This window comes from Canis aureus, chromosome 20 (assembly GCF_053574225.1).
Source record: "Canis aureus isolate CA01 chromosome 20, VMU_Caureus_v.1.0, whole genome shotgun sequence".
In the NCBI taxonomy this organism is placed as follows: domain Eukaryota; kingdom Metazoa; phylum Chordata; class Mammalia; order Carnivora; family Canidae; genus Canis; species Canis aureus.
The window spans coordinates 21,148,427-21,220,515 of NC_135630.1; the positions used below are offsets into that span (position 1 = coordinate 21,148,427).

General features: G+C 35.1%; 1 long non-coding RNA gene across 3 annotated transcripts; it reads left to right on the forward strand.

Moving 5' to 3' along the window:
- The first annotated feature begins 10,909 nt into the window (after positions 1–10,909).
- On the forward strand, positions 10,910–36,779 carry LOC144291528 (uncharacterized). 3 transcript variants are annotated; one of them, XR_013358850.1, is made up of 7 exons: positions 10,910–11,100; positions 11,457–11,669; positions 13,499–15,278; positions 24,601–24,700; positions 33,167–33,264; positions 36,089–36,219; positions 36,641–36,779. It is a non-coding gene; the product is annotated as an uncharacterized LOC144291528 (long non-coding RNA). The 3 variants fall into 3 exon arrangements; XR_013358849.1 differs by lacking the exon at positions 33,167–33,264; XR_013358851.1 differs by lacking the exons at positions 24,601–24,700; positions 33,167–33,264.
- Positions 36,780–72,089: the final 35,310 nt, after the last annotated feature.

Consider the following 72,089-nt stretch of genomic DNA (forward strand, 5'->3'; position numbering starts at 1 on the left):
TGCAGCAGCTGCCTACATAGCAGTAAGATGAAGCTCATGATCAATACAGCAAGCCAGAGAATTCCTGTAAAATAAACAGAGTGTGTATATAGCCACGCCAATACATTAATTAAATTCAAACTATTAATCCTTAAACTGTTTTTAAATTAAAAAAGAATACACCAAACATTTTTTTTAGATGGAGCTCAACTAAATCCTTAAGATAAGATTTGAAACTGAGTTATTCCTTAATTTCAGTGATTTACTTCATCATCTCTTCTACAAGTTTTCTCTGACAAAATAGGAAGAGTTGATATTTATTTAAATAAGCCAAATTAGACATTATGAAAGTAACTGAGATATTTTGAGTTTCTTAATGGTTTTTAAGGATTAGATTTTAGTTTCATTCATATTTTGTATAGTAGCTAATCTTTAGAGATGAACCATACCTTTCTGATGTTCATTCCCTTTTGTGCTCTCCTCTGTCCTATGTAACTTTTTCATTTTTAAACATAAAGTGTAGGGGAAATGATACTATGGGATTTCCAAGGCCAGGACACAAGAAGCCTTGAATCCTCTGCCTTGTTTTTTTTAGAACACTCCCTTTGAGAGAATTTAGCTGATGACATGGAATAATTCTTACTACCCTAAAACCATCATGCTGTGAGGAAGGTCATGCTAGATATCTAGAGATGTCACTTAGAAAGAGAATGCCTGGCCAGGCCTCAACTCTTCCTGCTATCTCAGCTCTGATTTAGACATTTGAGTGAGGAAGAAGACTTAGATATTTAATGCTGAACAGCTTCAAAGAGCTTCAGTCACACCCGTCAACTGCATGTCACATCAGTAGAGTCTTCTAGTGACACATCAGGAGAGTCTCAACCAGCCAGCTGAGCCCAGTCAACCCTCCAAGCTGTGAAAGATAATAATGAATAGACATAAGTAAATAAATATCAATTAGAAATGTATCTCATATCTTAAGTTACATACATCTTTGGTCTCTTGGAAATAAAGTACAGATAGAATGTACACATATAGTGCAGGGAGAAACAAGGACATAAAAATAAACTTTATTTCATAAATAATTCAAAGGCAAATCAGCAAACATACTAAGATTTAGGAGTTTTTTAAGAAGTCTTTTAAAGAAAAGCTATTGGGTTTTTCACTATGCTTGGATGCCAGAGAAAGAAACATTTTCTTATGCTTTTCTTTTTCTACTTAAAAGTTTGTGAGAGGCTATTTGATTTACAGCTGGGAGATATAATTAAATAAATGTGCCTGAATATCAAGAATGAGCAGATGCCCTTTAGCATTCACTGTTTCTAAGATCACAAGTAACTATGGTAGCACAATAGTAGATTACGCATTCCTCTGTGGAGGCTTTGCGCACACAGTCTTAAAAGAAAAATTTTCTTCTGTTCGGGAGCAATTTTCTTATACAAAATAACAAGTGACAGAAGGGAATTCAAGGCCCATAATATAATGTTACATTTCTCCTGATGAATAATTCTGCATGAAAATTTCAGCATAAATAAAAAATTAAGTATGTGTGATAGAATAAATTTTGAGACAAATTTTATTGAATTCAACTTTAAAAACACTTTAAGAAAAGCTAATCTATTTTTATAATTAAGATGAACCTATTTGTATCCTAAAGATATGTACTTTCAATGTTAGCAGTATTATTTTAACTATAAAATTATTTCAAAGTCTCTGAGTCCATATTGCTAGATTTATAGCAGCTGTTAAGATATTAATATTGAAAGTGGTGGGTTGGCTTAAAATTGAAGACATATTCCAAATTCCAATGAGTATTTCAATATGCAACAAATATTTTCTTAGAATTTTGGCTGATGGGTTGAGAAAATTCTGATTCTGAAATCAAGCATAATTTGTTGATTTTCAACAGTTGTTTCTTTTACTCAATCTGGCTTTCTACTTCTAACACAGAACAGATGATGTGGATTTAAAATGATTTTTTTTCAGGAGTGAAAGTTTTAAAAATTGATTTTTAAAGGTATGGTCAGAATCTTTAACCTTAGTATAGTCTCAAAATAGCACTCCAAAATGACAAATGATATTTTTTCATAGACACTATTAAGAATCAGCTTCAGAATGAGGTTGGCCTTCAAAAAAACAACAATGCTTTATTGTTACAACTAATATTCTGAACTAAACATACTTAAAACTCTATAGTTTATAAAATAACCACAAACCAAAATAAACAACTAACCATAACAAAACAGAGAGAGAGTGAGCTCTAGTTGTGAATCGTTGTATTTGTGTTCTAGCTCAGCTAAGCACTCTTTATACATATACAAAGCCAGTTCTATGTTAGAAGTAATAGATATGGAAATCAAATAACTACATTTTCAGAATTTGACCCAGAGTTACTAGAGAAGTAGTTCTTCTGTAATAATTATACCATATATAATCAGAAGCCATTACTAATGTCCTCAGATATGTTTTATTTTTATCCATTCTTCCTGAAAATACCCAGTTACATACTGACAGACTTAAGTTTACTCAGGCCTGCTATTACAAATGTTTTTTATCCCCCCCTATAACTGTAAAATCCATCTGTATGCAACTCATCATTCCAGTAAAAGCTACTCTTGTGATAACAATGAAAAAAGATAATATGAAATATGAAGTGCAACTATGCCCTAATGAATCTTCTTTAGGCTTCTAGATGTTATTGACTTGGTATAAAAAGGAACTGAGTATAACATTGTGTTATGAACAACAAAAGAGAATCCACCTCTCTTGCTGCATGGAAGGACAAGAAGCTTTGCTGATGGGTAGTTTTATGTAGACTATAACCTTCACAATTTTCACAGTTCGTACTGAAAAGTGTGATAGGTTGGATAACCTTTGTGAAGGTTTGGATAAGATTTATATTCACAAATTTCTCAAGCTCCATTGCAGTAGATAAAGATCCATTTTAAGACAGCGAAATGTATCAAAATGACTACTACCAAGCCATGTCTTCTGCTTACGTTAGAGGTTCTTTGAATCATAAAATTCAAATTAAGATTCAAATTCAAATAATTAAGAAGGCTATTTTCATGAAGAATACTTTCCCCTAAGAATACTGTCCCCTGAAAAGATGAGTCAAGACAGTTTCGCAATTCCAGAATTGCTAAGAATATGTTGTCAATATATAGCCCAAAGAATCCGGATTCCTTACTGCCTTTCAAGTTTGTGTGTACACACATTCAATGCTTAAGACTTTGATGTTGCCTATCTGGAAACAGTTATGTTACAAACTTTAGGAAGAAGTTACAAAGTTGCCATGACTCCCATGAAATATCAAAGAATTTAGCTTAGATGTAGTTCAGTTTTCTATATGATATTGTTTTTATGAGGTAAGCCATTAATCTCTTGACAAGTTCTAGCATCTGGTGGATAATTAAAGTCTCCTACAACAATTTAAATTGAAGCAATGGTGGTAGCAAGGAACCATTAGATCTATTTTCTTTTACAGCAACAATCACGATACAGGATATTTTGCTCTTCAGGGAAATTAAACACACTATTCTTCTGGTCAGTGTGAAGAAAAGTTTCATTCTCTCCTGAAATAAACAAGACTAAAAATCTTAGAGAAAAATATGGAACAACTTAGGATAAATTAGAAAATTTGCAAATATACCACAATAAAGCCTTTTACTGCTCCAATTTGTTTGGACAGAAAAAAATATTTAATCATATTGTGGGTTTTTTGAAGGTGCATTTATGACCAATAAATTTAGTCTTTCTTCTAATTGCAAATTTACAAGTATAATGAGAAGACATTAATTCTATTATAGAGTTATACCATCTGCTTCAACATCACAATTTTTGGAATTATTTAGATAATTGGGCCATTCATGAGAATATACTTTATTGTTCTAAAAACTCTATTAGGTTCTAAAAACTCCCTGCACTAGGCACTAAATAGGACAGTGGATGAGTGCAAAGGCTCTGGCAAAGACAACCATGTTTCATGTCTAGGTTCTACAATTTCTAGCTGTGTCATCTTGGGAAATTGCTGAACTTCTCTAAGTCTCAGTTTTCTCATTTTTAAAACAAGAATAACAAAGTCTTAAATATTTGGCATATAGTGAGAGTGCAGTAAGTAGGGCTTACTCTTATTCTACACTCAAAGCAAAACACTAATAATGAGAACACTTAGCACTCCTGTTTTCCTTAATATTAAATCATTTAAAAATTGATATTTTGCTACAGTTATTACAAGGAAGACTTGTGGAGAGTAGGGCACAAAACCCAGCAAATCTGCTATTATAAAAACTTAAAATTCGGATGTCTAATTAAGATTACAATGTAACCTCTACCCAAGGGAACAATATTATGAACCACAGCATAATGCACAGTACTTTGTTTCCAAATCTTGTGATTCATTTTCAGGTTCTGATGGGACCTATATAGAAAAAAATCATTCATCCACTCTGGCACTGAATAGATGTCCAAATGCTGGCTGGATGTAGGAAGGAAGAAAGGAAGAATAAAAGGGGGAAGAAGGAAGGAAAAAAAGGAAAGAGGAAGGGAGAGAGGGCGTGGGGGAGGAAGGAGAGTAACCTCAGACTTTGCAGTTATATTTTTATACTAATAAGTTTTCTGACACTGGAGGGGGGAAAATGTGTACTAATTTGATTTTCTGTGATCCACTTCAAAACTGAGAAGGATGTGAAAATTATTGTAGTATATAGAGAGAATAACATTGGCTTTGGAATCAGGTTATATCTGGGTCCAAGTCTCCATTCTGCTACTTGCAAGTTTGTGCAAATGATCTAGGTTAAGAGAGCCAACAGTCTATTCATTTGTAAAATGAGGATGATAATTATACCTATGCAAAGGATAGATATAGGTATTAAATGAGACAATGATTTCAAAATGCAAAGAATTGTAGTGGAAATAAAAGAATTCAGTAAATATAGAAAAGCTGGCCTTTGTTTTTAAAGAGGTTACAAACAGGGGTGCCTGGGTGGCTCATACACTCTCGATTTCAGCTCAGGTCATGATCTCAGCATTCTGAGATCAAGCTTCTTGTCTAGTTGAGCCCCTGATTGAGCCCGGCATGGAGCCCAGAGTTAGGCTCTGCACTGGGCATGGAGGCTGCTTAAGATTTTCTCTCTCCTTCTCCCTCTCCCCCTCCTTCTGCCCCTCTTCTAAATAAATAAATAAATAGATAGATAAATAAATAAAATACATAAATAGATTATAGGCAGCTTGGGGAGAAGACATACATATAACTAACTGAAGAATAATCCAATAACCTCCAAGCAATATAGTGGCAACAACAAATGTGTACATTAGTTCATACTGCTGATTAAAGTTAACATTAATATTAACACAGTATACTCTTTTTTTTTTTTTACTTTTTCTATATATATATATATGTTTCTTAAAGCAGGATTTATTTTTTATCAAAATCCGTGTAATGCTTGCTGTGACATTGGTCTAAGAAAATTTTACTGAAAAAGTGCATGCTATTGCACATAAGCTGAATACCTATACTCTGAGGAATACAAGGAAAACATGTTTATTATTTTATGTCATCTATGTGAAAGTGATCCTTCTCAAGACATTGGAAGCTTAAAACTCTTAGTCAAAATAAAGTTTTATATAAAACAGGGGCTGAAGCCTATTGCTATTCAAAGATTTTTCCACTCTGGAGTTAGTTATGTTTTCATTTCAAAAGATTGTATCATTACTCTTTGTGGCCAGTGGATTTGGAGTCTTATTTCATTTTTGAATAACATTTGCTTGGTGACATTTGCAACTGAAAGGGAGAATATATTTGGATGAATAAAAAAGAAAATATTAACAAATCCTGGAGTAACTAACAAAGTACAATTGTATCTATATTGTCCTCCCTGCCAAATCACACAGTCATATTAACTCAGGTTATACGTTCAAAGAGCTCACAAATCAGCAATTTTAATCATTTATTTTCTTTTTAAATTGTGTAAACTCACTTCTCTTACATATTTTTCTTATGAAAAAATTTCATTCTCAATATGCATAGTAAATTATGTACATACAGCATAGTATGTATAATAAACATATGAAATGGTGAATGAGCCAATATATTAAAATAAACAATGTTATTTTTTAAAAGCCATATTTATGTTTGATTAAATTATATGAGCGAAAGTAATAACCATCCAGCCATGCTACATATAGTCTAACCTCGGAGTTACTCTATTCATAAGAAGTGTGTGACCAATGAGCTGTTTTTGAAAAGGTATATAATTCTTTGCTCCAATGTCTTGGCCTTTTGTCCTAATCACAGTGGGTGTTCTAATTTCATTTGCCAGAAATTCCTCCTGGATGACTCTTCCCACCACTGGTAACTCCAACAATGTAGAATCGTTATGGTCCAAATCATAAGATTGCTTGCACTGGCGTGGACCTGGGCTAGAGATACTGCCCTCTCAGAGCTATCGGTTTTCATGCCATCCAGTATATGAGCTGGAGTAGTGTCCCTAGCCTGAATTCTTGGATCACTCCTGGTATCAAGTGGCAGAGACTGGCTTCGCCAGAAGTAGATACTAAGATGAATTTTGATGTGCAAAATATGGGATGCCCTACAATGGGCATGGAATTTGTACGAGGTAGCTCATTGAGACTGAAGTAGATTCTAGATTCTGAGGGGTTGACAGTTGGAAGAATCAAGCAGGTAAGCAGCTGGTGGAAGGAAAATCTCTCTGATTACCACATCCATTGTAGACCATTGCTGACTGTATTTCCTAAGCATGGAAGGCTATTTCCCTGATTCATTGTAGGACTTGCTCCTGTTTGTAATTCAGGTATTAGCTAAAATTTCACTGTTTCAAATAGGCCCTTCTAGACCAAGTAATTTAAAGTGGATTAACATTCTGTCCCTTTGATCTTCATAATAGCACTCTTTTTGTTGCTGTTTATGCTAACACTGTGTAAATATGGTGATTTTTAATCATAGATTTGTCTACTTCTTTTCTTTCTCAAACAGACTGGATGTTCTTGAGGTCAGTGCCTGTGCACAACATAGGATCAGATAGAAGTGGTTGTGTAATTTGCTAGGCCGAGTGTAAAATTAAAATGTGGAGCTCCAGGGTGCCTAGGTAACTCAGTTAAGGTGAGTGTCTGACTCTTGGTTTCAGATCAGGTCATGATCCCGGGGGAGTGAGATCCAGGTCCAGTCAGGCTCCCCACTCAGTAGGGAACCTGCTGGAGATTCTCTCTGTCTCCTACTCTTTCTGCCCCTCTCCCCTTCAAAATAAATAAATAAATCTTCAAAAGAAATGTGGAAAAATTTGTTTAAAAATTACTAAGAATTTTAAGACAATAACAGCACAGCACTAGACCATGTGTGAGGTACTTCTGAGCACAGAGCCCTGTGTGACTGCAGGGGTTGTATCCATGAAGTCAGGCTTAGACCTGGTAGAGAGCAGACACTTACTATGTAGGTGCTAAATAAACAAGTAAATTATTAAAAGAATCCACTGCTTTGAAACATTAAGAATAATTAAGAATAACTTGAAAAATTAACTGCTTTGTAAATGGCTACTTATTCTGCCAGAATACTATTGATGATTGTTTTTCTTATTTTTCTGATGAGTCTATTTTCTGAAAGAAATTTATTGATTTATTTTTTTAAAGGATTTAATTTATTTATTCATGAGAGACACACAGAGAGAGAGGCAGAGATGTAGGCAGAGAGAGAAGCAGGCTCCCTGGGGGGAGCCCGATGTGGGACTCAAAACCAAGATCCTGGAATCATGAGCTGAGCCGAAGGCAGATGCTCAACCCCTGAGCCACCCAGACATCCCCTGAAATAAATGTAAAAGAGACATCTTTCATCTTGAGCCTCACAAGTAAGGTCAATACACACTAAAATTATAAATGTTTAAAACTGAATATACTGATTTTTAAAAATCATTTATACTCAGATTCTGAAAATGGATTTTTTGGTCTGCAATTATTATTTTTCCTATTAAAATATTTGTGTTGGGATCCCTGGGTGGCGCAGCAGTTTAGCGCCTGCCTTTGGCCCAGGGCGCGATCCTGGAGACTCCGGATCGAGTCCAACGTCGGGCTCCCGGTGCATGGAGCCTGCTTCTCCCTCTGCCTGTGTCTCTGCCTCTCTCTCTCTCTCTCTGTGACTATCATAAATAAATAAAAAATAAATAAAATAAAATATTTGTGTTGATATATGAAAAGATAAAGATTCCATCATTTATAAAGTGCTTAAGGTCAAATATATTTGAAATTTTTATGTTCTTTATCTTTTTCTTTTATTGTTTAGTATCTGACATCTTTTACATAATATAACAATTTGGAGATTTATGCATGTTAGTATGTGTATCATTAACTGATTCTTATTTTATTGCTGGGTCACATTCAATTGTATAAGTATACCACTATTTATCCAATCTTTTGATATATATTTGGATTATTTCAAGTTTGTGTCTGTTATTACTAAATTTGCTGTAAATATTCTTTCCTAAGTCTTTTCGTGGAGATATATTTTCATATACCTTAAGAAAATACAAAGGAGCTGAATTACAAAGTCATAGAGTAAATATGTAGTGAGCGTTATAAGAAATTGCCAGTGCATTTCCCACATGGTTACTCTCCCACTTGAAATATTTTATTTCAGAGATCCAGTTGTTCCACAATTTTTTTTCTTTCCATATTTTTATTTAAATTCTGGTTCCACACTTCTGTGACATTTGGGTATCAGTGTGTCTGATTTTTCCCATTGCAGTGGAAATTTCATTGTGTTTTTGTTTTGGATTTCTCTGCTCTTAGTGTATCTTGAGTCCTTCCACTGACAGAAATTTCATTAAACATTTTTTTTTTAATTTTGTTTGAAAACTCAAGTTGTTAGAGTAGCAGAATTTTCTGAGAAAAGCTTGAGTTGTAACTTGATTTAACTTGTCTGTGAAAAAAATATATTTTAAAGGAGAGCAATGCAAGTCTATTTCAATCATAAAAAGAGGTAACATGTAGGATAATTGCCTTTTGAAATGTAGAGAACATTCATTCTGCATTCAGTTAACTTAGTATTCTAACTCCAAGAGTTTTCCACTTCAATCAAAGGTTTAATAGTCCATGTAAATTAAAGTATATTACAATTCTATAATAGGATTATAAAGAAAAATCCATTTTGTTTTGGTTGTTTTACTATGTGTTACAAGACAACAGGGCTTATTTCAATGAACTTGAGAATGTTTTAACTTTTCTTGACTAGTCCAGAAAATGAGCTATGAGACATTTAATTATGATATCATGCAAATGTGTGTCCTAATTTAAAGAAGATAAAAAAAGGGATCCCTGGATGGCGCAGCGGTTTAGCGCCTGCCTTTGGCCCAGGGTGCGATCCTGGATACCCGGAATCGAATCCTACATCGGGCTCCTGGTGCATGGAGCCTGCTTTTCCCTCTGCCTATGTCTCTGCCTCTCTCTCTCTCTGTGTGTGACTATCATAAATAAATAAAAATTAAAAAAAAAAAGAAGATAAAAAAATACTGGGAAATGGTTCTAGGATTAAAGTAGCTGATGGTTGGGATAAAACTGAGGAGATTACATTATACAATTTTAACAAATGTAATTTCAATTTTGGGGAGTCAATGCAGTGCCTTCAAAATTACTAAAACCAACAGACACATGTGTACATATAAACACATCTGAATGAACATTTTTATACTAAGATAATAATATGACTTTTATTTTCAGGAGTTAATCTAGACAGCTAAAATATATTCTCAGGATTTTTTGAAGTGTTATTCTACTGACACGCTTTGTGAAATTTCACACTGAATGAGGGAAAAAATCTAAATTAAAGTGAAAAACATAATATACCAAAAAAGAGAGAAAACAATTGATCTTCCATTGACTAGTTGAAGCAAGTTATATGAAGCTATTTCCATATTGAATTTTTAAATAGAAAGCTTATCCCCAATTCCCATGAAACAAAATGTTTTTTAAAAAATGAGTGAATATGGTTTTGAATGGTATAAAATGATCAACTTTTCTGGATGCCAAATTATTAAGTTGCCCTGGGTGGCTTCAGGCTTTTCTAGCCCTGAGCTAAATATACAGTAGACAAGTCATATTGAATCATTTCTCCCACCAACCACAAACAGGAAATTGAATTTTATGCATAAATATATATCTTAAAATTTTCAAATAGTTACTTAATTAATAGATTTTACTGAGTTACACAGAATTCAAAAACAGATTTCCAATCTTAGTCAAAATCAGTGGCATTGGCTTTTCAACAGATATGGAGCTGAGGATGGAGGGACGGGGGATGATCAGGCTCCTAACAGACCTCAAGGAGACTCTTGAAGGTTTGAAAGAAAGTAAGGAAATAGTTAATTGGGGTCTTTATGTTATGTATTGGTGGAAAGTTTGGCAACACCATAGTCTGATAATATGAAAGATAGAAAGGACTCCTAATGATTTATGAGTGAAGTGATTTCCATGCAAAATTTTAGAGCACCAACTGGCTTCTTGTAGCTATACAGAAATGTTCCATACAAAACAGAACCGTTCAGTTTTCAAACAAATGTAGAGATACTATAAAGAAATGTGATGTACCAGGCCTGGAGGTAAATTTTTTCTCATTCTCAACCTCTTCAGGCAGTGAGATTTCTCCTTGTAGAAAATGGTCTCAGGGCAAAGATCAAAACCAAGTTATTATCTTGAACTTATGACAGGTTTAAAAGTTTAGTACTTGTGAATTTTGTCGAATTGGGTGAATTTTAATTTGAGACACAGGAAAAATACAACATTTTAAGAGAAATTATAGCAGACTTCACTGAAAATAAGTACCAGTTCAAAACGAAGAGAACTTTGGAATTCTGATTTCTTATGGGAAGGAAGCCAGTTTGAAAGCTACTTAGTTGCATTCACATGCCAGTCTCCTAGAAAAGGTAACTCAAGGGTATAAGACAAATTCACAGACAGCAGAACCAAGAGCATTTTTCCAGGGAGAATGACTATGCCCTGAGGAACTGACAGCATGTGTACAGATAGATTTTTAAATCTATGGATGAGTCATGGCAATATGCCTCTCTCTTTGCCTGTAATTGAATTGGGTGTCTATCTTCCTGGTTCATTCACATCATTGTAAGTTGCATGTACCAGGGCTAGTTCATTTTCCCTGTAGTTCACAGACCTTTAAATTCAGAAGAACTGAAGCACCCATGGCATGCAGTCTGCACCTGAATTTGATTTAGATAATGAGATCCTGGACCTCAGTGCTATAATCTGTGAGGTTTTGAGGATTTGGGGAGTTGATAATATGGGAGGGATGGGAATAATTTATGGACAGATGGCAGATTGCACTGATTAAAGATGGCCTCAAATTCTATTACTCCAAAAATTCTTCTTCTTGAATCTGAGCTGGGCTTGTGACTGTCTTGACCAATAGAATGCAATGAAAATGTTAAGGTAAATAGCAATTTCTGTTTTTCTTTTCCAAGACCCAAGCTAAAGCAGCCACATGAAGAGGCTTATTTGGAAGACAACTTAAAACCTCAGCAGAATGTCCAATCAACAACCAGCATGGACCTGCCAGTCATGTGAGAAAACCATCATGGAAATGGGTTCTTCATCACCTTTCAAGCTGACAGGCCTGGTTTTGTACCTGACTTTAGCTAATAGCTGTGCAAACTGTGTTGTTATTTAGCCTCTAGGTAAGTTGGCTTCTTCATTCCTTAAAGTTTTATGAGGATTTTATATTTTAATGCATATAAAATACTGAGGACAATGTAGTAAGTGCTTGATAAATATTAATTAATAGGAATATTTAAATACCAAAAATGTATTCTAGCTCCATAAAAAGAACTATGAAAATGCTACTCCCAGGAGCAAAGTAGTGTCAGAAAACTTCCTTAACTCATTTTAGGATGTTATTCTGACCATTTGTTGCATTACCTACTGTTTAGTAAGCTGAAACTGTCCTACGAGGGCTTTTAGGATGAAAAATCAAAGCAAAAAGTACCACTCCAAAAGAAGTTTGTATACCTTCCCAAGAATGATATAACAGGAGTTTATAAGATATCTGTTCAGTCATTCAACAAATACTTTTTGAGCATTTTCTATGTAGTAGGCCTAAGTGCCCTGTCAAATTATATTGGAACTTAAAAGAAAAGGGAAAATGTATGATCTTACATAAATGTGTATGTTAGTTTTTATCATTAATTTTTCCAGAACGTTATAGCAATTTGGAAATAATGAAAAAAAATTAAGATTTTTATTTATTTATGAGCGACACAGAGAGAGAGAGAGGCAGAGATAGAGATAGGGAGAGAAGCAGGCTCCCAGAGCCAGATGTGAGACTGGATCCCAGGACCCTGGGATCACAACCTGAGCCAAAGGCAGATGCTCAACCACTGAACCACCCATGTGACCCGAAATATTGAAATATTTTAAAGTAAGCTATTAAAACTCACAGTAAGTTTAAATATTTTATATATGCTCACAAATGAATTTATTATAATTTTACTTTCCTTTTAATATAAGTGAATTCATCAATAATCTTTTCAAAACTTACTTCTTTAGGAGAACACATTGGCCTAAGTCACAGGGTTGGCACATACAAAGGCCAGTTTCTCTGCTAAAGACAAGTTAGCTTCCATAGATGATTTATTACAAACATCTCACACTGAAGATAATTCATGGTAAAAGTTTTATTTCACGGGCTCTCATATTAAATCCTCTTTCACACACATGCATAATACATATATATGGGAATATATGTATGTGCACATGCATGCAGAAAAATCTATATAAATTATTATAAATCACATGTATTCAAACATTTCTTTTAGGCCTAGTGAGAATAGGTTTATACTTTACATTTATGTCATTTTAATTAACAGCTAGTAAAATAGTAGTACACCCTAAATTTAATATTGTTATGGATTCTCTGAATACTGTTTAATGGGCACTTTATTTAACATAACAGTGTCTACTGCTCCCTATTCTCTTACTTTTCTTCATGGCCTTTAGCCTTATCTCTTATATTGTTAGCAAGTGCTTGCTTACTGTCCATCCTCTTACACAAATGAAAATTTCTGTAGAGAAGGGGCTTTCTTGGGGATCCATGGGTAGCTCAGCGGTTTAGCTCCTGCTTTTGGCCCAGGGCGTGATCCTGGAGTCCCAGGATCAAGTCCCATGTTGGGCTTCCTGCATGGAGCCTGCTTCTCCCCTAGCCTGTGTCTCTGCCCCACCCCACCCATCTCTCTATCATGAATAAATAAATAAAATCTTTTTAAAAAATTTTTAAAAGGAAGGGGCTTTCTTATTTTAGTCACGACTTATTTTAGACACGACCCAGTGTCAGGAATCACATCTTTCCCATTACAGATACATAAGTGTTCATTGAATAAATGAATGAATGAGTGTAATAATGTTTGCTCCTTCCAACCATCTGTTCTCCTTTCCTCTTGTTATAGTATTTCAATTTTCTTTGGGAATTTTTATTTTCTTGTTCTTAATCCATATCTTACCCTGTTTCTAGGAACCTGGGTGCCCTAGCCATCTCCAGTTACAATGATCAATATGCAGACACTAGAGCCAAGAGAGCCAGTAAAAGTCAGGACAAATCTGGAGTTTCTGTTGGGAAGAAGCTATATCTACTGGACTTGACTCTGCCAGCATATCGTCAAAGCTAAGCACCAATAAAACTAATAGAGTACTGATTACATTGCTTACGTCTGCATACGCAGCCAAGCTAAAGACAATCTGCCCAGTTATGCCAATAAATAAGTTGTCTTTTTTGTTGTGGTTGTTCTTTACTTTTTTTGGCTTGGTTTTGCCTAAGTCATTTTGAGTTGGTTGCTCTTTCTTACTATTATTTTAACTATTGTTTTATGTATATATGACTAGAGAATATTACATATCAATTACAATATGGTCTAATTACTAAAATTAATCCATATTAACATTCCTCAAGGTAAAAACTGAAGCAAATTTAGACATGAAAAATACATCCCAGTACAGTTATTTTTTTTATTCCATTTGAACCTTTAGAGTATTATGTTAAAGAGTAAAGACAAGATTTTAGGAAACAATATTATATTTCAAGTCCAGAAAATTATCCTTTTTTATGTTTATTGAACAACATCTGTGATAGTATTCAGAATTCAAATTATAAATGATGGTACTGCTACTGCCCTGACTTGGGAATATGAAGGCAGTCAGATGTGAAACACCAATGCTGTCAGCATCATTATTCATACAGAAAACCAAAACAATGAGACAGTTCTCTGTTGTTAGCCTCTCTTTAATCGCTTTTATATGGATAAGATGGTCTTTTTAGTAAGGACACACACACCATTAACCATTTTTAACTTCCAATTGAACAATATATTACGGTACTTGTAGCATCAAATATCTAAGTAATTACTTGTGAATGTTCATACCTGTATCATAAGGATATGCAGGAAAGTAAACAGTTTAATATGTAACAGTAAAAAAAAATCTGTTTAATTTTATTCATACTTAAGTCTAATGCTTGAAAACTATTTCTTTAGAAAATATTTTTCAATTTATTTATTTGAGAGAGAGAGACAGCATGAGCTAGGGAAGGGATGTGGGGAGGGGCAAAAGGAGAAAGAGAGAGGGAATCTCCCATAGCTTCCCCACTGAGCAGGGATCTCCACATACGGCTTGATCCCAGGACCATGAGATCATGACTGGAGCGGAAGGCAGACACTTAACCAACTGAGGCACCCTGGTGCCCCAACTCTACATATTTCCATGTGGAGGGTGGAACTAAGACATCCATGATCCCTACCATTCTATTAGGGGAGCTATTTTGGAACTTAAGAGTTTCTTCTGTTGATACAGGGAGAGGTGATTATTCCTATTGAAGAGAAAACACTAAATTGAAGTGGTGCAGAGGCTAGAAAGAGTACAAGAAGAAAGTGGAGATGACAGTGGAAAAGAGAATGTTTCGGGAAGAGAACCTTCTTTTTTTTTTTTAAAGATTTTATTTATTTACGCAGAAAGAGAAGCAGAGACACAAGCGGAGGAAGGGAAGAGAACCTTCTATGGGAGACTCTCCTACCTACTAACAGAGCCTGTTATACCGTCTGCCCTATGAAGTCTAACGTGACAAGTGACAAAGTGTCCCCTCTGGTTCATCTCTACTGGGAGCTTTGCAAAGATCAGCTTGAACTTCAATAAAAGAAACATGCATGCCAGTATATTTGGGTTATTTCTGGGCAAATTTCTTCTGTCATCAGAAGCCAATGGTCGACAGTGAGAGATAGTTTCCCAGGCAACCCCAGAGATGAGTAAGGCCTATGCTTCTAAAGTTCTAACCTGGGTTGAACTTGAATACTATATTTAAGGAACTTATTGGCTGGATAGTATGTTGTAAAAAAAAAAAACACTGACTGGTAGTCAGGAGACACAAGATATAGCTCAAGGTCTTCTGATAAGTAGTTGAGTAACCTATAAAACTGGTCTCATCTGCAGATGATGAGACATTGCTCTTTTGACATCACTTTTAAAGAAAGCCCTAGCATCCAGCACCAATTATCACAGAGAAACTGAACTAGTATCAGGGTGCATTTTCATACTCAGCAAAAGTACTTTCAAAGACACAAAGGAAATCCCAAAAAATAGCTTGAAGCAGAATTGTTGGCTGTGTAAAAGGAGCTCAAATTTACCTGAAATATGAATAGAGAAGGGCTACCAAAATGACAGTAATTTTGTGGCTCTAATTATAAAATTGTCTGAATTACAGTACTATTCTTCATCTGCACTATTCCAATAAGATTACAATACAATATATCCATGAATTATTTTCTATATGAATTTCTGCATTTTTAAAATTATCTACAAAAGAAACATATGATTTGCCTTTCAGAGATTTTTTAAAAAATAGTTTTTCAAATAACTTCCTATAAAATATATCTCTTCCCTTATCTTCCACCATATACACAAATTCCCAAACTTCTCAAATGTATTATGTTTATATAGTGAGATGACATATATACACCCACTACATTCAGGTGGGGAAAGAAGGCAGCTCCATTCATTTCTATGACTTATTTACTGTTTCACATGGCCTTACTTCTACTGAATAATGATTGAGGAGAGAAGAGACTTTTAAAATGTGCCAGTACATTAGTCTCTTTCAGTTTAAATCTCTTCCAATTGCAATCTTCTCTTTGGAATATCTTGGTTTGAATAAAATTGCTAAGATAAAAACCCATTTTTTTTCATGAAATATATATTAAAGTATCTGTCATTTTATCTCATTTGAAACTTCAGAGCATTTTGTTAAACAGAAAAGTAAAGACAGACTGTCTCAGCTTCCCTGTGTTCTTCTGCAAGATGATATTCAGGAAGATGGGGTTTTTATAATCTTAGGAAGAAGGCCCACATACTATCTAGTTTTCAATATTATGCTTTCTGCCTAGATCTTCTTTGATTTCAGAGCCTGGTTCAGACATCCCCCTGATCAACTGCATAAGCCTAGATGCCTATTAACTTTGGAAAGTCTTTGTCCCTTATGTTGTTTTTGTTCAGACTGTAGGTACTCATGGTTGTGTTGATCCTCCGCTAGTCGATTGATCCTTTCAGCATCTCTGTTTCCTCACCAAAGAAATAAGAACTTCAAGCACCAATAATTCTCACCCTTCTGCAGGGTATAGTAACCAAGAACATGGCCCCCAATTCATTTGTCCACCTCTGTCTGTGCATGATTCTGATCCAATGTTGGAGTTTTCAAGTGATTGGCCACACAAGATGTGTTTGAGAATCATGCCTAGCAATTTGATATACACAGTTGCATTGTTATATTTTTCTAGATGTGGCCTAGCTCTATGCTTGCTGCCCAAGGTTGATTTTCAAGATAGTAAAGAAAGACTGAGGCATCTTATCACATAACCCTGCTTCCATCCTCCTCTCCTTTTCCAATCCACTGTAGTGAATTAGTAAGCTTTTCATTGTTCCCTACCGGGAAGGAAATTTCCTTCCATCATGTCTTACTCTGTTCCAAGGTGATATTAGCTGTTCCCTTTTCTGAGAATCATCCTAGCAAAAGAAGTGAGAGGAAAAGAATCTGGCATAGTGTGGAGAAAAATTTCAGAATCAACTCTAGTAGATACACGTAGTTGGCTGCATGTAGATATGTATAAACTCATAGGTATAAACTCAAAATATGGATATGGATAGACAACATTCTTTTGTATCTGAATGTCTCAATGATTAGAAGGTGTGTCCCTTTTCTTTGGAAGAATCTGGCTCAATCTATCTTAATAACCTGGAAATCTTTTTGAGAACTCATGAATATGAATTAAATTGTCAGTGTTCAAAAGAACATGATTTGATTCCCTTCTTCTCTGAAATCAGGCATTCATAGAGAATGGTATTTAAATGACAAGTCATAGGATAATTTGTGGCAGTCAGACGGCTTTATTGTCTTTCCCAGCTAACCCACCAGAGGGAGGGAAATGCATATATAAGGCATTTATAATCCCGTCCTTCTAGATGCTGATTTACTTCAGCAACAATGGGAAATTGGCCTTTTGACATGGAAAAATTATTTTGTAACAACAACAACACAAGGGCCAAAGCAATAACAAAGGCTTAGTTATAGGAAAACAATCGAGGATAGTTTTGTGAATATTATCTGAAGATAATTTAACAGACAATTTTTCCACAAAGTTAATTGCTACAAAAAGTAAGGCTGCAGACAAACAGCTAATTGGTATAAACCAAAAAGAGATTCTAAGAATTTCTTGCCTAATGAGGTTTCTGCAACATGATACAAAAAGTCTCAATGTTGCTTAGAAAAGGCAATTTTCCACCAAACCTTCGGAGAACTTGTAAACCTCTATTTAACCTGGTTCATTTTATTTCTTCTTATTTTTGAACTTCATAAAATCTTCAAAGAACAATTTGTTATTAATCAAATATAAAATGTTCTTTCCAGCTCACCCCCTCTCCATCTTTCTTGGAATTCCACCAGGGCAGAAAAGCCTGACAAGTAATTTTAGTCCTCCTATCTCCTCCTTCATCTAAACTGGTATTTACTGTTCAATATACAGTCCAAAGCAAATTCCCTATTATTCTTAAGACATAATCATGGAAGTGTCTGATTTGAAATGCAAGCAAGGATGATAAAAAATACAAGTAGGAAGTTGATAGACAAAATTCCCTTATTTTTTACTTAATTTGACTTCCAGTTTATTCAATTCTCCTAAAAAGAATAGGAAGAGTAAAAGGAGGGTAGTGCAAATATGGAAATGACCCTCAAGAAAAATGGACAATTCTTCTTTTAAGCACATTCCTCTATGTGTGTAAGTTTAAGATAAGGAAACACAATTGCTTCTAAAAATAAAAAATAAAGATTAGGATTCCTTCTTTGTATGCTCTTTTAGTTTCAGAATCTATTCTCCTCAAAAAGGAAAGAGATTTTCTTCAGGATTCCATTGTTTTTAGAATAATGTTCTTGACAAAATAATGAAACTGATATGTGAAACATGTCAAATGCTCATTACTGATGGTAACTCTAGGGATTTTCTTTTCTCTGTTTCTTAAACATACTAGACATAAATGACAGAAAGAGACACCTACCTCCTTAAGTTATCAATGAGGGAACAAAGGATATTGCAAAAATAATTTTATGAACATATTGTGTTTGAATAGTTGAATATTCTTGGCTACTTTCAATTTATAATATGAATGAAATAAAATGACAAAAAATGAAGATTATTGTTAAAATCTAATAAGATTAATAAATAATAGTATGAAACACCTAAAGTTATCTATAAATTTATGTGTATAAGTATACTAAAAATATAAATTTATACATTTTATATATGCCATATATAAATTTTTATATACATATATATGATGATATATGTATGTGTCATGCAGATCTATCCATTTTTATATATACAAATTTTGATATACATAATATAATTTTTGATATATGTGTAGATATATATGATGCAGGCATATGATGTATATGTAACATAGATATGCATCTACATATCTCTCTATATATGTATATGTGTTATATATACATATATAAAAAATTCTGGTGGATTAAGTGTATATCAAATTGTGTGATCCTTCAATACTCTATTTGTATTGCCTCTTTATTATCTTTTTTTTTTTTTTTTTTTTTTTTTTTTTTTTTTTTTTATGATAGTCACAGAGAGAGAGAGAGAGGCGCAGAGACACAGGCAGAGGGAGAAGCAGGCTCCATGTACCGGGAGCCCGATGTGGGATTCGATCCCGGGTCTCCAGGATCGCGCCCTGGGCCAAAGGCAGGCGCCAAACCGCTGCGCCACCCAGGAATCCCTGCCTCTTTATTATCTAATCTACTAAATTTGGGGATTTTTAAAAAATATTTTATTTATTTATTTTTTAAATTTTTATTTATTTATGATAGTCACACAGAGAGAGAGAGGGGCAGAGACACAGGCAGAGGGAGAAGCAGGCTCCATGCACCGGGAGCCCGATGTGGGACTCGATCCCGGGTCTCCAGGATCGCGCCCTAGGCCAAAGGCAGGCGCTAAACCGCTGGGCCACCCAGGGATCCCTTAAAAAATATTTTAAAGATGCACTTATTTATTTGAGAGAGTGAGAGAGTTGGGGGAGAGGCAGAGGGAAAGAATCTCAAGCAACTCCCTGCTGAGTACAGAGCTAGACATGGGATTCAATCAAACAACAATGAAATCATGACCTGAGCCAATATGAAAAGTTGGTTGTTTAACCAACTGAGCCACCCAGGTGCCCCTAAATTTTGTTTTTATTGGTTTTGCAATAACTATCTTCTATTCCCTAAATAGCATACATTGGTCTTCTGTATTTAAAAAGTCTGAAAATTCAAATTGGACGAGGTTAAAACCAATTATAGTGTGTGTGTGTGTTTTTTTTTTTTTTGTAACTAGTGTATCAGGATGAAATCTTAAATAATGTGACAGTGAAAGATAATTTCAGAACAAGAAAATGAACATATTGAGAAACATGTTACAATTTTAGATCTAATAAGAATCGCTTTTACATGACTTTATTTTAAAAATAAAATATGCCAATGACTAAATAAGGAAAAAGGGAGTATCTATCATACTGAGGACCTATTTCACAGGCACACTAGAGGATTATTCAAATTTCTAGAATACACCTGTCTTCAAACTCAGCATCCATAGAGATTACATGTCCACTTGCTCATTTCTGTGCAGTTGACAAGATAATTTCAAAGGCCATAGTTTTAGTGTTCTGTAGGCCACTGATCCATTTTTAACTATTTAAAAATTATGATTATAAATACAGTTTCTCAAATGTTCTCAAAACCTTGCTTGAGATTTTACTTATTTCCTCACTATTGAGTTCTAAACTTTGTCATGGTCATTCCCTATTTGTATGAGAATTAGGGTTTTAATTTTTTTAAATTATAATTTTATACTTCTGCAGAACCCACCAAGATACTGAAATCCTCCAGTTGGATTTATCTGATGAAGCCAACCAAGTGCACTTCATGGACAATTGATGCTCAGGCACATTTTCTTGGCTTTCAGAGTGATTCCCAACTAGGACCAAACTTTACCCTTGTTCACATTCTATTTCTTTAGTTTTTGTTGTTGCTTTTGTTGTTACTGATATTCTAATTTCCTGGTCTTTGGTTCGGTTTCTGGTTAAGTCTGTTACTCCTTCCCTCTTTTGTCTAAGTCATGCTTCTTGCTCTCTTTCTACAATAGGGACCAGTGAGTCTATCTTGTCTCAAAACATTGAGATGGTCTTCATTGCATGTTGAGGGAACTCTAAGTAAAAATCTGATTTGTTCAAGGCCAATACGTTTTTCTTCATTAGTGGCTGCAGGGTGTGGGAATCTGGTTTTAGGACAATTTGGCAATTTCTATTGACATATTAAGTGCCTATTTTTTGTTGGAAAAGGAACAATAGAAGATATAATTTATAAGTCTAGTTTTGATTATTTTGCCTATTTTGGGGGGGGAGCTCAGACAATTAAGAAAATATTTTCTGCCATCTGTAAGTAAGAACGGCTCTCAGCAATCTGATCCAATTAGTTTTGTATTTGACATTTACTTATGATCCATATCTGAGGTTGGACAAATGAAACTATAAGCACTCTGTATGCCTACAACTCAGAAAAGCCTTTAACTTTTTGTGTATGAAATATTTTCCCACTTTCATAGGTATTAAATATTATTATTACTACTAAAAGTAACAAGATATGTTCTGAGTAGCATAAAGAGATTTTTATGTACCTCATGAATCTAATAATCCCCACCAAGTATCTAAAAAAATAAAGAAAACAAGCATCTAATTCTTTAAATGTGATAGCCTTTTAAAAGATTGCTTCTTTCAGAAACTACTCGCTCAGAAGAAGCTTTATGTAAGAATTCAAATAAATATGAGAAAAGTTGAAACTCTGGACAAGTCAGATTGATTTCATAATTTTTTTCTTTCAAGGGAATAACTATTTTTTCTTTGTATAAAGTATAATATAGGGCAGCTCTGGTGGCTCAGCAGTTTAGCGCCACCTTTGGCCCAGGGCCTGATCCTGGAGACCTGGGATCGAGTCCCACGTCGTGCTCTCTGCATGGAGCCTGCTTCTCCCTCTGCCTGTGTCTCTGCCCCTTTCTCTTTCTCTCTCTCTCTCACATACTCTCTCTCTCTCTCTCTCTCTCTCTCATGGATAAATAAATAAAAAATCTTTAAAAAATAAAGTATAATATAGAATTAAAAAAATAGTCTGTATTTTCACTAAGAAACTACTTAACCTGTTGAGTCTTTAAACTTAGTATATTGGTTTGCCTGTTAGTTAAGATAAGATAATATCTACTTATTTATGATGTTGAAATGATTAAATTTTATTGAATTAAATGAATGTGTAATTATGAACACATTTTATATAAAGAATAAATGTCTCAGAAGCATTGAGCTTAAATGTAATTTCGAAGACCCTTAGTTACTTTCAGATCTCACACTAACATTAAATAGAGGTAATTTGTGGATATGATTTTGATAACTGATTTTGATATTTTCTAAGTAAGCTAGAATACTGACATTTTGGTCACTAAGTAATTGATTATGTTTGTGTATGTACATTTGTTTCTTTGTGATGTTACAGAATGCTCATTCTTATGGATCATATGGATGGATACATTCATTTTGCCAATTCTAAAAGATGAGGAGGAAATATGGGAGGATGTAGGACAGCATATCGTGTGTGCTTATGAGTATTTTTGGTTTGCTAAGATACTTTGTGTGGCAAACAATTACCAAATATCTACCTCCCAGTGTGCTCTGTGAAGCAGTTAATATTTTGAAGACGAATTATAGTTAAAATGGGTGATTAAGACTATGCTAGAAATAATAGTAGCAGAAATGTTTCAATGGGTATTCAAGGCAATGGAAAGTGTTTTTTTTTTTGTTTTTGTTTTTGTTTTGTTTTTTTTTTATCAAAGACATTGATTCTAGGAAATTGGTAAATTGTCTAACCACATAGAAAAGAAGATTGTGAAAATCAAAACCTTAACAGATATATAAGGTTGTAAGTAGTGGAAACAAGCTTCTACTCATCTGGATTTATTTTATTTGTAAATGATGAGTCTGAAAAGAAGCAAAGAATTGTGTTAAAGTTTAATAAAATTTTTTCAGTTTCAATAGATTTATCAATCAATGAGAATTTTATAATTTTAAAAAGGAGCATGTGAATATTTTAGTGCCAAATATATATATAATAAATACTATATATATGTGTGTATACACATATTTTATATATATATATATATATATATATATACACACACACATACACATATATACACACACATATATATATCATGAGTTTTACTGTTTAAGATCAGGTTCTGTTTCTCATAGCATGTCTTTCTCCAGACTTCAGATTAATTGGTTCCCCTAAAACCTCATTTCTCTAACACATGCAAGAAAAGTTGTTAGTATTTGTGGTTTTTTTTCAGCTTTTTTTCTTTATTTAAGGGTAGAAGTGATATTCCTACAAGCTCTGTACCACTGCCCTGAAACTGGAATTCTTAAGTCTGAGCATTTTAAATACTGAATTTATATATTTTTATAAGCATCTTTTATGAGAAAATGGGAATATATTACCTATAAATGATCAGAAATGTCATGGGTCATTTTTGAGTTATATCTATAGACAAGAAAAAAATTAACCCAACTGAAAAAAAATCATTTAAATATTTGGAAGCCACTGCCTCCACCAAAATAGTCCTGTACTGATGCATCCCTCAAGTTTACTCTGGTTTAATGCAATAGGAACTTTTGTGAATTCAAACCACAGATCAATAAATTGCATTTGTTCACTCAGTACTTTACAGGAGAAGAAAGAATCTGATGAGATTTAATAATTCACTTATGTATTTACTCAGGAATGGTTCATTAAACTGAAATTGGTGAATTAACAGTGGTTAAATAAAAAATAATGGAAGTAAGAAATATCTAAAAGAATTGAATCGCAAAAAAGCCCAGTCAGAAAATGGAGCTGTTGGCAGGCCTGTTTTCATTAGCTTCCTGGCTGCAGTGAAGCTAAGTCCCAGTGAAAGTAGTAGTGCGACAAAGGTAACGTTGGTGGTCATATTGGCCTTGCACGGCTGCTGCTTTGCTCACCTCTGATTCCACATCCCTCCTTTGAGGCAGCTTTGCCTTTCTATTTCCTGCAAATGGTTAAGGCAATGTCCTCTGGAACTTTCCTTCTGCATAAGTCAGGGGGGATTTGTGCCTTTCCCCCTCTTTTTGCTTTTTGTTATTTTTGTTGTTCCTTTTATTTGTCTTGTTTCCATGTGCTTGATTTCAGTCCAGTTCCATGTGTTAGGAGATTTTTTCCTGAAAAAAGAAAAGTGTCAGGAACAAATGATCGAGTGGCCTTCGGTGCAGATGTGATGATTCCTGTGATACTAATTACACAAACCTTTTCCCATAGTTTCTATATCACTTGTGTTACCTGCTCAGATCTAGCTTAAATTTGGAGTTACCACTATTATTCATCCATTGCCTGATCCCTCCCAAGTGAATGTGGCACGGGAAAGAGGTCCTAAAGGAAAGCTTACCAAGTATGGCCCTGAAGGTACAGCTAAACCGTTTTCCAGATGGTTTGGATCGGTGTTTTTTGACATGCGATGTGAGAGGTGTTTATGATTCTCTCAGCTTCGCTAAGATGCTGATTCATCTGTCAAACTTTCCATTGTGTTCTTGGGTATCCTGGATACCACAGATATAAAAAAAAAAGAAAATCTTTGGACAAACTTTATGGCTTACCTCAGATTTGGAAGACTTAAGATGACTCCCTAAGTAGGCTTCTATATTGTGGTAGAGAAATCCCGGGCTTTAGATTCGGAAACACGCCTTCAAAACCCCAGCTCTATTACCTATAAGCTTAGTTACCCAGAGCAATCATTTCTCCTCTATGACCTTCATTTTCCTCATGGATGAAACAGGAGTAATAATAACTATTTCGAAAGAGTCATTAGAAACTTAATATAAGAATACCTATTAAATGCCTATTACAAAGTTTAGAATCCTGAAAGCATGCGATGTGGCAAGTATTATTATTAACCATATTGGAATTATATTATTATTTTTACTCAGGAAGCACTCTCATACCTATCCCCCAGTGGACAAGTTGTGAAGTATTTGTTCTACCATGAAACATTTATGCCTATGATGTGCCTCTAGCCCATCCTTTAAAGTAAGTTGAATGATGAACAAACAAGCACACTTTGTTAGAAAGGTAATTTTGATATTCAGGGAAATTTTCTTCACTTCTCTTAAAATTTTGAAGCACTTGGGTGGCTCTGTCTTGGTTAAACGTCTACCTTCAGCTCAGGTCATGAGACCAGGGTCCTGGATTCGAGCTCCACATTGGGGTCCCTGCTCAGCAGGAATCCTGCTTCTCTGTCTCCCTCTGCTGCTCCCCCTTTTTGTGCTCTCTCTCATCCTCTCTGTCAAATAAATAAAATATTTTAAAAAACATTTCATAATATTTTCATCTGCCACTCTTCATATCTTTTGGTGATCCCCTCAAATACATTAAAAAAAATCAAGACAAAGTAATAAATGTTAGTCATTGTATGTCATGCTAAGATGCCACCAGGGCAAAACTATTGCATGCATGAGTAGGATATAAAATTTTGCTCTGAGTGACAGAGCTAATTAGCAGAAATATGTAAGTTTTCTCCCATTATGGCTTCCTATCTCTAGTGATCTTAGGCATTTCACTGGGCTCTCAGCTGCATCTTCAATTATGTATTTGACACTTTTCCTAATTCAGTTTTCAAGGTCTCCCCCAGATTCTTGTTATTCCTCCTTGACTCTGCCCCATGGCTTGCTTTTGGATTGAAATTTAACATAACACCATCCTACTGATCATCCAAATGGTGTCCTCCTTGCTGGGATCAGTAGATTTCAAGGAACATCAATACTCTGCACAATCTTAGCTCCACAAGTACTTTAAAGGAATTCTCTGGATCTCTCTCTGAAACACCATTTTTCTGTCCTTGTGTAGGAGAGCTCAGTGTTTAACTGAGTCTAACCAACCTAAGTCGGCCAGCCCCCCCCTCTGTTGATCACCTCAGGGGCACAGGAAAGGTGTCCCATGTGGTGTGATGTTAGGGACTAACTCAGGTTTTGATGACATCTTCTCTTCTGCAGGTACTATGGATTTTAAACTCTTCATATGTGTTTATTCACCCTCTTCTCTCAAGGACAACTTTTCACAAGTAATCTCTTGTTTCTCTGGAGTCCATACTTATTGTTATTTAAATACAGTTCCTGGGATGAGGGATTTGGGTGTTAACTCAACAATACAAATTTTCTACATATTTTACCTCTGGAAGGAAACATGAAAGAGTGACTGTATCTCTGGCAGGAGAGTTCATTCTTGATTTTCCATCATATTTTATTTATAAATAATACAGCCATTAATCTCTTTGGAAATGAAAAACAAGTTAACGTCTTCATAGTGAAAAATAAGAAGAGAGCATATTTCAGATTTGTGCAGGTATTTATGCAGATAAGTTAGAATTAAAAATCATCCCTCTCTGTCATTTTGCTTGACCAAAATACACTAAGAATAGTCCTTAACAGCTTCCACTGACAGTTTGTGCTTTGGACTCTGGCCTTGGAAGTCTGCACAACTAATTCTCCAGGCTTGTGACCTTAAGTGCCTCTGGCTAACACTGACACGGGAAGCCACATAGCAAAAAATCTCCAGGACTTCCTTTGTGCTTTTTTGCCTTTCAGCCTTTTAGTCACAGCTATAAATCCTATAAGCTATATACCTGAGAGCAGCATGAATTACCTCGGTCCTACTTCTCATTGTTCTCTGAACCATGATACTAGGCCTATGGAAATTTATTTTTACCTATTTTTGAGTAGGCCTTTGAATTTATTTGAACAATTTGAAAAGGCACACAGCGTTACTAAGGAAACCAGTATTTGCTAAATGCCACAGTAAGGGGACCAATGTGCTAACTGCTTTATATGTTGCTCTGCCCTCTGGTTTCAAGTCAGCTGGGGACTTCTATCAGCATCCAAGTTGCTGCTATGGAAAAGGACTTGAATATCTGCATCCTTACTCACCTCCAACAGCGGGAGTGAATCATTCCTTTCCTTTGCAATAAGATCCAGGGGGAGGACTTTAAAGTAATATGCATCAGCCATTGTCATGGTATGACACATATCAACAAATCAGGTTCTAACAGGAGTTAAGAGAAAATGTCAATTGAATATATGAAAAGGCATTATGAGACATAGGGAAGAGAAGTAAAATGGTAATGACCCAGAAGAAAATCCTTCCTGAAATGAATTCAGTTCATGACACAAAAGAAAATGTAGAACACATTTGTTTCTTATTCTTGGAAATATAAAAGAAAACTTTAATTGCATTAAATAAGGACAGAATAGATATGAAAAGTATGACACTCAAAGAGAAATAATTGCCAAATAAGATGTTCAGTGGGAAGAGTAAAAAGTAGATTTACACTAAAGACACCAAATTAACAGTACATAAAATAGACTTACAAAGCATGTCCAGAATCTTAAAAAAAGTGAAAAATATGAGAGAAATGAGCATACATAGAAAATTAACCATAAAAATTCAAGTTATGATTTAAAAAGAACATGGAAACTTAAGTATAAATTAATTATCAGAACTAATAATCAAATATATAAGTCAAGACTTTATGATTAGATTAGCACTCTGAAGGCCTGAAGATTATACAAATGTGTGCCATTAACATGGCATTTAATGTAGACAACCAACACTTGGACTTGTGAAAAGTGTGGGAACGTTCAAGGAAACAAATCAGTGATCAAAAATGAATAGGAGAGATAATAATGAATGCTTTCAATGTATTTTAAGAACAATTGCCTGTAGAACACTAACATCAAGTTGGTTTGGTAAAATAAATTCCTAAAGAAAATTATTTAATATTTCTATAACTTTCACCAAAAAAGAGTTGAGTCGTGATCATTTCAAATGTTGTCAAGCATTTGAAAATACAAATGTTCAGGTATAAGAGCCTCTGGGGCAATGCTCAATGAGACACTTTAGACCATTATAAGAGAATTCAGAAAAAAAATACTATTATTTTGTTAGTATTAAAAAATACTAAAGCTTTTTAGTATTGTAGGAGGGGGCCCTCAATCAAACTCAGAGACACCACTCTTGCTCTGATCCCACTGAGGACAAAAGTGACCTGCACACATTTTTGAGAAACACAAATACCTACTTGGGGTTGTTTATTCCTATCTTTAGCCATAACGTTTGATTTCCAATGCCTCCCTTGGCTTAGATTGACATCTACCTAAGCCACCAGGTATCTGCTACTGAAGGAGGTATAACCTATTGTCAAAATAACACAGGAAAGACAGAAATAAAAAGAAGTAGATTTATAGATATATAGACAATAGATAAAGACAAATTGGAAAGCTGAAAGGGGTTAATAAGGAAAGGAAAGGAAAGCAATAAAGATGTCTTTCTATTTTTATTTATTTTTATTTTTTATTTATTTTATTTTGAGAGAGAGAGAGCTGGGGGAGGGTGTGCAGAGGGATAAGGAGAGAGAGAATCCTAAGCAGACTCCACACCCAGCATGAAGCTGGATACGAGTCTCCATCTCATGGCCCTGAGATCCTAACCTGAGCTAAAATCAAGACCAACTGAGCCACCCAGGCGCTCCAGACAAAATGCTTTTTGTCAGAAGGATTAAAGATTGTTGTTTTGTTTTATACTGAGATCTTTGAATGACTACAAATTTAGGAATGTTTGTGAAAACCTTAGTGATTAAATTAAAAGCACGTTATCTAACTTCTGCATTATAAAACACGTGTGACCATGGTGACAGACTGCTAGTTTACTGCTTTCTAATGTTTTCTCCCTTTGTTCTCAGTAATTGTACCTCAAAATTATAGCTGAGCACATGATTACAAGGTAGAAGCTAAATCCCACTGTCCCTTTGCATAAGTGTGAAAATATAACTAAGGTTTGGACAATGGGGTAGAGATGAGAGAGGTGAGTAAAACTTAGGGCAAGTGTGTTAGAGAGAAATCATACCTTTCTCCTTCCTGTTTCTCTTGTTTTTGGCTGGTTGGAATAAATATAGTATATAGGTGACATAATGGTTAACTCTAGAAAAAGAATAACGATAAATGAAAAGAAACCATATGCATGTATGTGTGCATGCATGTACACATAGGCACAGCTACACACACACACACACACACACACACTCATTGTCCTTACATCAAAAAAGAAGCAATCCATATTGCAGAAGATATAAGACAAATAAAGCACGAAGGACAGAAAAAATAATACAGTGGCTAAAGTGCAGCAAAATATTGCTATTAATTCATAAACTAATTATCAAATAAGAGACTTAGAAGTTACATAACTAATTAAGTTATTATAAAGGTGTCTAACAAATATTGATCTATTTAAGAAAATACTACAAACTATTTTATTTTCCACCCCCTGTTAAGAAGTTTGGCTAAATTCAGACATTTAACCGCACCTATTTACCTTATTTCCTAGTACTTCTTGGCTTGTTTGGTTTTGTTCTTATGATAGACTTCTGAAGATTTTCCTATTGAAGCCTCAGATCATCCTTCATCTCTTTAGAGATCTGTTTATAGGGATCCCTGGGTGGCGCAGCGGTTTGGCGCCTGCCTTTGGCCCAGGGCGCGATCCCGGAGACCCAGGATCGAATCCCACATTGGGCTCCCGGTGCATGGAGCCTGCTTCTCCCTCTGCCTGTGTCTCTGCCTCTCTCTCTCTCTGTGAGACTATCATAAATAAATTTTAAAAAAATAAAAAAAAAGAGATCTGTTTATATTATTTTTAATGGTTTTATATCATTGAACTTCTGTGATCATTGCTTCTCCAAAAACGTATATATATATATGGCAGTCCATCCACACACATGGACTGACATATGATAAAATTCTATTATATATATATATGGGATGTATATCATATATATGTATATATATGACAGCTGAGGACATATTTTAAGGGATTAAACCTCAGTTTAGGAATATACCATAATTTAAATATACATATACTAGTATTTTCTACATTTCTCAGTCTTTTATATTAAGAACTTCTGAATTATAGTGGGCAATGGCAAATCTGGCACAAAAATAAGTCTAGGCAGGTGTGAAGGGTTGGAAAGAGTCAAGAACATGAATTTAGGAAAGAAAATGAGCTCAATTGGAAGAGTGATCATTGGGATAGGATCATTAAAAGAAACAGTAAAATAATAGAGAAGGAAGGTCAGCTCTAAGGATGAAACAAAATCAAATCTATCATATCTTTCCATAGTAACATAATGCAGGTCCCATTCCCAAGGGGGAAATGGAGAGAACATAAAAATAAATAATAAATAAAATACTGAATGCCAGAAATCCAAAGGAAAAAACAACAAGTATCATAGTTGAGGAAAAATTTAAACCGTCCATGGTCCACAATGCATTTGCAACACACATACTCACATTCACAACATACACCCACACCACATCCACACACATGGACTGCCATATTGATAAAATTTCATGCACCAAACAAAGCTTTTCAAATATCTGCCAGAGAGAAATAAAGATAGATAGATAGATCTTTAAGACAGCTTTTATTTAATATCATTTTTTTTTCTGCTTTTAGCTTTATTTAACTTCAATACAGTAACTGTAGTACTTTACCTTTTGGTCCTTGACTGCTTTCTATCGCTGTTTGTGTAATAACTAACTTTACTCCAAAGGGTGAGTTTCGTCACTTATTTTTCTGAGAGATATAAAGAATCTTGCTAATAAAATAATTGAATCATTATATTTAAAATTATTTTTTTATGAAATTGAGAGATTTAACTGGCTTAATTTTTAAAATTTCTCAAGAGTAAGTTGTACTCCTGTCTTATAAACGAAAATAGTTTGAATTACAATCATTATATCAATATCATAATATTGAACTTCATTAACAATTAAATTGTTTGCAAAATAAAGTAAAATAAAATTTTACTCCTGGGAAGGGAAATCTAAATAATTTTCTCAAAAATATCACATTAAATTATATTGGTGTGAGAAAAGTAACCTAAGCCTATTAAAACATTCTCGATCCATTACAATTTTATTATAGTTGAAAGGATAGAATAATCTACATATTTTGTAGCATTTGTACATTCCAAAATACCCACCCAGAAGGCCCTTTTCTCTGATGGGAGGGTGATTATTTTTCTGTGGTCTTTCCCATAATGCTTCCATTGTTCCCCAGAGCTCTCACAGGAAGCTCTGGGTTAGCTATCTAAATATAGAAAACTATTCTGATATTTTATCAGATAAACATGATACGTTCACCTGATTCTTTTAATCTGCGTTTTGGACACAGAACATAAATAACAGAAACCTGGCTAGGCCACGCAGTCAACTCGGTTAGCAGCAGAACAGCCGGGCAAGAATTCCATAAAGAGAGATCTCAGCTGTCACTGCCCCCCTCATTTTTTTCTGTGATTTCTCAGTTAACATGGTATTAATCGTCTCTTCCTTTGTGCCTCAGTGCATCCAAAATCACACCAGGCACTTTTGCACAGTGAATTTAAGGGTTCTTAAGTTCCCTTCCAGGTAATTTCTAGATATCAAAGTTAAGGGTTGGGTTAGCTGAACTCTGTGATTGAGCTTTCATTATATTTCAGAGAGAGAATGGGGAGGACTTTGATATGGGAAAGGAAAGGAGTGCCTTTGTTTTGTAGCTGACTGACTTTCAGCACTCCTCCTTAATTCATGGGGATCACAAACATTGACCCTAAGTGACCCTAATTCTGAAAGATATACTTTCTACACATAGGTTGTATCTTCCATGTTAATCCTGCTTGTTTGATACTGTTTTGAAGCTGTTTCTGATATTAGTAGATGATAGTAGATTTAGTAATTTCAATGTCCAAAATGGGGTAGGGATCATCATCCAGGACTTAGAAATTAGTATGTCTGATAAAAATTATTCTGTGAGGCAATATATGATAGCAAATTTTTTAATAATGATGTAACTAATAAAACGGTAAGCGAATTTATATTGTCAATAAAATATGGTAAAAGCCAAAAACAATAGTAATGGTAAAAAACATTGACAGAGTGTCATAATGTCTCCTTCTGGTCTTTAATTTTAGCCATTTAAATAATAAATGTGGCTCATTGTATCCCAAAGTCTCATAAACCTTGCATGTGCAATAATTGGGATTTACATTTAACATTATCAAAATAATGAAACATTTTAGTATTTCCAAAATATAGAGGTAAATCTACCTTGTACTCTGGTGAGTAGTAATATGAAATATGAGATGCACATTCTCTAAACACATTTTAATTTTCTTAATTTTATCCATGATTCCAAGCCATAGATACAGTTTGGAAAGATGATTTTAACATAAACACTTAGGAACATATGCCCCTCACTGTGTTAAAATTTATTTGCCTGGCTGAACTTAAATACTTTAAAATAAAGGCATAAATATTTAAGAGTATAAAGTAACCTAAGTAAAGAGTATAAATTTTGAGTAGAGAACATCCTGCTTTGGTACTGAGTAAATAAAGTACGTGGCACATTTTCAAGCATATTCCTTAGCTTTTTTCAATTGAATATAATGAAAAAATAAACACTGAATATTTGGTTATTTCCTATATATATTAAAAGCAAAATAAGACAAAACTAGGCTTTGGACAAGGTTTCAAGGGTGATAGGATCACAAAGATTTCACACACACACACACACACACACACACACACAGCTAAAAGAGGAGTAATTGAAAATAGTATATTCATTAGTGGTAATACATGGATATATATTGTGGGTGGTTTCTTTCAATGTGAAAATCAGTGATGATGTTCCCAGATCGCTTGATTCTCATCTCAGATCCATCAAAGAATTGGAGAATCTGAGACTAGAATGGGGAGATAGAGTTTATTGAGTAGATCAGTAGCTCACCTTTCAAGGGTGAAAGGGTGCCACTGCCCAAGCAAGAGTAGCAACCTCACGGGAGAAGCTCTAACTGTATCCTTTTAAGCCTGCTTTCTGCAAATTTGTAAATTTACATGAAACAAACTGTTGTAAATTTAGCTCTGATTGACATTTTTGAGTGACAGCTGGTGGTTATATAACATTTTGGCTTCTGTGCATGTGCCTACCCATGATACCTTCTGTTACAATTGTATTTATTTATGTATTTCATATTTATGGACTTTTAATGAGCTTTGTGACCCTAAAAGTACTTAAGAGCAAGTTGCACCTATTGTGCACATGCTCAGCTCTTAGAAGTCCCCTGATGGCTTTGGAGGCAGCTCTGTGGCCAGGCCTCTCCTGTTCTGTTAACCCTTGAGAGGGCTCTGAAGGTGTGGCTGTTAACCCTTGGCGGTGGCACCGAGGGTGTGGGCAGCATCTGCTTTATCTTTCTGGGCTCAGCCTAACTGACTGCCTAACAATGATAAATCTATAGATTGAAAGCTGAATTCTGATTTTGTCGTGTTGCTTTTTTTTCTGCTTTTTCCTTTGCACTGTTATTAAAAGCACTCTTATTTATACATGCAAGCAGCAGAATGCGATCTTTCACTTGGAATACACGTGACTTCTTGAGAGCAGCAATTTACCGTTTCTTATTGATTCTTTTGTTACCAGTTCCTTGAGCAGAGCCTGATGGACACATTACACTCAAAGAATGTTTGTTAAATAAATGGCTTAGTGGAAGGCAGCTTAAGCAGAGCTTCTATCTTCTGGTATGACATATATTTCAGTACAGTGTACTTCATACACCGCTGGTCACAGAATTTTCTTAAAAATTTATTTTAAAATGACACAGAAACACAAATATACTTTGGCAGAAGCATCCTAATTTGATCCTTTTGGGAAAATATTTTTTGAAAATGCCATATTTGTATCCCTATACTTTTATGAACTATAATTTAGCACAAGCAACATGTATGTTATGGAGGTTGGCCATCTTACTAGGACAATAGTTTCTCATAGTAAGAGAAATAAATGCAATGTAAATAAAATCATTATGCAACCATTCAGTAACACTGGCTTTCACCACCTAAATAATTATTGCTATTACAACATTAATTTATTTCATATGTCAAAAATTCTTTATAACTGTTTTGATAATCATTTATTGAGATTAGTATTTCAACACGTTTATGCTCAACATCAAAGAAGATTTTCTATTGTTGTCATTATAACTAAGCCTGCTTTTGTTCAGATATATTTATTACCAGGGTTAAAAAAAAAGAAAGAAAAGAAAAGAAAATCAAACAAAATATTGCAAAGGTAACCATTAAGAACTGATTCGACATTGCCAAATTTGTTTTCTGTTTGTGATTTCAAGTTTTTCTTTCTCTTATATGTAGCAAGAATTTACAGACATCTGTTTAACAATTTGAGTTGAGGATCCTTAGAGATTTTTATAATTTTCCTGCTGATGTTTTATGATTGCATCACCCATACCAGTTTTATCAGCAATTTATTTTCTTTTCATTTTTCTTAAAAGACTTTATTTATTTATTCATGAGAGACAGAGAGATGCAGAGACACAGGCAGAGGGAGAAGCAGGCTTCTTGCAAGGAGCCGGATGCAGGGTTAAATCCCAGGACCCCAGGATCATGCCCTCAGCCAAAGGCAGATGCTCAACCGCTGAGCCACCCAGACGTCCCATAACCATTTATTTTCAAAAACATTTCTATCACTTATTTTATTTCCATAGTATTCAATTTAATTTTTATGAGGGTGCCTGGGTGGCTCAGTCAATTAAGTGTCTGCCTTTGGCTCAAGTCATGATCCCAGAGTGCTGGGATTGAGCTCCACATCAGGCTCCCTGCTCAGAGGGGAGACGGCTTCTCCCTCTCCCCCCTGCTCATGCTCTCTCTATCTCTCTTTCTCTCAAATAAATAAAATCTTTAAATTTTTTAAATTTTTATGAAAAAATATCTTCCAACAGCTATATATCATTGTTTTGTCTAATATTGAATTACATTGTGTAATTGCAATATTAAGTAACCAGCATCCACAACTTTGAGAACAAACCCATATTCAGCAAACTCTGGTAAACCAGAGTCTTGGAGCCTACTAGCCTGTAGTATTCAGCATTTTATAGACACAATGGAGACTTGGTTCTGCAATGTTGTGATTTATAAGAAATATATATTTGGTCATTCCAGATGAGCAGCAAAGGTGTCTTTTGTTAGGCTAATGAGGTAACTTTTGGAATGTACTGAAGGCTGGGAGCCAATTGACAGAAGAACCAACCATGTTATTAGAGGATTAAAACTTTCAGTCTCATTCCCTAACCCGTGGAGAACAGAGGCGCTGGAGATTGAATCCCTGGCCAATATATTGGCCTATGATTTAATCAACCATGCCAATTATAATGAAGGCTCCAAAAAGTTCTCCAAAAGGATTGGGCTTGGAGAGCTTTGGGGTTGGTGAACACGTGGAAGTTCTTGGAGAGAAGTGTGCCTAGAGATCACGTAGAAACTCTGTGACCTTTCCCCATACCTTGCTCTAAGCATCTCTTTCATTCGACTGTTCCTGAGTTATATCCTTTCATAATACACTGGTGATCTAGTAAGTAAATGCTTCTCTGAATTGTGTGAGCTGCTCTAGCAAACAAATTAAACCCAAAGAGGGAATGATGGGCACCTCTGATTTATAGCCAGTTAGTTGGAAGTGCAGGTAGCAACCTGGACTTTGGCATCTGAAGTCCAAGGAGAATATTGTTGGAACCTCCAATATGTAGCTGATCTGTTAGGAGCACAGGTAGCAACCTGGACTTGTGATTGGCATCTGAAGAGGCAGGGGTGGAGGTGATCTCAGAGGGCTGAACCTTTAACCTATGGAATCTGATGCTATCTCTGGGTAAACAGGGACAGAACTGAGTTCTTGGATACCTTGTTGATGCCTATAAATTGCTTGCTGGCGGTGAGGGAAACCCCTGCCTCTGCCCACGTTGGAAATTGGTCTCACAACATGAGAGTTACTCTTGACAACCAGTTAAGGAGAACTCAGTAAGAGAGCTTCCATAATGTTTTCCAAATTCTTCACAACTTATATGTATTATTTTGTTAATAAGAAACTAAGAGAAGAACATACCTATGAATAAGTGATATTTTATTTAAAAACCACTAGAATGAAACATACTCACAAGAGTCACAGATTATATGTGGTTGATAAATATCAAGTAACCTGTATCCAAGCTATTTAAGGCATATGTTAAACTTGCAAGATATCTATGTTAAAAATAATGCTAGAAATAACATACCCAGAAGCAGATAAACCTGATTTATTGTATTTTATACATAATCAGTGAAAATTACAATTTTCAGTAACTCTGTGATCTTTGTGGAAAAACAAGAATTGTCCTGCATGACCAGATATACTGAAATATAAGTTAAAAAGAAAATTAACAAGGCTTATACATATGAAATGGGTCAATAACAAAATGAAGAAGTTATACTGAATCAATATTTGTGTTCTAAAGATTTTTAAGCACTTGAAAAACATAAAAATGGCAAGTGTACTTTAATATTATTCCCCATTTGTTTCAAGGTTGTCAAAGATGACCCAATATTCATTACTGGAAAATGTTCTCAGAGTCTTTTTCGAGGAGTCATAAAAATTCTAACAAACTACTTAGTGTTGAAATGCAAGACAGAAGTCTCAGAGGAAAACAGTCTAAGGTCAGTATAAAGAATCTGACAAGGTTGTCCTACTCTGAAAAAAAATTGAGGGCAGAATCAAATAAAACCACTTTACAGATCTAGTCACATAGCTCATCAAAAGATTCATTTGATTTTTGTTTAATTTATTTAGACGGGATTTAGGTTATCTTTACAAAGAATTTACCATGTTTATGTTGTTCTCTGTTAAAAATAGTTCAGAGCACCTAATATTAATTCTACTTACATTATTAAGATTATTGCTAGATTTTATCTTTTATGAGAAATACCCAGGAGATAGAATAGATAATGGAGAACTGTCCTCTCACTTTCCTCAAAGTTATAATTTTAGTAGGATTTAAATCAAATATTTACTACTCACAGGACACCTGGGTGACATTGCCAAATTTGTTTTATGTTGATGATCAATAATTTCTTACAGGTGGAGACGCCTGGGTGGTTCAGTGGTTGAGTGTCGGCCTTTGGCCCAGGGAGTGATCCTGGAGTCCTAGGATCAAGTCCCACATCGGGCTCCCCCCATGGAGCCTGCTTCTCCCTCTGCTTGTGTCTCTGCCTCTCTCTCTCTCATTAATAAATAAATAAAATCTTTTAAAAAAGTATTACTACTCTCTTTATATTTTTGTTTCATAAAATATAGATTTTTGAAAGATTTACCACTGATTTTTTAATAAATTAATAAGAAAAAAGGAACATTTTAGCATCATGAAATTAGCATGACTTTCAGACAAATGATTAAGAAAATGGCTTTGATTTCTGTGATAAGTTCAACTGTCCAGTTCTTAAATCACCTCTAGCCATATAATAACACTTCCACCAAACTCCTGGTGTGACAGGGAGAGGTTTGTGGCAGGAACTACAAAAGTATACTAAGAAGATGATTTGTCCTACTGAATATGGATGCAATTTATCTTCTTATTCACTTACTGAAACACAGCTGTCTGGGGTGGTTTCTGAGTTAAGCTGACTGGTAGCTAATATAATGTCTGATCTGATTTCACTTTTTCATTCAAATATTCATAAAATCACACAAATAATAAATGTTTGAAACAGCACCAGAAACAAAGTCATTAATTTGACTGGTTTATTATGCACTGTTAATAGGTTGTTGGTTTCAGTGGTCAATGTGATAGCATAATTTTCTGCGCTTTCACAGAATTTCCATTTTAGAGGGAAGAGAGAGATGAGAAATGAACAAATACATAACAGTAAAATCCTTCCATAAAAGAGAGACTGGTGCTTCCAATTTAATTGTGTAAAATGAGCGTTGTAGTATATCAAAATTAATGGTTTAAACCGCCTTCAAATGTACAAAATTAAAGACAGTGATAGTCCTTGTCTTTCCACTGTAGCCATTCAAGGCATGCTTTTGCTCATCAAATTCAGCATTTTCCCAGTTACATAGATTCAGTAATACACTCATAGGAGGCCCATCTGTTTCATTCCTGGAGGCTCCAAAATCATTTTGCCTGTCAGAAGACACAGATAAAACACTCTAATTGCCAATCTGTCTCTCCTGCCCATTATAGTAATTTTACCCACATTGCCTGTTAAGTGTTATCAACTACTTTAAGAGATCTTTGTTATGACCCCAGAATCCAGAAAGTCCATTTTAGTGATGGTCTCTCCAGCTACCATTCCCTGCCTTCAGAAAAAAGGCACTGAAGGGCCTTTAAGGATGCTAGGGCTCCTCATACCCATGTTCCCAGCACTTTATTATAGCAGTTATCCTCTTGGCGCTCTTCCCACAACTACTTCTTACTGGCCCAAACTATCCACAAACCGTTGGCAAGTGAGTCCGGTAAATATATTTGCATAAATCAGTTTCCTAAGATAAAACCAATGCTGAGGAAGTTCAGAGAATTAATCATAGAGCAAATAGGTAAAAGAACACCATAATCATGCATAGATCTCGTTTGTTTTAGTAGATAAGGATAGCCAAATGTAGTTAGGAGGGGATGAGGATTAGCCACTTCCTCCATAATCTCAGTGCCAGATAATAGCAAAATCAGATTTCAGAGTGAAATTTATCACAAATTCCAATATTGCTCTACGTCTTCATCTTCTTATAATGAAGTACAAAATCATTCATATGTTTCTTCTATAGGCTTGATTATGTTTCAGCTTTTTTTTTTTTTTTTAATGTTCTCTAAGCATAGTTTGCAATGGAAGGGTCACTCATAGGTGACAAGATGACATTTTACAGACAAAATCTATGTTACTTGTAGTTGATACCAAGCGGCTTTTGGACACAGGATCATTTAGAATTCAAATTACAGCGTTATCCCTAAGGATGCTCACAATGCAATTTCTAGGATGTTTTCCACGTGCATACCAAAGTGAAATGTCTTCTCTTTTAACTGAACCAGTTTTAACTGGTGCACATATTATCTCTAAAGTGACCTATGAAAGCCCATCTTTAATAGATATTAAACTTATTATAAAACTACAAATATCACTAATAAAATTTACCATTTCCAAGATTCATTACAGTAGGTTAGTGAAGTCACGTTAAGGACAGAAATAATTCTTATAGAGATGACCCTAAAGTATGACCCTTTCAGAATAATTCCAGCAGATCACCTCTTCAGTGTGAATTCCTCATCAGGTAGAATGAGTTTTCCCAGAATATAGTTTAACTGATGAATATACACATTCCAATTACTGTCTGTGCTGAAATATTTTAAAATGAATTATAGGCATTGCGATGATTTTTTTCCTTTGATGGTGGGGATTGGGTTCTTCATTTTCCAAATTGAATCCAGTCTCTCACCTTTCCCTCCAACTTTCAGCAATGGAGGGAGTGATGCAGCGTAATTAAAGAACCCACACAAGTGACTAGAATCCTCGCTTCACCAGCTATCCTAACTTCTTTCAGACAGAATTTCATTATCTTTTACATAGTTTCTGCCACTGAATCTTACTTGATTTCTAACCTTGTAGTCTTGCCAACTTCCAATCCGTTAATTACTTATGTTTGCCAAAACATATAAATTTTTAATTTCAATTCAGGTAAGGATAGTCCCCTTTTAGAAATCTATCAGCGACTCCTCACTGCTTCCTCCTAAAAACTAAAACCTAAAAATTATATTCAATGCTAATAATGATCTAACCTCTACCTCTCTCTTGATTTTTATTGCTTAACCTTCTCTGCCTCTTTTTCCTATATTCCATCTATTCCAAATTATTTATATTTCCCCAACATGCTACATTGTTTTAAATGACCAAATATTTACATACCTATTCTTTTTGCCCAAATTCACTGTTTCTTTTTCATCAGGATAATCTCTATTCATCTTTTAAATTCAAGTTACTTTCCCAAAATATTTTCTTCTGATGGCCTGGGTCACAATAGGTCAGATACCCCATACATGAACCTCTGGAACGTCACACAGTTTCTTAAAATACGAAGCTTCACCACTATATCTTTTTACCTTCTCTCTTCCAGTTGACTGTGAGCTCTCCAAGGTCATGGATCTTACCTATGACCTTTGAATCCTCAAACCTTAGAACACTATTTAGCAAAATAGAAGTATAATAATCACATCTTATTTTGTATCCATTGATTGTAAATCTATGATTTAAGGCTTGTACTTCCATTTTCCTTACATTGGTTTCTTTATCTATAAAGTAGTGGGTAGCAGTACTTCTCTTTGCCTTCACCTGGTGTCTTATCTATCATTTTCTTTATCATGGTCAATGTACCAAAAATCTGTTTAATTCGTTTACTTTATAATGTAGCGCTTCAAAATATTAATGCCCAAAGGATTCTTGCATTTGAGATAAGAAAAAAAGAACATGAATCCTTGCTGCCTTTAAAAAGAATTGAAATTTCTGAAAGTGTAGAAGCAAGATTAATGTCCCTTCAGAATAGAATTGGAAGAAAATAATTTGAAACATATATTTATGATAGCATAGAAAAGTTGTAGATGGCGTTTCTTTCAAACAACCAAGATGCGTTGCCTTCAAGGCTGACTCCTGGAGTGAAAATCAGAATGCTACTGCTCAGAGACATTAGTGCTGAGCTTTGATGTACTAAGAGATTTTCCTAACAAGCTTTCAATTTCACAAACTGTCTCCCTTAATGCTTTCAAAGTCACCCTAGCTAGACTGAATTGTTGTTCCTTTGCAATGGCGTTCTGTTTGTTGTTGTTGTTGTTGTTTTTTCTTTTTTTTGCCTGTCTCATCCTAGTGTTTTTACATCATGTTTTCGTTATCTGCCTGCTTTTCACACACACACACACACACACACACACACACACGATGGTACATAGATACTTATTTTGGGGGATTTATTAATCAGTTCATATACCGAAAAATGTCCTTTCTCCATACTACCTTTAGACTTCCCATGTGGTTTATAAAAGTAGTATCAAAATTATTACTATCTTCTAAGTTGAGGAGAATGGCCTGCCCCATCAAACCAGATCATGGAATTTGTATATTCACATATTTATAAACACACACAATAGTTATACATACACAATTTAATATATAATCTAGATTGAAACTTTTATAATACATATTATTAAATATATAACATAAAAATATTATATATTGTATATAATCATATATGAGTATTATGATCATATTATATAAAGGATGCACATTGAAGGTTTTCAAATTTTAGAAATTTACAAGGTTTCTGCAGCAGACATTCTATGTTCCTAAAGTCTTTCATTATATATAGTATATGGTCTCAGTTCATAAGATACTTTTAAATAAATCAATGAGTTAGGAAAAACACAAACATAAATACTTCAGACACTGGACTTCTTCCAATTTCTCAAATGAGTCTTTCCTTTTTCCACGTAAGGGCCTTTGCATGTGATGCATTCTCTACCTGAAAGTGTTAACATTTGCTCTTCCTCTGGTTTCAGCTAACTTTTGCTTCTCAGGGAGGTCCTCCCTGAACTTTCTACCTAAATTTTCTCTTTTTTACCTTCTCTCATAGTACTATAATTTGTCTTTATATAGTGTATATCAATTGGTTTGTTCATGGTGGTATACCTATTGCCTAGCACTGTGCTAACTCATCAAAAATACCTTCCTTCCTTCCTTCCTTCTTCCTTTCTTCCTTCCCTCCCTCCCTCCTTTCCTTCTTTTCTCTATTTACCCATCCATTCATCTATTGGCTGAATTAATACATGAATAAATTTATGAATGAGAGAGAAAGAGGGGAAAAAAGAATAAAGAATAGTGGGAATTCCTAAAATTCAACTGTATAATAGCTTCCAACTTTTCCCTGAGACAAGGTCACATACTGCCTGAAGAGCTCAGATGATCTGGGGTATGAATGACAAGATAAATAAAAGTATACTACTTCCCTACCTGCAATTCTTCCTCTCTAGACAAAGGAGATCCATTGCTGTGTAAAGGACCTCCATTGGTTGGAAGTCCTGCCTTGTGACTTTGGCACTCATTACTTTTCCTCATTGTTGTCACCTACCCACCTAAAAGCCATATTCTTCATTCACCAAAGCCTTTGAGAACTCCTTTGCATCATGGAATGTTATCATAAAGTTGAGAGATTTCCAAGTCCATGGAGAAAATTCATCTAAAAAGCAAGTATTAAAATGTACAATGCTTTTTAATGTGATAATTTTATCTCCATTGACTTTGGCAAACAAAATCTAGGACCTATCCTGGGATCTGGCCATCACCTGGACTAGCTCTACCTTACACCTTTAAACTAGAACACGTCACTCTGTTGAGAGAGCCTTTCTCCTTTTCTCTCACAATCCCTGTCCCACACTGACTTCTCTTTAACCTCATGAGCAGTCTTTGGAGCTCCCCATTTATTTCCAATCTGTCAACTCTGCCACTGTTCATTCTAGCCATCTTGGACAAGCCATGCAGCTGACACTTGCCTTTTTGTTTCTTTTCTTTTTTTTCTTTCTTTTCTTTTCTTTCTTTCTTTTTTTTTTTTTTTTCTTTTCCGGCTTTGACTGCTAAGCCCCTTGAACGTATTCCTAAGGTCATTTTTATAGAAGCCAGATACTTGCTGTCCCAGATTCTGGTGTATAGAGTTTCCTAGCCTGCTCCACTCAAATACATCATGTCAAATTAAAAATTAGTGATGTCAAACAGATGAGAAAAGCTGGCACCACAGAGAATCCATTTTGGCCAAGGAAGCGTGAACTGCAGCCAATTTCAGTAGAGTGGATGACTGAGGTTCTTTGGATAGCAAACAATATCCAATGTTGGTTCTCACTGTGTTGTGATCTGTGTAGATCACCGATGCTAGCTCATTGTCATCTATCCTGAAGTGTTTGTGCCCTGGAAAGGCAGCTGTGTACCTCCCCTGTACCACTTCACGGGGTGACTCTAGGTGCTTTTTCTTTCACACAGCTTTTAACCTTTGCATTCTGGTTAATCCTTAATAAATTCCTTTTCTTATTAAACTAGCCAAAATTGATGTCAACTAATTACATTTACTATGGAAGCATTCATCTGCTGGAGTTTAAGAGTATAAGATTTGGACTCTTTGGTTCAAGTGCTGGCAATACAACTTAGTAGCCATTGGACTTGGGACAAGGTATTTCCCTTCTCTGTGCCTTGGTCTCTTCATCTGTTATGTGAGGAAAATAATAGTAGCTATGTCTTGAAGGTTCTGTGAGGAGGGCTTGGCACACTACAAATATTATGTATTTGCTATTATTATAATTAGTAATCACATTTGGTTGATCATATAAACTTCTTTCCCACCAGCAACTTGAATTTTACTGTGCCTTTATTTTAATACAGCTTACTTATTTATTTATTTGCTTATATACTTATTTATCTACTTGTGGTATTTATTGTAGCACTTATTTAATACATATTTCTAATATAGGCACCTAGAAAAGCCTGAGACTAAATCTACATTAAAAATACCTTCACCATTACCCCCATTTGACTTGAAGTGAGCCTTTTGAGGACAAGGCTGCCTTGTGGCTGGGTCAGATGAAAACTCATTTAGGTCTTGATTACCACTTTTCATTGGTGGGAGGTCAAAATCTTCTTATATCCCTTGAAATGACTACCTGATAGCATCATCTGCATGCTCATTCTTTTATTTTTAAATAATTTAGGCCAATTGATATCATTTCTTCATAATCTTGCCAAATTTCTTAAATGTGTGACTTTCATGCTTTGTCTCCACTTCCTTAAGTAACCCCCTTGAATATGTCTTGTGGCTTCATTGCACTGAGATCAGGCTCCTTAAAGTCACCAAAAATCTCCCAACTGCCAGATTCAAAGGATACTTTCAGTCCTTACAGCACTATAACTTGCTATATCATGTGACAGCATTGCATACTTCATCCTCAAAACTCCTTAACCCTTTATTTTTTAAAAATTTTTTTCTTAAAGATTTTATTTATTTATTCATGAGAGACAGAGAGAGAGACAGAGAGAGAGAGAGAGAGAGAGGCAGAGACACAGGCAGAGGGAGAAGCAGGCTCCATGCAGGGAGCCCGACGTGGGACTCCCCCCCCCTCCAGGATCAGGCCTGGGGCCAAATGCAGGCGCCAAATCGCTGAGCCACCCAGGGAGCCACCCATCCTTAACCCTTTAATCTCCATAATCATATGCTCTCCTAGTTATTTTCACATCTCTGTGCCTCTTGTTGACACATACTCCATTGTTCATGCTTACAATTTTGGTATTCCATATGATTTAACACAAAACACACACTTCTTGACCAATCTTCTAGTTTCAGGTACCACCAACACATTGATATTTGCAAATGCATATCTCTCACCCTTACCTATCTCTTACCCTTACCTCCACCACATATTCTAGGCATTGTGCACATGTAATGCCTTGAAAGCATATGTATGGTTATTTTTAGGTAACTGGGATAAATACAGCATTTTGTAGTCAGCAGAGACCATCTAAAGGTGATATGCATGATGATTGAAGAAAATGTTATGAATGTCTGAGTAGAAGAAGGTCAGAAAATTGACAAATATAAAAAGATAATTGTCTGGTAATTGATATTCTAATTTCTTTGTAAAGACTTTCCTACTTTATCACTTTACTGTAAAATAAGCATGCAAGTTGCACTATTTGTGAATGTAAGAAAAATTATAGTGAGGATAAACAATAAAATGGCAATATCTACTGCAGCCAGAAGAACATTATTTAATGGTATTCAACATAAAGGGTTAAATTCTATTATTTCTGCTCAGCAAAGGATCTGATTTTAACTCAGATCCCCTCAGAAAGTTGCTTCCTCTACCATCAGAAATGGAATAGACTTCTCTATCCTTGCAATGTGACCCAGAAGGTAAAAGGCACCAATTAGGCACAAAAGACTGAGAGAAACACCATTTCATAGTACTTGAAATTGAGAATTGGCATTTTTCACAGCATATCAAGAGATGTAGCTTCTTTAACATATGCAATTGGTACTTTGCTGTCCAAAATCTGACAGCAGAATAAGTGCAGGAGAATAGCCTGAGCAATCACTGTGCTGATAGAAGAAAGTGACACCCAGGGCCAAACAAAATGGAATGGAAATATTATGTGTCATCAGAAGGTGAGCCACAGAACTTGCACAGAGGTAGAAGAAGAATTTGGACTGAAACAGAGATATTATGTCAGCATCTGATGATAGGCTTTACTACATCCTTAGTAAAGAAAAAATAGAACATGAAAATCATGCATATAATTTATATGTTCCTTATATTGATGATGAACTTATGATGAAGTTTCTATACAGTGCATATTTCTCAATTCAGAATTTTGGTCCAACATTAAAAGAGTAATTTTTATTGTTTTCATAAAAAGTAAATTAAATGACCACTGCAGAAACAGAGACATGGGTTAGGTAAGACATTTCCTGAGAACTGCAGTGAAGTTTCACATGCTCAGAGCAGACAAAGCCAGGCCAGACAAGCAAGAATCCATAGACTGGTGTGTTACTAAGTTAAGTTTTATTTGAAAGTTATTTTCTGTGTGTTTGACAACACCTGAATGGATAATCCTTGAGGACAGCCCGTGTGGCTCAGCGGTTTAGTGCTGCCATCAGCCCAGGGCATGATCCTGGAGACCCATGATCAGTCCTACATCAGGCTCCCTGCATGGAGTCTGCTTCTCCCTCTGCCTGTGTCTCTGCCTCTCTCTCTCTGTGTATCTCTCATGAATAAATAAAATAAAATCTTTAAAAAAAAAGAATAATCATTGAATGAAACCCTACCCCCCATAATGCTATTATATCATAATTTGTATACATTTAAATGGTTTATGAATATATTTTGTACTAAATTTAAAAATAATAATTTATAAGTACACAATTTATATATGAGATTTATTTACTCATTAAATAAGTAAATGTATTAAAGCTGTACTGACACAAGAGTGTTTAAAGAAATAATTTTTGGCAATAGGATAAAAGGGTGAATGGATATGTATTTGAACAAAATTTTTGTATATTTGAAATTAAAATGGTATTAATACAAACTAGACTGTTATAAATTAATATTTTAATTATAATACCCACAGAAACCACTAAGAAAATTGCTTAAAAATACATGAATTCATTAAAGCCTCCGGATATAAAAACCAACATATAGAAATTTGTAACATTTCTTTTCTTTCTTTTTAATTTAAATCTGATTAATTAACATATAGTGTATTATTAGTTTCAGAGGTAGAGTTCAGTGATTCATCAGTCTTATATAATACTCAGTGCTCCTTACATCATGTCAACCAACAAAGATTTTTAATTATTGTTTTATGCAGTTGTATTTTTAGTATGGATCAAATAAAAAGAGACTTAAATGAACAAATAAAAAGTCGTACTCAATTCCTACTAATTGCATACTCGATTTTAGGTGATGCATATATATCAATATTTTTTTCAAAAAAGATTTACTTATTTATTTAAAAGAGAGAGAGGTAAAAAAAAAATAAATAAATAAAATAAAAGAGAGAGAGGTGAGTGGGGGAGGCCAGAGAGAGAGAAAATCCTGAGGCGAGCTCCCCACTGAGCGTGGAGCCTGATTCGAGGCCCCATCCCGGAACCCCGTGATGGTGACCTGAGTCACTGAACCCACCAAGCCACCAGTGCAACCCTGGATATATCAATTAATTAAAACAGATGGAGTGTCTGCTTTCTTGGAGTGCTTATTCTAGTTGTGAAGAGAGTAAAATAATACACCAGTCAAAATCAAAATCAGTATATGCTATAAAGCCAGGGGTAATAAGGAAAAGTAATAGTAGTGAGGCAAGTCTTTTCTGAGCAGATGACATAAGGGCAGAGACCTAAATTAAGTAAGAGAGTGAAGTGCGAGAAAGCTGGGGGAAAGCGCCCTAGAGGCAGAAATGAGAGCACCTATGATGCCTTGTGGTAGGAAGCCCTGAGAAGCACTTCTCCAGTGGGAGAAATGGTGAGAATGAAGGTTACCTTCAAGAATATCTCTGAGGCTTGTCTTGAACTATTGGATAAATGAAAGTCTTAGTTACAGAGACTAAGAACAGTTGGAGAGGACAAAGCTCTGGGCTAAATTAGATAAAATTCATTCAGGAAAACAAATAACCCCTCTAGGACTTATAACAAAGCAGCAGGAGGAGATTTAATACAGAGAATTAGAAGATAAACCATAGGAAGGATCCAGGGAGCAAAGATCAGGGAAAGTTGCTATGAGCTTCAAGACATCAGGGAATGCAGAGATGATAGCAAATTGCCACAAATGATTTTGATTTCCTGGAAGACCAAAATGAGTGAGTTAGAAGGAGTTATCCAAAGTTTTTTTTTTTTTTTTTTTTTCCTGCCTGAACAACATTGACCATGGATCAATAGCCGTATATCAGGATAAAATCATTCTGTTGGTTGCTCCAGTAAAGAAGCCATATCTGGTACCATAGCTGATAAAGGAGTCATCAGTTGATTATATTTATGATATTCCTTGTCATTTTTCAAGTCATATTTAGATATACCAGATAGGTGAGTTAAATGAAGACCTACCATGAAGATCTACCACGAAAGACATCTTTCAAGTCTTTCATGGGGGCACTAAGTTCTGTCATTTTTCTGGGGATATAGTACTGATTTCAGTTTTCCACTTTATTAAACCATAAATTAACGGTGTGGGGAAACTAGTTTCAGGAACTTCCACTTGGTCCTCCCTAATATAATAAATCTTAGTTTGAGGTACACTTTAACTAAAGAAGGAATTTGTGAGCTTCCAAATAAGGAGGAAAACTCATGGGTAAATCCACAAACACTGAGTTCACTCTAACATAGACTCCATCCCAAACTCCAATTATCATCAGACTGTCACAATCCCCTCCCTGATTCACGGGCCACAGTGATGTTTTAGATCTCTAAACATTTTCACTTCAAATACATCATTAATTCTTCAAAATTCTGAGTATTTTCTTTCCCTAAACCGCAGCCACCCTCTTAAATGGCCATGGGAACATTATAGGAGAAACAGGAAGATTTAGAGTACATGTACTTGGCAGTGTCTCTAGTATTTCTTCAAACAGACCCATCGTCCACTTCTTTCAAGGGATATGGAACAGTAAATTTGCTCAAGCCTGGAATTGGGAGAGAATTCCTTATTGTCCATTACAGTGACTCAAGCAGGTATATTCACCAAACAAGAGACTTCTTTTCTTTTCTTTTTTTAAAAAAGATTTTATTCATTTATTCAGGAGAAACACAGAGAATGAGAGGCAGAGAGAGGCAGAGAGAGGCAGAGAGAGAGAAGCAGGCTTCACGCAGGGAGCCCGATGTAGGACTCCGTCCTAGGACTCTGGGATCACACCCTGGGCCAAAGTCAGGTGCCCAACTGCTGAGCCACCCAGGCGTCCCCCCATTTTTTTAAGATTTATTTATTTATTTGACAGATAGAGAGGGAGCACACACAAGCACAGGGAGCTGCAGAGGGAGAGGGAGAAGCAGTCTCTCCTTAGCTGAAGGCAGACACTTAATGACTGAGCCATCCAGGCACCATGAGAGACTTTCCTCTATTCTACAAATTAAGGAAGAATTTAGTAGTGTGCTCATCTATTTCAGTTCCCCAAACCCCATGATCAATTAGCCATGGTCAAATATTGCTGCTTGCCCAGTTTACTGACTTCAGCTCAGGCTCCGCTTCCCATTACCCCTATCACGCTTACTGTGTCATCAGCAATTAAGTGCTAGCACAGGCTCTGCCCCTCCATGTAAATATCAGCAAGCCATATTCAGGGCAACATTTCTCACCTTCATTCCTGCTTACTGAGTACAGTCCCAGAAGTTAAGAATATCCCTTCACCAATGTTCTTAATACCGTGGTTAAGCTAATTGTCCTTTGGTCCCTCCCAAAGGAAAATAGTTGGGTGAGCAATTCGCCCTCATTATTCTGTGTAATCATGCCTATCTCTAACTGTTTGGATTACTTGCTCTAAAAGATAACAAACGGTTTCTGGCAGCTCACTTGTTTCTAACAAAGACCACTATTTTGTCCAAGATTTGGTTAACCAACTAAGTGAACTGTCCTTGCCACTCCTAGATGCTTGAGCTAACATGGAATTATGAATGAATGGCGAATGTTCCTATGTTGATAAACATGGCTCAGTCTAATATTCTTTCCTCCTTATTCTCACATCTTTAGAATCCATTCTTATTTTGTTTTCTAGATTTCTACTGGAATACATTTGTAAAAGTTTGCAATTCTTCTGATATATAAGTTGCTTTGACCTACGTACGATCTCATTTATTTTACTGGTTTCTATGACTGCAAGTAAAAATGGTCATATATGTGGAATTTATGAAGAATGGATATCTCCTCATTAGATAACTGTATTAAGTAAGGACACAGGAAGTATTTGAGCAGTGAAAGGATGACTTTGGAAGGGAAAGAAGGTGGTGACTCTAACTGAAAATATGTTGGAAGTTTTAAGGTACTTAGACCCATTGGCATTCACCCAAATCCTCTGCACTCCAATTCACAGGTCCCTCAATGAGACCTAAAGTTTTATGTAAGGTTAGTGATAATATTGTGAATGAACTCAGGCTATAATTCAACAGTTCATAGTGGACTGATTGTTCTCCACAGAGATATGTGGGAAGAAGGAGGGGACATGACTCATGGAATCACATTACTTCTCTGAACCATGTCTTGGTTTAAAAATATAGGCTGAGGGTATCCCTGGGTGGCTCAGTGGTTTAGCGCCTGCCTTTGGTCCAGGGCGTGATCCTGGAGTCCTGGGATCGAATCCCACGTCAGGCTCCCGGTGCATGGAGCCTGCTTCTCCCTCTGCCTATGCCTCTGCCTCTCTCTCTCTCTCTGTGTCTCTCATGAATAAATAAATAAAATCTTAAAAAAAAAGAATATAGGCTGAACTTGTCATTTTCATTCTGTTGCCCTGCAGTGTGTTCAGTAGCAGTCAATCCTCTCCAGTTTTTTATATGCAACTTTTCATGATACCATTTTATAGTGACAACTGTTTTATCATCCCAAATCTGCTTCTGATGGAAATCTCATTTCATGTAACTATAGGACATAATCTATCTAATTAATTTGCTACTGCATACCATAAAAAAACAGTCTTTCCCTTTCCATCAATGATGAGAACTTTCTTGCCTTCCTATCTAACTAGAACAGTAATCAGTTCATTCTGTCTTTGAGGGTCTATTTCTTCACTGATTGAGAAGGCAAAAGTTTGACCCAAACATAGGCACCACTCTGATACCATAAACAAGTCAGTGCATGGAATGAGAATCTTAGAAAGAAATTGTTAATGGCTGGGGAACAAAAAGATGAGGGGAGATTACTGCTAGCATTAGGCAATCACTAAGTACAGACGTTGTGGAAACTGCTTACATTTATCTCAGCTGCCTCTGGCAACAAAGTAAGTAAATCTTAAGAGAATGGGAGGAAGGTACTGATCAAACTTTACATATATCACATGTTTCCTTGTCACTGCCACTGAAAAATTGGTTCTCCTTCTATATATCATTCAAATTCCAGACAAATCCTTCTCATTGGCAGTATCTGTATTGGAATTCTGGTAAAAGATCCTGGGAAATAAACTTCCAATTTTTCTAGGCTCTGATTTCTGTATTGGGGGAGAGTGTGGGAAGACAAGAAACTAGTGCAAATGAATGCTAGTTAAAAAGAAAAGAGAAAACGAAGTTTGGGATACCCATTAAGCATGGATGAAATGATGATGACTAGACAGTTGGACATACAGCTCTGGAAATCAGGAGAAAGGTTCAGGATAATAATCTACAACTTCAGGTACAGAGTACAGATACAATTGAAAGTCATAGTTGTTTCAGAATGAGAATCCTATGAGGTACATATACGTAGAGAATAGAAGGGATTCACTGACTATGTCTTCGGCCATTTCAATATTACAAATGAGAAAAAAAAGCATGGATTATTTATTCCACCCAAGAAACAGAGGCCAATCGGGGATTGATGAGAGAGAAAGGCTAAGAGAACATGGATCCCAAATTCAAGCAAGTAACATGTTTTAAGAAGAAGCCATTAACCACGTTAAATATAACTGAGAGATTGTGTAAGACAAGGACTCTGAAATGACCATGGGTTTTAGAAAAACAGAGATTATGTTACTCTGACAAGAGCACTTTTGGTGGACTGGTGGCAGAATGGAGGCCTTTTGTGAATTTAGCATTGAATTAAGAAGTGACCACTAATCATTACACAAAACACATATGTTAGGATTATATAACCAGCGGATACCTTCCTCTTGTCATAAAAACTATACCCAACTAACTAAATAACTAATCCTGTAAATCCATTATGGCTGTAACCAAATGGCTTAGAAATTAAATAAGACTTTCAATAATCCAATTGGTGGATGATAGGGTCTTGGACTTTCCTGGTTGATATAGAGGTAGAGAAAAGTGGGCAATTAAGAGTTAGGGAGGTAAGTCACCTTAGTGAATAAATCTGTTGACAAAGATAATATATAAATCATCCAGTTGATTTGGTGTGAGGCACTAAAAAGAAACTTTGAATAATTTCTCATGGTAGAATTAGTCCAGATTCCCATATTAACAATGTAATACCTTCTAACTGAATAATATATCCTGAAGAACATAATACTTAAAGGAAGTAACTTTTGTGCCCTGCAATGTATTAAGCATATGCATGTTTGACCCTCCTAATCCTTCTTTGTCAAATAATATAATTGAGGCTTCCAGAGATGATAATTTGTCCCCAATCTAGGGTTCAAACACAAGCCCACCAACTCTTTCCACTTTGACTACCTTTGGTTTTAGTTTTCTCTATTCCTGGGAAACTGGTGTATACATATATTACATATGCGATAAAATACATATATTAAAATATATATGTGATAGAAAGATCCTTCCCTATCATATTCTAGATGATAGATAGGATTGAATGAGACAACTATGGACCAGTATTTTATAAACCACAGAACTGTAGAACATTAGAGGCACAACAGGATTTACAGATCATTTTTTTTCATATTTTTAAAGTAATGACTTTGAATTAGATATACCACTTTTTCAGTGCACTGTTTTTCTGTTTTTATCAGAATCAGATATAAAGCAGGTACAAACAAGAATACTAGAATTATGACAAGCTGGTGATTTTAGGCAAATCCTTCACTTACCCCGGAAAAAAAAGTGAAGATGGTCAACAATGTATTTTCAACAAAAAGAGATTCCCAGTTCTGTGAAGCATACAGAGATGAATAAAGCATCAGAAATGTAGAGCAAAAAGCTTTGCAAGAGAGAATGAGATTGACTCTTCTGGATAATGATACCAACAAAAGATTCCAGTGGCATTCTGCACATTTATACATAATTTCATTGGTAAGCTAAAAAAGCAAAATGTTTATACTCTTAACCTATTTAAAGAAAAAAGCCTTATGAATTTTTTAAATAGGACTTTAGGAGGGAGTTCTGAAAAATCAATAGGCTGAGCAATCTGAAATGTCAAATTAAATACTTACTTTATAATTAATTCTGCTGTGAAACCTATTGACCTGGTGGCTAAACAACTAACATGTACAGAGAAGGTAATATCACTAACTTTTAATATTTTTTTTGATTCTCAAAGGTAATTACACAAAATTTCAGATGTGTTATTTCAAATGGGAAACATAAGATCATACAATGATCTGAATTCTATCATCTCAGATTTTTTAAAGTTTTAAATATTTTTATTTATTTATTCACGAGAGACACACAGAGAGAGGCAGAGACACAGGCAGAGGGAGAAGCAGGATCCATGCAGGGAGCCCGATGTGGGACTCGATCTGGGTCTCCAGGATCACGCCCTGGGTGGAAGGCGGCACCAAACCGCTGAGTCACCGGAGCTGCCCCATCTCAGAAATTTTAAACAGCATGAATTAAATATCAGATGCTCAAAATTTGGCATGAAATTAAAAGCTGTTTTATTTTTTGTTGTTCTACTGCAATCAATATGATTTATGTTCAGAATATATTAAGTATATCAAATACAAGAATACTTAGTAAAAAGACTGCATATATCTAAAATCAGTATTTGACTTGCTTATGTAAGTTCCTTGTGTCATTTTCCCTCCAACTTTATCTTAAATCTTATATCCATTTATCTATTTGCGCATTAAATATTTAGTCCAGGACAGAATGACAATAAATATGGACGAGCAAGCTAATGTCATAAAACCTGTTCGTGATTTTAAAACTTTTAATATTGTGCTGTATGCCTAAGTGTCAATGGTTCCTTTATAAAGTAGATAGAAATCTGTGAAAAAAATGTCTGAGTTTTAAACCGTATGTCTCCAATAAAATACTTGCATAACTAGAAACGTGGCAATGTTCCAGTGAAGTTAAAACTAGACATCATCAGGAACAAAGCAATTCAATTATAATAAAGAGTATGGGACCCATCTGTGCTATAACATAGATGATAGAAATACATTAGAAATATTGACGATAGATAGATTTCACATGAGAGGGGAAAATAATGACTTCCCTATTGTCACTTCTTTAGACAGTAACCAAATTTGTTATTACCAAGTTCTCCAGCTTTGTCTTGTTATGTTTTTCCAATTGTCAGCATTAAAAGTTAAAGGCACTGTTCTGAGACTGGATTTAAAACAGTCATGACAATGGATGCTTCCAAACTCTTCCAAGTAAATATTTGTAGCAAGTCTTTTAGCAGAATTCGTAGTAGTTTACTCACGCTACTTGATTTGTATGGTCTAAGCAGCAGAAAAGAGAAATAAAAACAATCCTTCAGAATGTGTTAAGAATCAGAGAGAATCAAACTGTTTAAACAATCCAGAATATTTGAAGAATTAAGGAAAACCAAATTTCAATTTGTAATCTCCTCACTAAGTATAAAATATGAGTGTATTTATGGCCCAACTTGAAGTTTTTTTTTTCTTTTTATGAATTTATTGTGTTTATTTCTGTATGTGAATTGCCACATTACATAAAACCAAAAAATACACCCTGACCATTTTGGGAGACATAGCATCCTTCACATGTAAATCTTGGTGCCTCTTTATCTTGATGGCTAGTGTATGTATTTTGGTCATAACAATAATTTGTGTCAAGCTTAACTACTTTAATTCCTCTCAGGCCTGTAATGGCCATTAAAGTAGTAAATGCTGTGGAGCATTATATTAGCCTCTAGTTCTAGAGACACTGATCACTTGGCAGGATTAGAGGTGACAAGTTTCAGCTATGAATTATTTTACATCTCTTAAACAACCTCTCCTCATTGCAAGCAAATAAAGGAAACAATAAAAACTTTAAAAAAATTATAGGGCCAAAGGAATTAAAAAGAGCATAGAGTAAAAGACAAATTATACTATTATAATTTTAAACTGTTTTTCAAAGATCTATGTATTACTCTAAACATAGTTATTAAGTGAAATTATATGTATTTTCACATTTATAACATGTAATATCAATATAATTTTCACACATTTTATATATCAATATAAAACTCCAAGTGGGAGTAGAAGAGCTACTTAGTGATGCTAAAGAAAGAAGAGATATTTCTAAACCAAGGTGTCTTTTTCATAAAGATTGTATTTATTTATTTATTTATTTATTTATTTATTTATTTATTTGTTTGTTTGTTTATTTATTTATATATTTATTTGAGAGAGAGAGAGAGAGAGCCAGAGAGGGAGAACATAGAGGGATAGTAAAAGGGAGAAGCAGACTCTCCCCTAAGCAGAGAGCCCAACATGGGAGTTGATCCCAGGACCCTAGGATCATAATCTGAGCCAAAATCATGAGTTGGTTGTTTAATCGACTGAGCCACCCAGGTGCCCCTCTATATGATCAATATATTATATCAAACAAGATTGGGCAGTTTATCAAGTATAAATTTATAAACCATGAGAAGTTTGCATTAGAAACTTCTGTGTGTTCCTGGTAAAGAGCTGTCTCAAAAACTGTAAGACCTCGTGTGCAGCTCTGCCTTGGTAAGTACTCTGTAAGTTAACATTTAAATGTCACAGGTGCCATTAAGTTAACATTTAAATGTTACAGGTGCCATTGAGATTATATATGTTAAATAAAAATTTTAAAGTGCTTTGTGAATTTTGAAAGGCTATAAAATGTTAACGATTTTAATACTACTTCACGTGATCTTGAAAAAGAGACATAAACCCCAGTATTTGAGTTAATATTTTTAAGGCCTAGAAAAAAGATAAATGTAATTAAGAACAAATAATAATTATAGGAAATTTAGATTTGTCTCTGTAATAACCTTTGCTTTTAGTTATTTCCAACAATATAAGTAATAAATACTATTTTGTTTGTTCTTTTAGATCATTTCTATAATATTGAGGAATATGTAGATAAGTTACATGAAAAACAGGACAAAACTCTCACAACTAAAAAATATTAGCAATAGCTTTTTCTAGTAGGAGTTACAGGGATTTTATTTACTTCTTTTACATTTTTAATTATGATATTTTCCATAAATTCTTTGTTATTTTTATAACAAAACATTTGTCTAAAATGATATAAAATTATTTAACTAATAATACTTTTATGTTCTTAAATATTCAAAATCCACACTGCCTATCTGACTCTTGTTCTGTTCAGCATTGTTTGCAGAGGTCATCATTCTTGTCCTCTGCTTTCAAGAGATCTCATCATTTTATTATGTCAATTTTCAAGTAAGTTATAAAATATGACATTAAAAAATCATCACACAAGTTATTAAGTATCATCTGTTTTCTACACTTAAATATATTAAGATTTAAGGAACACTTACAAATCCATTGCTTATTTACATTGTTACCAAAGATGCTCTTGTCTGCCAAAAATATAACTTCAGTCTTCCATCTTCTCATTTTATGATGGATTCAAGTATAAGGTCAACCTTAATAACTGAGGCTTGCCCATGTATACTATGAAAATAATGCTCTTTTTTTCATGCTTTCTTATTTTTCTTGTAACAATGCTGAATCATTCCTGAGTCATCTTTGACTAGCAAGTCCTACTATTAATTTTATAAAGTGAACACAAAACTGAGTGTTGTCAAACATATTAGATGAGTTTTTTAAAGGTTTTTAATGAAGTTATATATATAATATTTCTAACTAATATATTTTATTAAAAGCTCATTAAGTCTTAGAAATCATTTAAGAATATAAACTGTTAATTAAATAGAACTTGACTTTGGTATGAAGCATACTTTGATAATTTTCATAACAGAAGAGATATGCTTTTACAATGATCTCCTGAGCCAAGATGTTTCTAATTTGATGATTCTTCTGTAGCTGCTGCATGTAAGTGTTCCTGAATGTTTACAAACCTCCTAGAACTGGTATCCACTGAAGTGTTCTTTCGTATTATGCCTCTATTGAGACATTTTAACACAAACATCAACTTACAATTCATTATTGTATTAATTCTAGGTTGATAAATGAGGACTTTTTCTACCACATAACCCAAATCCCTTTTTATGAGAGGGAATTACATTTAATATCAAAGAAAAAGCTCATTTAATATCAAAGAAAAGCTGCTCGTAATTATACTGGTGTATTTCAATTTATGAACATAGTGGAGAAGTTTAATGTCTCAGGATTCTTTAAATGCCCTTGTTGGTAGGAACCATACTCAATCTATAATCCTCCTCCAGCAACTGGACAGAGCCTGATTTTATAGAGTGTGTCTAATTATGACATTCCTGGAGGAATCCAATAGTTTTAAAATTTATTTCCACTCACCCTTATTTACTAATTAATTTATTTTTTATCTTGTATTATATTTGTCTCTGTAATTCATTTTATATTTCATCTTAAAGAGAAATGTCATGAAAGAAGTCACAAGGAGGACTGTGCTCTTTTAAAAAAATTACATATAGCAGTGGTCATACTGGGAAAAGTTGAACATTGGGAAGGCAATAGACTTCAAATAATGCATATTCATTTAAAAGTAAATATTATTTTTTCCTTAGAATTTCTACTGATTCCCATTTTTTAAAATTTGAAGAAATCACATGGCTATGACATTGTTCCAAATATTTTAAGCAAATTCACATATAAAGATCCTTTGAAGTATCTTACTGGCTATCAATGTGCTTTCTTAAATTTGTATTTTGTGATTATTGAGAGATGAGGGAAGGAGTGCAAGAGTGAGCATATTTATGTACTTCAGTAAAAGAAAGCAAAAGCTTTACATTCTTGTAACTATTGATTATATAATTCCTTTAATTTTTGATATTGCTAGATGTCATAGAGGCAATAAAGGTGGAAAAACTGGTGAGGTTCTTGGTACTTAGCTCTCTATACTAATAAGAAAGGAGTCTTTGATTTTGACTTTTACATAGCAACTTTGACAGGATGGACCAGTCATCAGTAGGTTTCTTCTATCCCTAGGAGAAAAGGAACCTGGTCATAGGTCCCTGTGAACAACAAAAAGGAAGACCAGGAAAAGGTAATCTGTCTCAGGAGAGTTACTACCATTTCACCACACAGCATCATGGGATCTTGAAGGAAATCCTTGCCTCAGAAAACAGGGCAAACGATTAGAAGGAACAGGTAGTTAGTAATCGGTTCTCTTTGGTTACTTCCTCCCCTCTCTCTACTGAGGTAGGTGCTAGAAATGCTTAATAAAACCTACCTGTGTGGCTAGGGTGTTGGAGATAAATTTTCTCCCTTCCCCCATCTTATTCTTTCACTAGCTCTGGGACTTTTGGGACATTGGATGGAACTCCAATTACACAAAGATATTAGAATTATACTAGACACTTTTATTGAATGTTTGGCCAATCATGACATGTAACAGATTAGGAACTCTCCTAAAATGTAAAACACAGCATTCATCTTCCTTAGAAATTACGTATATAGATACGTGTTATATACCATCTAGTGAATTGAATAGTGTCCCTCAAAATTTTTTGTCTACTCAGAACCTCTGAACATGACTTGATTTGGAAGTAGTCTTTTCAAATTTAATTGAGGTAAGAATTGAGGAGAGATTATATTAGAGTTGGGTAGGCCCTACATCCAAGGAAAATATCCTGATAAGATGTAGAAAACAACACAGAGAGATATACAGAGGAAAACCATGGAAAGACTAAAACAGAGATTGGATTTATAATAGCATAAGCCAAAGAAACCCAGGAGCCACCAGGAGCTAGAAGATGCAAAGGATTCTCCTCTAGAGCTTTTACAGGAAAGGTGGGCCTGTTGACATTTGATTTTGGACTTCTGGTCTCCAGAACTGTGGGAGAATAAGTTTCTGTTTTAAGCCACCCACTTTGTGATAATTTGATATGGTATCCCTAGGAAATTAATAGAGCCATCTAAAGGTCACTTAGACAAATTATTTTAGGCGTGAAATGATCCAGGAAGGTCTTTGATGATAATATTTTAGTTTTAAATACTTTTTGACTACTACAAACATTCAAACAGTAAGATACTTATACATACCTGTGGTTCTTACCATTTTTGTCATGATTTTTCATGTTATAGTTGAAACATCTTTTGAAGAAACTGGCCCTGGCTTGTGTAAATCTCTGGAGTTTCCATGTCCATAAGAAAACCAATTAAAATTTCTAAAAGTGCAGCAATTTCATCTAAACAATGAGGGGTTGAATAATGGATGCAAATAACCAGAGATGACAATTAGTGTGAGCTTAGAGCTTATTTATTAGGAAAACATTTAGGTACATGGCTGGTGGAATGTTCACAGTCCCCTGGACTATATATCCGACACTCGGAGAAGTGTCTTTGAGCTGTGCATGTAGAAAGCAAAACAAATTGTGCTTCAGGAGAGGCACCCAGAGCTTCTGATACCTCTTATATTAAAAAAGGATTTGGGAGTTGACAGGGACCCCCTAATTGATATAGAAGACTTGTATTTGCAACTGGGCTCCAGCCTTGCTGGTGTAAGAAACACCCGCTCATGGAAGGCCACTCTAGGGCAGCTTGCTGACCAATCTAGGGTTAGGTTGGCTCCTGTTGTACTAGCAAGCTATTAGAAGAATGTTAATGCTGGATTAACATGATAGTACATAGAGAGACTATTACCCTGAATTCAGTAGGTAGCCTTAAAATGATGTCTACTCTTAAAAAAAAAAAAAAAAATGATGTCTACTCTTAAAGTTTTCAGGGGTAATGTAAACAAATGTCATCAGTACTTAACTTGATGACCTGTTAAAAATTAAACCAGCGTACCAATGTACCTGAACTGTTTTTTTTCTTTCCATTATGAATGGCACTTCATATTAATGTATTACCATGGGTAAAACATCTAAAGAAATTTGACTTTTCACATTATTTGTTGTGACTGTGTTTTATAGCTTTTCCTAGACCAATAGTCCCCTACTATTACCTATGTCACGTTTCATTCGATTCAAAATGAACATTAAGTAGCACTTCAGTTCCATTTATATTTGCAAAACAACATTGCAATGTTCTGAATTTCACATAAATAAATGTCAAAACGCTTACAGAATATTTCAGTGTTACTGTAGATCTGGGTAATAGTATGTCATGATACTTGTGTGTTATTGTTGATTGATGTAATGATTTTTTTATTGTTTAATGATTTTTTTTTTTGCTTTTCCAAGATACTAGATAATAAAGGACTGCAAAGCACCGGAACATAAATAATAGGAATGAGGAAATAATAACTTCAGAATTTTTATTGACTTAAATCATAATTTATCCTTTTAGCTCTATGACCTTCACTGGAAAGCTCAATGACTTTGTTTTCCTTAACCAGAAATGATAGCTTCTTTGTAAGCTTAGGACTTCCTATCATTATTTTCCTAAGATGCTTTTGTATAATAGTATCATTCCTTATAATGGAAACCTGCAACTACGTTGCTAGGCAACATTGTAATAGAGACTTACAGCTCTCACTTGATCCTATTTCAGTTTTCCTAGCTGAAAGCTTTCAATCATTGACAATCTGATTCAAAAATTAATTTTGGAGTGCCTGGGTGGTGCAGTTGGTTGAGTGCCTGGTTCTGGTTTTGGCTTAGGTCAAGATCTCAGGGTGGTGAGATTGGGTCCCACCTTGAGCTCCTCCCCCAGTGTGGTTTAGGCTTGAGATTCTCTCTCCCTCCTTCTCTGCCCCTCCTGCTCATTCTCTCTTTCTCTCTCTCTCTCAAGTAAAACATAAATAAATCCTCAAAAGTAATTTTATCCAAGTGAGACAGAAGATGGTAAGATCATCAAAAGTGGTTTCACTCAAAGTGAAGACAAAGTAAAATGTGTAAGCCTATTATAAAAGTCCTTCAGAATATACTAGAAAGAAAAGACTGGTCATCGTATATAAGTATTGCTTTAAGTAGGAATTTCGAGTCACAAAACATAGAAAAAGTATTGAAATTAAAAAAGTGATTTCTATATTCAGTTCATATTTTTTTTGCTTCTGTTTTAATTAGTAGTGACTATCTTGAAGCAATAATACTGAGTGATTTAGGAGGTTGTAGTAGTCTGTAATATATGGACTATTTGAAGGTGGAAAGCTCCCCTTCTGTGGTAGGCTGCACAATAACCCATCCCCAAAGCTATCCATATCCAATCCCTGGAACCTGTCATTGTTATCTTACATAGGAAAGGGGCTTTGCAGGTGTGCTTAAATTACGTATTTTTAGAGAGCAGATGAGATTATCTAGGTGGATCCAATGTAACCATAGAGATCCTTATAAGATGGTTGCAAAGGGTCAAAGGAAGAAAGTGATATGATGCCAGTAGCTGGAGAAGTGATGGGATGCTAGTCCCCTTCCTGAGGAATGTACATGACTTGATGTACAGCCTATACAAACTGGAAAAATAAGGAAATGGATTCTCCTCTACAACCTTCAGAAGGAACTAGCCCTGCTGGCCCCTTCAGACATTTACACATTTCAGAATTCTAACCTTCAGACTCATTATGTAATATAATAAATTAGAGTTGTTTGAAGCCACATAATCTGTGGAAATTTGTTATAGCAGCAATAGAAAACCAATGCATATTTCTTTGGTTCCTACTCTTTCTAAACCTAGCAGTTACTATTCAGTGTCCCTGTATTCATGCTTCCTTCCTCACCAGTGACCCCCCTCCAGCAAGGCTCTGAGAAGGCAGAGGCTTTTCTTCTATATATGTGTAAATCCAGCTTGGTGGTGGGCAGAAAAATAGCATATTATCAGATTATCTATATTCATGTTATAGTTAATGTTAAACATTAATGATGCTAAACATAATGATGTTTTAACTGAAGTCATATCGTTACACTTAAACATACAAAAGGAGTTTAAAAATTATCTCATTCTTTTTCAATAATAGTACCCTTCATTTGTATAGCACAAAATTTCAAAGTATTCAGAGGTACAGGGTCTCATTTGCTCTTCACAACAACTTTATTAGGTAGGCTGTTCAGGCAATAGTATCCCCACCTAAAGATGCTGCACAAAGTAAAGGTAAGTCAACTGCCCTACATTGCAAACCAATCAAACAAGAGCCCAAATCTGAGACTTTCAATTAAAAAATCTACTACTCATAATCTGTTTAAAAATCTACTTCCTTTATCTCACTGAGCTGGATATATTTCACTTACGTGTTCTTGTATATTTTCCAATGTATAGCACATAGAGGATTTAATCAAAAGAATTGGCTTCCCCTGATCACAAGGCTAATTACTCACCAGAATCAAAACATAAACTAAATTTTGTGATTTAACAAAAACTGGGTAAAACTGAATCAACTGTCACATAAAATGAACCTTGCATGCTGGTCTTGGATTGTTGTCAAAGATAAGTCATCTCTCAGTAGGACTATTCAGTAATGTAAGATGTCGCCTTGCAGGTGATGTAAACAATGTATTATAGTGGCACAAGGTCTCCAAGGGGATGAAATAGAATTTGTCACCCATAAATCCAGGATGAGATGGAAAGTCTTAGTGAATAAGGCAAGAAATATTATATAGTTAAAAAAAACACACACATATTAGTCCTGCTGTGATGCACAAAATTAACCGACGGGTAGTTACAGTAACAATGAAGGGGCCACCCATATTCATGTACACATCCATATATTTATAACATCTTTATCTTTATAATATATTAATTCAAACTACTGGATTCATAGATTCATAGGGGAGATGGAGAATCAACATTGTAATCCAAAAGAAAGGTCAGGACAGCCAATCATAGAAGGGAAAGTGCAGGGCCATTTCAGAAAATGGGGAATTCAGTTTAATTTATAGGAAAGATAAGTGAAAGGGAACAATAGAAAATAAGATTGTAAAATTAGGTTGGGAGAAGCCTTAAATGGCAGGTTATGTATATATATATATATATATATATATATATATATATATATATATATATATATATATATATATATTTATTTATTATATATATTATATACATATAAATAAAATTTGGGGGGGCAGTGGACATTTTTGTGTATAGTCTGACATAACAAGAACATATTTTAGTAATATTTTTCTGAATAGAATGTATGTAGGATGACTTGGAAGGAAAGGAATAGAAATGGGGAGATTACTATAGTAGGTCAGATAAGATAAAGTAAGGGTATAATGTTATTTCTATTTCTTATGATTTAATAAACAATAATAGCTAACATGAATATAGCACTAACAATATGCCAAACACTTCTCTAAGCATTTCCATGAGATAATTCATTCAATCCTCCCAACTAATTCATGAGTAGCTATGATATTTATCCTCATTTTACAGATAAGGAAATTATATAGAGGTTAATAAATTGGCCCAATGGTATACAACTAGTAATTAATAAGGTTAGCACTTTGAATAGTAGTAATCTGACTTTAGAAGTTATAACTCTATACAATACTGGTAGGTAATAAAGAATATACAATTTTGTAAACACAAAAATAGTTTCTTTTGATAGCTATTTATCATGTCCTTCCATTCCATGTGTGCTTGTACATGTGTTATATTTATTTTTATTGTTGGTCTGAAAGAATGCATCTAGGTTCATCTTAGAAGCAACATACTTTAGAAACAATGTTCAGGATTGTTGGTCATTATTATTACTCTTCTATTTCTCCTCACTGCTTCAGTGACATTTATTGAGCACTTTCTATGTGTCCAGCACTGTGGCCTTCACTGACAGACAGATATAGTTCTTGCTCTCATGGAGTGTGAGCTTTTTTAGGTTTTAAATTCTCTATGTGTTGCACTACTACTGGTGGACTTGCCATATTCTTTGTAGAGCAATTGTCACTGTATCTGTCTGCATTTTCAAACTGGTATCCTCTTTTATATTATATTTAAAAGATTAACATACTATAATATAGACAAGAGGTGTTCAAAGTTATAGAATGCTGAGTCTCAACTACTTCCTTTTTTTGTATTCAAGTATAATTAACATACAGTTTTATATTAGTTTCAAGTTTACACTATAATGATTTAACAATTGTATACATTTCTCAGTGCTTGTCAAGATAAATGTCCTCTTAATCCCCTTTATCTATTTCACCCATTCCCCAACCACCTCCCCTCCAGCAACCACCAGCTTGTTTTCTGTATTTGAGTCTGTTGTCTGGTGTCTTTTATGTTTATTCATTTGTCTTGTTTCTTAAGTTCCACATATGCATGTTTCAGTGGCTTTCCAAATCCTGCTGAGACTCTGCTATTTCTTGATCATCTCCACCTCATGTTAGAGTGACATAATATTAATGCAGTGGATTCTGTGAAATACATATGAAAGTCACAGATTGTATACAGCTGCAAATTATGGATTATTATTAACATTATTTATTCTCACATACTGAAAAAAATCTAATTTTTAGCAATGAAAGGTAAAACATTTTTGTGTCAATGGTATTGAAACTGGGATTGAACTGCTTAAAATTGTTTTGTCTTTATCTTTGCTGTGACATTCAGCTTTTATTTAATGATTAAGTGCTTAATTATATATATTTTTTTGCTTACAACTGTCATATGTTTAGGGACATTGAATGTACATGACTTATTGAATATGTTTTTATACAATCAAAAAATTATGACATTTTCACACCCCATTCAGTATATTTAGCTCACTTTTCAAGTTTTTCTTCATTGAATATCCCTTCTCATATCACTGTGAAGGACATATTTTTCACTTTTGTATTCTTCATGTTCATTCTTTCAACTTGGGCACACAGAGAACATCTTATGAAAAAGATTACAAAAATATAAAGACAAAAGGATCGAAAACTGTTTTGCAGAACCATATAAACATATGAGGCTCCATTATGCACATGTACAAATCATGAGACTTCATTTTTTCTCATACATTTTTTTTTGAAAAATACAACATTGGTTTGATAAATTATTTGGGCATACATTGTAAGCAACATTTTGGTTTTGTTTTTAATTTAATGAATGAATGAATTAAGCCTGTAAGCCAATTATTTTGACATTATAAAAACAAAGCCATTAATTGTTTCCTTTGCTTTTTTTTCCTTTAGTAGTCTAGGTAAACAAAAATGAATTAATCATAATCCTTGGTTCATCATTGTGTGAATGGCCCACTTTTATTTATCCATTTATTCATTTACTTTTTAAAGTTTTTATTTAAAAACTAGTAAATATGCAAAATTTACAACTTATTTTAATAGCTTTTTAATGTATAGTTAGTTCACTGGCATTAAGTATATTGACACTGTTGGGCAACCATCACCACAGTCCATTCATGGAGGCTTTTTCATCTTATAAAACTGAAATTCTGCACAACTAAGAGTTCCTCCTCCCACCAAACTTTAGGAGCCACCATTTTACTTTCTGTTTCTATGAATTGGGCTAATCTAAGTACCTCATGTGAGTAGAATCATACAGCATTTGTCTTTTTGTGACTAGCTTATATCACTTCACATAATATCCTCCAGTGTCATCCATATTGTAACATGGGTCAGAATTTCCTTCTTTTTTTTTTTTTTTAAATCTATTTACATTCAATTTGCCAATGTATAGTATAACACCCAGCGCTCGTCCCATCAAGTGCCCTCCTCAGTGCCCATCCCCAAATATTTTAAATATGTAACATTGTTAGACCATACAAAGTCATTAACAACAGTCACATAGTTCAAAAGTAGGGGTGAAAATTACTCTTGTCAGGGGCCAGGCAGTCTCTGGGCCATAGCATACAAATAACTTCTCCTAGTTACTTTATAAGCTCCCTACAACTACTCAGTTATAAAAGAAACCATAATTAGTTTGTCTTCCAGAATTGCTTCTTTTATAATAGAAAGTAAGACATAAATAATTTTCCCTCATTATCTTTCTTTACAGAGTCTTGATTTGCATTTGGCTAGTGCACCATTGAACAATCGTAATTGGATCATCGTTTTATTCACCTAAAAATAGCTATTGAAACATTATACACAATCATTTTGTACCAGACCAAGCAAGTCATTTGTGAAAGAACAAATCCTTCTATAAGCAATATCATGTAGTCTAGTACGCATTAGGAACAAATGACTAGTGGTGAGTAGCAAGTCCATAGAGAAAACTGCACTTTTTAAAAAATTTTTTATAAGTCTAGAAAGGACAGAGAAGATCTTTTTAGTGTCTGGTACATTAATCAATTAAGAAAATTCAAATATATATTTTTGTTTTGAGGATAACTTTTGCTCTGTGAATATTGTGCATCACTTCTTTATATGAGAGAAAAGAAATTGCCTTCACTCAACTCATTACCACTGACAGCATATTATATGAGAAGACATTAGAACACGAAATAGCAAAAGTTTCCCATCTCAAAGCAGTTTCAAAGATGGAAGGAAATTACATTTTGTTCACTTTCTATTCCCATTTCTAATCACTAATTTCTGCAATCAACTACAAGGGTGATGAACTGTAGAATTGGGAAATTTCATTTTCCAGAAATCTGCTCATAAAAAGCATGTGAAAAGAAAAGGCATTAACCTCTCTTCAGAAGTAACAGGAGGAATCTAACTTCCGTCTGAGTGGCAGTTGCGTAAGTTCAAGAAGCACAGATGCAAGATGTTCTTTGTCTGATCAGCTATCTAAAAGAGGAGGTATGTTTTTTAGAAAATTCTCCACAAGAGCGAAACTTCTAGAGGAATTGAGTCATGTTATGAACTCTTGAAGTTTGGTTTGGGTTACCACAAAGGGCTGAACAGTTATTATGAATAATAAATATCTAGTTTTATTTGATTCTATCCTACAATGATTTCCCATTGAGCTACACACCTTGTCTTATCTACTCTTCATTTCTTCAGGACTGTAGAGGGATGTCAGGTCCTCCACAATGTTGGTCCTCATTCATTCAGCTTCTCACATGATGTTAGATATTTTCCTCTTTGATCTCTCCCAGGACCTTGTTCTCAATTCTATGATTGTTTTTACCATAATACTATGTTTACTTTCTCACACGTCAGTATTAAATTCCAAAATATAAATTTCTTAAGACATGGATCAATCCTCTATTCATGTATCCCCCTACCTAGTATACCATATGATTTGGGGTTTTCCCAAAATGAACTCTGAGTCACGGATTCAACTTCAAACAGTTTATTCGGGAAGGGCATTGAACCCTGGCATGAAAATGGGGCAAGTGATACAGAATAGAGGAAATGATTAAGTGGTGAACTATTAAGTATATTAAATGTTTGGGAAGACTTGAGGAAATGGCCCAAAATCTAGTCCTCAGATTTATCCTTCTTGAGGAAGGGTGGAGTTGGATAACTGAACACTACCTACTGAGAGTGATTGAGGGCTGCTAATTCCTTGGCACTTCCAGCCTGCTGCCTTGCACTCATAAGCACCACAGCTTTTTGGCATTTAAAGAAAAAAGCCCCTTGGGTGCATGTCTACAGATCTTGACACTTGGAAGTCTACCTGAACACATCAAGAGTATCAAGGGATGTGAAATATGCAGTGGATGTTAAAGTCTACATTGTGTCCTGCTTTGATTTATTCATGTCTTGTGTTAAATTTCCTCTCTCTCATTCCTGCCTCTTTAGTATGGCTGCCAGTCACAATTTCTAGGGAGGACAGAAACGTAATAAAGGACAGCTTAGTGGAACAAATTACAGTTTCCACTTCTGCAACTGATATCCATCATCTTTCTCCTCTCCTACCCATTCCAGATTCCCCTCACTCTCAGCCAGCCCTTCTGTTTTGGAATGTTTGGCTGATGGCATAATGCAGACTTCATTCCTGATGAGCTGGGGCCCCTTGCTATTATATCCTTGGCTGGCCAACGTCGCTCCTGCTCCAGGTGCCAGTTACAATTACTACCGGACATGGAAGTAAAAAAGAACTGTTCAAGTGAATCTCCTTTTCCACATTATAGAGCAGAAATCTCAGCACCACGTAATAGTCAGGATCAGTTTTCTATGCTGGCATAAGAATGCCTTCTTGCCTGTTGGTCTACTGGCCAATCGGGTGTAGCCATAACTTTCATTCTGGTGTGCTAAATTTAGTGGTGCTACCAACCTTTCCTATACAATTCATTTTCTCCATTTTGTTCTGTGGACCCCACCTCTGCTGTGGGTGCCATGTGGGAACATCAGCATGGGACACAGAAATCCATCATCTCTGCACTTGATCCTATGGTTACATTCATTTCCCCCCCTGAGAACAGTGATCTCATATTTCAATGTTCTCTCAGGTCCCTGGCTAACCAGCGAAGCCATTTGCTGCTGCTCAGAATTTTGTGAACATATTTATCTCAAATCAGATCTGCATCTACACAAATTTGATTATTTGAAACTCTGCCCATTGAGATACATTCTCTCCTTACAGTCATTCAGAGATACGCGTTAGTGCATTGTAAGCTTGTGTCAATATATCTAATCAGTCATTATGAACAAGGTTTTAGTTTTAGTTTTTCTCTTTTCTAATAGGTAATAAGGAGCTTCTTAAGAGACCATAAGTAAAAACTGCAGAAGTAGCATCCATGACACAAGAATAGATGGCATGGTCACCTGCATTGTAAATTATTTCTACCCTCTAAACCTGACTGGGTGGGATTCAAAATGTTTAATTTCAATTGTGTGATGGATTACTCTGCATCCAATCACCTATGTGACTTGGTGGTTTTTGTAATATTCAGCTCATGATGGGCAGCTCTGCTTGCACAGCCACTTAATACCTCACGCTCAGTTGCCTGGCACGTGCTAGGGCTGAATAGCAAGTCAAGAACTACTTTTAAAATGGTGAATACTTCTTTGCTAGAGGTGCCATGTCCTTGCCCTTAAAGTTCCAGGATCTGTGCTGTAACACTTCTAGTGGGGCTTGCCAGAGAACTTAGCAAAGCATTTTTAATATGCCAGATAACTTTAAATCGACAGCTTTCCAAGCCACCACTAAATAGGGAGGGATTGTACTTTCGAATGTGATATGTGCTGTCTTCAAAATATGAAAAAGCCTACTAAACTCTCTGCATTTCTCTAAGGGGTAGGAGTTCAATATGTAATAGCTTGTCTTTTATCTTGGAGAAGATACCTTGACATATTTCTAAACTCTGGATGCTTAAAAACTATACAGGTGTGACATATTCTGGAAACTTTTAATGATTTATCTTCTACTCCATGTTACCTATATCTTGCAAGGGCATCCAGTGCACTTGCCCCTTACTTTTCTTTAGGTTAAATTAACATGGTGCCCTCAATGTAGTAGATCAGTGAGATGTAATGTGATGTTCAAGATCCTTTCTGACTTTCTTGTGACAAAGAGGGTCAACCTCATCCAATGACAAAACAATCTATATTGCTGCTTATTCCAGGTGAACATGAATGATTCTGATTCTTTGTGACAGGGATTAAAGGAATATATTTGTCAGGTCCTAGATTTTATGTAAAATCTTATGGTAAAGATACCACCTGCAGCACAATAGCTATGATTAGGACTACCACTTGAGTGATTTATGGTAGTCTGTCATTGCTATAATCCATGTGGCTTTTTTAGGGACCAGACTAGTAGACAGGGATATAAGTGATATCATGATCCCTAGATCCTTTAAGTTACTGAAAGTGGCACTAGTATTTACCATTTTATCTAGAGTAGAGCAATTAGTTTTGATTTACTACATCAGTCAGGGAAAAGATAGTAGTGTGAGGGCATCCTCTTGGCCTTTCCTATCATTATGGCTTTTACTCCAGAGGACAAGAAACCAAATGCATGAATCAAGACAATAACAAAATATCTCCACCCAGGAGAGGAACTGGGTAGGCCTGGAAAACAACTGGACACATTGTGAGATAGGCTTTGGTTAGGATCCCATTTATCACTTGGCCTTTATTTTATTTTTATAAGGGTATTTTTTAAAGATTTTATTTATTCATGACAGAGAGAGAGAGACAGAGACACAGACACAGACACAGACAGAGGGAGAAGCAGGCTCCATGCAGAGAGCCCAATGTGGAACTCGATCCTGAGTCTCCAGGATCACATCCTGGGCTGAAGGCAGTGCTAAACCGCTGGGCCACTGGGGCTGCTCCACTCAGCCTTTATATGTCCCACTCTAACAGTAGAGCCATGATGGCATTTGAGTCTTCGAGTATTGTCATTTTACATTCTACATTCAATATCATAAAATTTTAGTATACCCATTTTCCAAGTGTACAGATATTTTAGGGAGTGACTAAAGGTTCATTTGGAGAATATGGAGGGAAATTGTTACTCAACATACTTGCTGTTTTGGGTTCTTTTGCAGAATGACCTAGCCTCCACTTTAAACAATGAGCTCTGGGTCAGTTTCCCAGAGCCACCTCAAACGTAGACGCTAGATGATACATCATGATTTTCCACTGTGGCCACTGATGTCAGTCTTTAGTTCTCTCATTCTGGATCTTTTCTAGTCCCATAAGTCAAGGAAGACACTTTTCTCTATTTCACCTCTTGGGATATCATGGTATATTAGCTATTGTCATAGATTGTTGTAGGCCAAGTCCCTTCAGATTATATCTACTTTGCTTCTGATAGTTAAATGTTTCTACATGACCCTTATAATTTCAGAATTACATTATCTCTTTTGACCTTAGAGAGCCCAATACCACAGAAATTTACCTTACTTTCAATTTTGATCGATTTCAAAGAACAGGCAAAATAGTGAGCTTCTTAATGGTGATAGTTCCTTTCCCACTGTTATAATAAAGTAGATATTTCTGGACTCTATTAGAGAATATAGACAGCTGGTATGTCATTGGATCTTTGAGAATAAACTCTTTCACTCTTTCCCTTTTGTACTTTCCTCAATACTTTATCAAGTCACTCTAGTCAAGCATCCTTATGATCCATTGCCAGGAAGCTTCTAATGTTTCCTGGAAGTAGATATCTTAGCTATGTTTTGCAACTGGTGTCTAGCAGTAGTGATAAACATTTTTCTTTTAAAGCAGAAGAAATACTTCCCTTGGGGCATGCTGAAATATGATCCTAGTTATTTGCCTAGAATGTGCAAGAGAAGATGGGATCAAATCTTAGAGGTCAATTACCATTTTTTGAGGCATCTGCCTCATGTAAGTCCTCTGCATGGTCCTCAGACAAGGACAGTTTTCTGTCCTTGAGCAAGGGGCAGTAAACCACTTTTGCAGTCCCAGGGCGTTCATGGAATGCAGAGGTTCAAGGTTGCTTGGTACATTTGCACAGATGTCTTCATCTAAGTTTCAAGGTCCCAATACTTATAAGTCATAATCCTTATTCTATAACAAAGGCCTCCTGTGACTGATAGGGAGAAAAAAGAGCAAAACAAATAAAACCTTCAGTTTGCTTCACTCAAAATCTTATCCTGGGCCTCGTTTTAACCCTTAGCCCCCCAGCTACAGGAAGTGAGAGTCTTTGGCTCCACATAAAAAACTTCTGGCTCTCCTGTTGTGATCTGAATTGGTGGTTGACAAACCTAAACTTGTACTTCCTTTTCTTTATTGCATCCTTGGCATTTAATGAGAGCCAATCAGTTCCATATCTCTTGAAATTTCCATTATTATCATTAAGCCAAATTCTTGAAAAATTGCAAGATCAGTGCATCCCCCTTTATCCCTATCCTATCCCAATTCAGTAAGGTGAGACTTAATAATTGTAACATTATAGCATTCCAAGGATTATGCTTCTTCTACCTGAACCATCAATGGGTTTCTTGTTGTCATTTGACTATAATGATCCAGGAAATGTTTCTTGGGACCACTTCTGATAAACTTAGTGTGGGTTTTTCAAAAGCAGATCCAAAGACAAGATTTTGAATGTAAGTAATTACTTGGAAGCACAGGAAACATAATTTTAGAAGTGGGGGACATAATACAGGAAGGGAAAGCTGTCAATATATGGTGAGCTATTAAATGTGCATCAGAGCTATTTAATGTGAATCTAGAGCATGGTGCAATTCTGAAGAAAGATGAATAGCCTATCTAAAAATTATTCTATCCAAGGAATAAGGGAACTAGGGTATTTATATACCATCTCCCGACAGTAATCCATTGAGAGCTGCTGATAGTGATGATAATGGGTTCCATGATTTTCATGTGAAAGTAATTAAACTTTCAAAAGACATTGTATTTAAATGTGAGCTTTTATGTAAGTTTAAGAAGTTTACTGTTGAATACAGGCAAAATATAATGCAAAAATACAGCTTCCAGAACGATAGGATGGGTTTGACACATGGAGTCAAAGTTATTCCACAAATGAGAATTTGCATGATTTATTATCTCTGATAGTAATTTTATCTGTTTCAAACTTGACAAATTATTAAAACTCTTTGAGTGTTAGGGAACTTATTTGAAAGCAAGAATTTATTACAGTTCATATTATGGCTGCACGTTACAGACTCAAACAATAAATAGCACAGTATATTTACCATCTCTCATAACATGATGTCTGGAGGTGAGAGAGTCTCAAGAGTTGATAAATGTAGCCACTTAGAGTTAATGTGCCACATTTCTTCTTTTTTACTCAGCCAGTTCTCCAAGGTGGTCTCATGTTTCTTCATGTATTGCAAGCAGAGGTACTGAGTGCTCTCTGTTCTGGACTATCTTCTGATATTTGCATCATACAAATGCCTTGAAAGATTGAAATGATGTGTCCTTCTGGAGCAGAGAGTAAAGTTTACTTATACTCTTACCAAATAAAGATAGTTCTCTTTTGGGATTAAAAAGAGGTCTGCTTATTGAACATCATAAAAGACTGAGGTTAAGCTTAGGTTTCCTCTTCTGTGTTGAATAGCTCTGTGTGTGCAGGGGTCAGTTGGACCTCTCTGCATCTCTCTGTTGTTGTTGGGGCTCATAGAACTGGTGCAAAAGCTACAGTATTCTGGCTACTGATAATGCAGTGGGTATTAAATTGTGCTTCATTTGACTCATAAATAATGCGTCTTCTACCAGAAACTGTGGAATTGCGGTGAGTTAACTTGTTAGGTAGAAAATCAGTTAGAAGCTCAGACTTGCACAATTCATGAGACAAAGGGAATAAAAAGCTCAAATACATAAAAATTTACATCCTGAATGTGGAAATAT